At 38.1% G+C, this 72,089-nt stretch overlaps 5 protein-coding genes across 8 annotated transcripts; 1 reads left to right on the plus strand and 4 right to left on the minus strand.

Moving 5' to 3' along the window:
- The first annotated feature begins 14,604 nt into the window (after nt 1–14,604).
- Nucleotides 14,605–24,860, plus strand: LOC112565776. Its single transcript, XM_025241531.1, has 9 exons — nt 14,605–14,752; nt 16,726–16,800; nt 17,539–17,690; nt 17,990–18,142; nt 18,432–18,689; nt 18,993–19,114; nt 19,342–19,438; nt 23,517–23,681; nt 24,461–24,860. Exons 2-9 carry the CDS (start codon nt 16,736–16,738, stop codon nt 24,661–24,663), a joined length of 1,215 nt encoding a protein of 404 aa, XP_025097316.1. The 5' UTR covers nt 14,605–14,752; nt 16,726–16,735; the 3' UTR covers nt 24,664–24,860.
- Nucleotides 24,861–24,930: 70 nt separating this feature from the next.
- On the minus strand, nt 24,931–32,314 carry LOC112565772. 4 transcript variants are annotated; one of them, XM_025241525.1, is made up of 6 exons: nt 31,797–32,314; nt 30,873–30,995; nt 28,901–30,203; nt 27,841–28,148; nt 27,610–27,652; nt 24,931–27,055 (listed from the first exon to the last, which is right to left on the minus strand). In XM_025241525.1, exons 1-6 carry the CDS (start codon nt 31,929–31,931, stop codon nt 26,970–26,972), a joined length of 1,998 nt encoding a protein of 665 aa, XP_025097310.1. In that variant the 5' UTR covers nt 31,932–32,314; the 3' UTR covers nt 24,931–26,969. The 4 variants fall into 4 exon arrangements, with proteins under 4 accessions (XP_025097310.1, XP_025097312.1, XP_025097311.1 ...); XM_025241527.1 differs by having other exon boundaries at nt 30,873–31,006; nt 31,797–31,933; XM_025241526.1 differs by lacking the exon at nt 27,610–27,652 and having other exon boundaries at nt 31,797–32,313.
- A 2,595-nt stretch (nt 32,315–34,909) lies between these two features.
- LOC112565775 lies at nt 34,910–48,844 on the minus strand. Its single transcript, XM_025241530.1, has 5 exons — nt 48,372–48,844; nt 47,875–47,994; nt 46,431–47,228; nt 37,226–37,616; nt 34,910–36,605 (listed from the first exon to the last, which is right to left on the minus strand). The coding sequence occupies exons 1-5, from the start codon at nt 48,513–48,515 to the stop codon at nt 36,205–36,207; spliced, it is 1,854 nt and encodes a 617-aa protein (XP_025097315.1). The 5' UTR covers nt 48,516–48,844; the 3' UTR covers nt 34,910–36,204.
- Nucleotides 42,956–46,424, minus strand: LOC112565777. The gene is made up of 2 exons (XM_025241532.1): nt 46,061–46,424; nt 42,956–45,510 (listed from the first exon to the last, which is right to left on the minus strand). The coding sequence occupies exons 1-2, from the start codon at nt 46,296–46,298 to the stop codon at nt 45,110–45,112; spliced, it is 639 nt and encodes a 212-aa protein (XP_025097317.1). The 5' UTR covers nt 46,299–46,424; the 3' UTR covers nt 42,956–45,109.
- Nucleotides 48,845–49,818: 974 nt separating the features above from the next.
- LOC112565773 lies at nt 49,819–55,989 on the minus strand. Its single transcript, XM_025241529.1, has 4 exons — nt 55,298–55,989; nt 54,804–54,926; nt 52,451–53,636; nt 49,819–51,804 (listed from the first exon to the last, which is right to left on the minus strand). The coding sequence occupies exons 1-4, from the start codon at nt 55,439–55,441 to the stop codon at nt 51,404–51,406; spliced, it is 1,854 nt and encodes a 617-aa protein (XP_025097314.1). The 5' UTR covers nt 55,442–55,989; the 3' UTR covers nt 49,819–51,403.
- Nucleotides 55,990–72,089: the final 16,100 nt, after the last annotated feature.

Genomic DNA, 72,089 nt, shown 5'->3' on the forward strand with positions numbered 1-72,089 from the left:
TCATTTAACATTTACCCAGCCTTAAACCGTTATCATGAATTCAAAGCCAAGAATCGGCTTCAGCTTAGTGAAAAATATTTCGCCGGCTTTCATTTGAGTCTAAGGAAGATGCTTATAAGTTTAGAACTAATGTCAATGCCCGACCAACACCTTGAAGTTAATTGAAAGGAGAAGGGAGGTAATCTTTATTTTTTTTTTAAAAGGACAAGAGCATGACAAAAAGGAAAATAGAAAGTCCTACAGCGATACAGCTTGCCAGGAAGAAATCAATTGAACAAAAAAAAACTTTCTTTACTCTAATTGATTCTCCATCTAGAATTGACTCGTGTGAGACTACAATCAATTCAACGGAGAAAGGCTAGTGTAGAACAGAAGAGTAATATTTCAGTACTGACCAGTCCAGTAATGGTACATATTTACCTTCTGCATTGACTCCAGTCCTTATGCCATTTTATTCATGCGCTTTTGGCAACGGTAATTATCCTGTATACAAGACACTCGGCTACTGTCTTCTGATAGTCGTTGCAAACAGTATCAAATCCAGACCATCCTCCAGGTTCGTATCCCGGAACCCGCAGGAGTCATTATACATGTATTTTTTCTTTCTGGAACTATTTCTATTTCAACATTTATTCAGTTACAACCAATCAGTACTTTGCCCTTAAAGACATTTGTGAACTAGACTATGAGGTAATTTCTTTTTGTGTATGGACTTGAGCTTGCCATAAGGCAAAGAAAATGCATTAGACAACCAAGCTGTATTTTAGAATAATAATTGCTATTATTGCTATTAAAACGATTTTATATAGGAATATATATCGTTGATGTTTCCTTTTATGTGTACATTAAGCGCTCGCGTTTTCATGTGCGCCAGTTTTTTTTTTTATTTTTGTAGAATAAAAATGCAGTAAATGTGTTCTGTACATTTTGTGCAAAAATGAAATTCCAGTTAATTTATTCCTTATCTAATTAAAAGGAAAGCACCTATTACTTTTTCGCTTTCAATTCTCTACTCTCATGTCACCTTCATGCCAAAGGCACTGCAAACTTCACATTGTTATTATTACTTGAGGACCACGCACAACACTTCGCCTGAGAGAAACCATAGATAAATAGGTTGTTTGCTAATGTCCGAGTTCTTAGTTTAGATAAAACTCATTTTCGTCATCGAACCTTTGGTAAAATGAAACATTCGCTCTACACACTTCCTTAGTACTTTTATTGGTCTTACGATTGATAATATCATCAATCCTGAAGAGAAAAACATTGATGTTTGCATGCTAGTCTTGCTAGTAAAAGCTATAATCGTCACTTATTACGTACTACCTTCTGTTGAAGGAAGATATTATGGAAGTTCTCACGAAATCGTGATGAGCGACGATAATAAACGAAAAAGTGAGCAGAGCTGTTGATGAGCGGGCAAGACTGAACAACGGCGTTGACGGCCATGTTGACATTATACAGACGATTAGGAGAAAACATATCTTGCAGGACGACACGAACAGTCTGCCAAGCGACAAATGGGCAACATTGTTATAATATAGACGAAAAGATACAGCAATGAGCATCGATGTCAACGCCATCTGTCGGACATGATTGTCTTCCTTTCCAAAGCTCGACTTTTCCCTCCAAGCCATACTGTCCTTTAGTTTAAATATCGTTATAGCCGTAGCCACTGAAACTGCTGAAAAAGTTGTGATAGGAACCACAGCCCCGAGCAAATGTTTGTTAAAAACTGAATAATCGTTTTGTTTGCTTCGTAAAATTCAGTGGTAACTAAAATCCATTGAAAGACGCCGTCTCGTTTGACAAACACAGGTCGGCGAGAGAACACCAAAACAAGATATAAAAATTGCAGTAGTAAAAAGGAAAGACACAGGAGACATGCCATGACACATGGTTCTCATTAATGTAGCAGCATGGAGAGGAAATGCAACACACAGACATCTCTCCACTGCTATGATCGCACTTATGCACCCGGATGTAAGTCTCAGTCCATACGTAGAACCTATCAGATAGACCAACGACTTCAGGAAATATTCCTCGCCTAAAGCCGGGTCATACAGGGTCACGTAGGAGCCAACAGAGAATGCTGCGAAAGCACAAGTCAGGTGGAGGACGTCTGTTAGTGCCAACGTGAACAGACAAAGGTTCATGCGGTCCCTCAGTCCCCTGGCGCCAGAAGACAAGACAGTTGATGGCATTTGCTGGGATACCCACCAGACAAGCTAGAGATGTCAGTCCTGCAAAACAAACGGTTTCAACAACTTTTCGAGTGCTGGAGCTGATGTCATTGTTTTCACTGTTGCCTACGTTTAGTCCCAACGATGAAATATTGTTTTCAAATACTGAACTGTTGTAATCAAACATTGTGTGTATTCTGAGGGATAAAGGGATACGCCAAAAGAAGAAAATTTTATATAAGTTGTGCTAAATATCAGAATGCTCTGTCAGGAAGCAAATACAAATATGTTGATTCAAGGTTTCCATTTTCGGGAAAAATGGATGATTTTAGAATAAAAGGCAATACATAGGCAAGGAACTTTAAATTTAAAAATAAATAGGAAATATTTCTCTGCTGTAAAGCATTTTCCCTGTAATGATAAATAAATAGTGTTGCAATTATACTGCTATTCAATGATTTTTAGAGAACCCAGGCTAATTTCATCTTCACAAAAATGAAGTTACACAATTTTGTATCGGTTATTCAATACTCTTGTGACTATTCAAACTCTTTTAACAATTATAAAAAGAATTATGACATAAATAAAAAAAATAAATAGGTTATGCTGAAGATAATAGAAGTAATTACTTAAAATGGAAATAAAATACGTTTTATTTTCAGCTCAAATTTGTGGAATGTGTAAATATTCTGATAGATAAGTTTGTGAGAATTGCTCAAATTTCTTGACAACGTGCAGAAGTGTTTGCTTTATTCTGAGAAAGTAAATATGATATAATTTTTAGTAATTCTTTTTTTTTATTCTTGTGTTATTTTAAACAAGATTATGATGCTAGTCTTGGTTCGTCTGTACTTAAAAGTGTCAGTGCCCTTCTACATAACATGATAATGTACTGATCGTGATTGCTTGATTGTTTCTTTAACAGACTTGAAAGAAAACACTCACTTCCTTGGGTCTGTATTCCTGAAGACCCTTTTCCCATTTTCAAATGGGTACACAGTAGGTATGTCTTTTACCTTCTTGCATAGGACCGATTCCTATTTTCCCTTTTACGTATTTAGGAAAAAAGAAGAGAGTTTGTGGCTGTGTTAATACAACAGAATCTCAGAGCAGTGTTTAGCAGTTTAAGGAATGTACATGAATAAATTAATAAACGCCGTTTTAATGATTTCAGTGACTTTGACTGCCATCAGTCAATATCTCAGTAGATAGTATCCTTATCCATAAAATTATTTTAATCCACAGATTCCGTATCTCGAGCTCGAACTAGTTTGTGAAAAGTTAAAATATGAAGAAAAAGAAATTGTCTGCAGGGTGTAAAAGTTCTTATGTTTACTTTTCCTCTCTCTCACACACACACACCCTCTCTCTTTACTTATCTTTTCCGTAGCTAGCTAGTTATAATAGACATTTGATGGATTGGAAAACAAAAGAGTATTTATTTAGCTCAGTTGACTGAAATGAGCTTGTGAGCGCTGTTCGAGAATACACAGTGGAAATACTGCTTTAAATAGAGCCTGTAGCCTTGTAAAAAGTAAATATCAGAGAATACAGGCAATGTAATAGACAAAAATTACATTCGGTAAACGGAAGTTTCAACTTAGTTCCGTAGTCAAACTAGCGTGTCTGTGTGTGTGTGTTTGTGTGTGTGCATGCGTGTGTACGTTTGCCCTGAGATTTCTTTTCTTGAACATAAGCATAAGTATTTATTTAACTCTTCAACGCAAAGGAAGATCTTACATAGTCTATGTGGGTAGGAAAAAAATTTGATATCTTGAACATTTTGTTTTATGTAAATTCTTTCTTGCTTTTCGTGCCCAAACGTTTTCACAACCCTGTAACTGTTTCTCACCCTGTGATGCAAGCTGCGTAGTTTCTCAAAAGTCATCGCACTTTCCATTATAAAAAGGGTAGGGAAGGAACTATTGTCTCGTTTATGAATTGTCTGAATTTGAACTACTTTTCTTAATATCGTTTCTGTTGAACTAATCCTGTCATAAGCAATGCTTTAGTCATGTTTCCGACGGTTGCCTGTTTCTCAATTTGTAACAAAAAATACAATACAACGGTGATTAATATTTCATTTTTTAATCAGTATTATACTAAAACATCATCTTGTTTTGCACTAGATATTTTCATATGTTGGGGGGTGGGGGTCTATGTTTTTATTTGTGCTTCATAATTTTCTTCTATGACAGAAGCACTATGTTGACTACAGTTATTATTTCTTGTATTCAAGTTTTGTATAGGAAAAAAATATTTGTTTCATAACTCCACTTTACATTTTGAAAATGATTCTTGTACAGGCCTGTATAATTTTCATTATGCCAAAAATTATGTTGCTGTAACTAATAAAAACTACACTATGAAAGTTAAAAAAACCCGACTTTTTCAGAAAACATTCTTCTATGTATCCTTATTTCTATCTCTTATTATTAAATTATTCATGACTCCAACATTAAACAAAATCGTAAAGTTCCTTTTCGGCAAGAGGTCACTTTTCACCATTCACTCTCAAAAATGCTCTTGTACACTGTAACTATAGTCACTGCAGCTGGTGTTGCATAGATCCACAAAATTATATATATATATAGAGAGAGAGTTTATAGATTATCTATCAGAACAAAATAAATTACCAACACATCCACTCTAGGATATATTTTAATGCATATCGTCTCTGTCTTTAGTTACCACACTCTCTTCCTTGACAGACTGCTGCCTCTGGGAGAACAGGTGTAATACACATTAGCGCTGTCTTCTGGGGACAAGCGACCAAATAACTTAAACTCCAGATAACGGCACTCACCACAAGAGAAAGCAACTAAAAATTTACTAATACATATAACAAATAACTGACCAATACAATTTATAACAAAAAAAAAGTAAAATTCTTGAGAAGTGAACCGCTGGCCACCGACCATTAATTATATGGTCTTCCCCTTGTCTTTTCCGCTGTCTGAAAAAAACCCCGTTGCTCAACGGCAGGTGCTGACTGTTTCATCTCGTGCCACCATGGACGTGTACAGGTAGATTGCTGTCTGTCTGCCAAGACCAACGCTTAGCATATTGCGAAGTTCTCCGCTTTTAGTCTCGGCGAGCCGTAACAAAGAATGTGACTAAACCGGAAGATTTAAAGTAGTATGCCTCGTTTTAGTAAGTTAATCTGAAATGGGAATAAACCCGGCAGCCTTGTAGTATCATGCCTCGTTTTAGTAGTTAACTAGAAAAAAAATCGTCTGCCAGCAGTCTAGTAATACAAGTTCGTGGTGACACCTTAACTGTCAAGCCTCATGACTATATTTTAAAGCCTTTGTGTTAATATGACATGCTGTGATTTTTTAAACCTTTTTGAACTAAATCGGAATGCATATGTTAAACGCATGTACAGTGGAAATTTAAGTGTTTAATTAGCATTGTGTTTTATTTTTACAAATCCAATACTCAATCATCTCTTGTTTGATACAAAATTACAATCAAAGTAACCCTTTAGGTGTTTTTTTGTGTAAAATTCCCTTGATTCAAATCATAGAAAATTAAATAACGGAAAACGCATAACTAGTTATCGATGTATGCAGTTAGAAATCACACAAGACATTGCAAAAGGCAAACGTTAGGACAAAACCTTGTAGTCCCAAATAGTGCATTCAACAATCACATCGCTTGTGTTCTAAAAAATGAAACTGTAACGAGGTTAACCATACGTCTACATCCGCCGTTACTATAGACTTTATTTGACGAGCTTAAAGACGGAGGCAGAACTGTTTAACCCCGAAATTATGTTCGATATATGAAACGGCAAGACCCAAGCATTAATATTATATTCTAGGTCCAATATATAACTAAATCCACACACAAAGAATGCAAACATTTTAAGTATAGAGACAAGAGTGTGTGTGTGTGTGTGTGTGTGTGTTACAAATGGATTTAGATGTAAGAGAATCACTATTTGCTGTTTTAATCATTTTTTTCCGTAAAAATCACACACACATAATTACTCATTGTTCCTTAGGATTAACAAGGTCAGTAAATGACTCAAAAAAAAAAAAAAATTTACTTCTTTCTTTTTGGTCCATCAAGTGAAGTTAAAGGTGTTTTCTAAGTTAGCTAGCAGCAGTCAGATTTTTTCCAGGAGTCATATCTACTGTTAATTGTCTTTACTTTCTTACCAAACAGCTAAATGATAAGTATATCACACGCCACTACACAAGTAGTCTTGTTAAATAAAGGTTACCACATGATGCATCAGGCTTTAAAACAAGTTTCTAGATTTTTCCATTTATTGCAAAGAATTATCGCTTGCTGCTAGTGCAGATGTTGCTATAGAAGACTTGGCGAAATCTTGAAGAGCGAAGATAATAAACGAAAAAGTGAATCGAGCTGTTGACCAACGGGCAGGAGTTAGCAACTGCATTAATAATCATGTAGATGTTATAAAAACGAGCCACAGGAAAGGTTTCTAGCACAATCTGATACAGTATTAGTGGCATCATGGTGATGATGTAGACACACGACATAGCAACCAGCATGGAGGTGAGAGCCGTGTCCTGACTGTGACTGTCTACACCTGAGGAACTCCACTTCCTCCGCCACGCCATGCTGGCCTTCAGTTGGAGTACAGTGATGACAGTGGCCACAGATATCACAGAAAACATCGCAACTGGTATTGCCAGTCCAAGCACAGTATTAATTAACGCTGTATTATATTTTTATTCTTTTCGTAGAATTCTGTCCAAACTAACAACCACTGAGAACTGGTCTTGTCCTTTTGAATAAAATCAACACGTCGGGTAAATATCGAAACAAGAAAAACACTCTGAAATACAAACGAAGAAAGAAATAAGAGGAAGCCCATGACAGATGTTCGCATTAATGTAGCAGCGTGGAGAGGGAACATCACACACACGCACCTCTCTACTGTGATGATCATAGTGATGCACCCGGATGTCTGCTTGAACCCGTAAAAAAATCCTCTTAAGTAAACTATGGTTTTCAGAAAAATTCTTCTCCTATGTTAATATTATAGAGTGTCAAAAACGATCCAAGAGAAAATATTACAAATCCACAGGTCAAGAAAAGCAAGTCTGTCAGAGCCAGAACAAACAGACAAAGGTTCATGCGGTGTTTCAATCCTTGATTCCTGAACACTAAGCAGTTCAGTATGTTCGTTGGGATGCCCAGCAGACATGCCAGTGTCGTCACTCCTGCAAAACAAATTGTTTCCACGACCTTTCGTGTCTCTACACTAATATCACGGTTGTCGCCTCCTTCCCTAAGAAGGTTTGATGAACTATTTGATTCATTCATGACAAGGGCTTCCGCATGGTATTTGTGAAGCAAAAATATATTTCAACAACGGTTCACCTCTTATACAATCTCAAGAAAAACAATTAGCAGTAGACATTACTTATATACTTTGAATGGTTCTTAAAGAAAATCGTTTAATAATAAATAACCAGGAGAATTTAGGTATATGCTTTTTTTTAATTGAACAAGTTCACTTATTAATTTTGAGAGAGCAGAAACAAATGAAATATTTTTTTTACGAAAAACTAGATTGGACTGTTTTTTCCTATGTGAAACAAAGTATTACTAAAGTAAATGACAAAAAAATTAAAAAAAAATATGTTTCACTAATAAAAATATAATAAAACTAGGTGTTACGATTTTCATTTTCATTTCGGTATTTCGGTACGGCTCAATGAACGATTGTGTTTGTAAATCTCGATAATTATACCTGTGTTGCTTTTGTTTGGTAACTGCAAAAAGTTAAATAGGAAGAATAAAACAAGCACGTGGGAATAAGAAAAAAATTACGAGCCTTTTTTAACAAAAATTATCAGTAAGACAGATAATTTCCGATTTGAGTTTTTATTTTTATGGTACGTCATTAAATTATTATCTTTTTCTCCTCTTTGTGTTCATCGTTCGATCATGTCTTTTTTATGTACTTACTTTTTTCTCTGTTTTTATAATTATCTGGAATTTGCCTATTCACGTGTACACAGATGTGACAGAGATTTTGTTAACTTTTAATTTTATATATTTTGTTTTTTAATGAATTCATCTTCGGATTATATACCTATGGATGAATGCTGCCTGACAGACATCCTTTGTTGACAGTAAGAGGGAATTTCATGCTGCATTGTTTGATGTTAACAATCAATACCAAATTTCTTGCAAGGTATTGACTGCGAGGCTATCAACTGTGATAATGATGAATATGTCCTTCTCAAATCGAACATTATGAATTTTGTTTAAATTTAACAGAAAGACACAATAAACTAAGCATTAGTAAAAGAGTATGGACTTCACAAACCAAATCATAAAATCCATGTTACTGATGATGCCTACTTGATTTACCTTTACTGTTTGTTTATTTTTAAGAGTCTGTTCGGATAACATTTAATAAGTGCACCATATCAGTCGAGGATTTTCCCTCAAACACGCGGATATCTTGAAGGCACTAGAAAGAACAACAGGAAGGTATGTAGTTGTCCATGCATCCTACAGTGATCTATAAACAATGGCTAGGAAAAAGCATTGATACATCTTAGGCTAAATACAGTTACTGATATTATTGCTTCCAGTTCCTTTCGCTTTGTGGTCAGAACATCATTCACTAATACTTATGTAGTTTACGGTGTTTTGCTACCGACATTTGAATTTGTCCTCTGATCCTACTAATACTAAATGAGATGCTCTTTAACCATCTGTCATTTAATCACCTTCATCTCGTTCATAATAATCAAAAGTGATACAAGTTTAATTTAAAGATAATTGTTTACCTTGCCTTTTTTAAAACAACCGAATCACGATCACAGACTGTGATACAATGCACTATATGTTTGTGTTACATTAAGTCTGTAATTTTAATAATATAACAGCTACAAAGGTAAACATTTATAAAGCAGTACTGTCAATTTTTATTTTATTTGATTCTATTTACTTAAAGAACAAGAAACATTCTGAAATTTAATGTTAGCAATGCGTTCGTTTACTAAAGGGTAGAAATACGACTTGCAAAAGGCTTTTACTTAAATCATTTTATTTTGAAGACAAAGCCTACCCAAAATCTCTGCTGCCACAGGCACATTCTTATAATAGAGTACATATCACTTCTGAGCAAAATGTTTGGTCACTGATAAAAGCTAGCTTTACCCCACTATGCTGATCAGTCGTGCACACATGTTTAAACATCAGAATATAAAACAACCATAAATTTGGTAATATTTTCGTTCCAACAGTTAAAAACATAAACATTTCTGCAATATGGAACATGATGTAAGTCGACGACTATATTTGATATAGAATAATTTTAGTCTTTACTGGTCCACCCTATATCATCGGTGACAAAAGGCAAGTCTTGTAGAACTGCTTAATATGCGATCTGCAACGAAGCAATTTGAGGGAAACCGCAACAGCGAGCATTTACAACATAATTCTCCATAGCAACCATTCTTAGCAGAAGTTGAAGTGCACAGACAGGCGCATTTGTATCCTGTATCGAGTAAGAGAGACACAACATATCTTTTGAGATCAGATTCAGAGGTAGACTTTCCAATACATTTTTATAGAATCCCTCTGCAAAATACATCATGTAACATGAAGACTTAATTAACTTCATAGTATGACACCTGCTCCTTCTTCGTCTTTTCATGATCCTTGGAACTGGAGACAAAAAATATTTTTGCTTTACATTATACTGAAGACATCGTGTACTATTTTCTTGTTTATATTTATATAACTGATATTCTTAATCCGACGGGCAGACCATACAAAACAATAACTTACTATCCTGGTTTAATTTGGAAGCATTTTTTAGCATTTCTTTATTACAAACTTCTTCTTAATCATTGTAAGTCAATTACACACCCCATGTAGTTATTGCTAGTTTCATATTATCTGTATAACGTATCTCTAGAACTGTTCTGTACCGTCTGAAACTTTACTAAAACAAGATCCAGAGAAAAAACCTCGAAGCTCCAGTCTAAATCGTGAGGATCGGGTGAAATACACGATGATGTGAACAGAGCTGTTTATTAGTGGACAACAATGTACAATCGCATTTACTGTCATTACTAAATTGTACAGACGTGTTACATCTATTAAGACGGGTATACAGGTAAATATGATATTCCACGTCACTAACGGTAGCATGGTGATGATGTAGACACAGGATACAACCACCAGCATTGATGTCAGCGCCACCTGTCTCGACTGATTACAATCAGAGCTGGACGTTACTCGCCATTTCGTGGCGGCTCGGAGTTTGATGACAGTGATTATTGGTCGCGGATATCACAATGACAAAGGTAAAAACAGGTACGACTGTTCCCAGCACAACAGTTCCTATAGTTTCGATTACAATTTTATTATCTTCGTAAAACTTGGTGGAGATAAAAGTCCATTGAGCACCATCTTCATTGTGAACTAGAACAGCGAGGCGTGAAAACGGGTAAACAATATAAATCGCCTGGAACATCACCAAGATAAATAAGAGCAAAGCACCCATGGTACTTGTTCTCATCAATGTGTGAACACTGAGAGGAAATGTTACGCACACACACCTTTCCACCGCGATTACCATGGTGATGCACCAAGAGGTCAGTCTGAAAGCGAATGCAGCGCCCATCAAAATAACAACGGTTTTTAAATAGTATTCTTCTCCAGTAGTCTTGTCACTAAACTTTATAAAGGAGCTGACAGAAAGCATAATGAACATGCACATCAAGTATGCACCGTCTACCAGACCCAGAGAGAAGAGACAGAGGTTCATGCGATCCTTCAGTCCCTGTCGCCAGAACACAAGACCGTTGATAATATTTGCTGGAATACCAAACACACACAGGACAGTTGTCAGTCCCGCAAGACAAACTGTTTCTACAACCTTTCGTATCTCCTCACTGATGTCGCAATCAAGGCTGACACCTGTTTGACAATCCTCTAGTGAAGCATTTCTGTCCTCGGATGTTGACTTATTAAGTAAACTGAACATGATGATGAGCTTGCTATCTCCTTTTGTGAAAGTTGAAGTAACACTGACGATACGATGTGTGGTATTTAAAATGAGTCAAACATGTGTTGCTTTCATAAAAATGACACTTTATCAAAATTTGTTTGGATTATAATTATTTTCAAACAAACACTGTGACAAAACCAGATATTAACCTTTTTATTCTAATTTTGGAACGATGATGTACTATGTCACCAGCTGCAGTGATGTAGCAGCCCTTATGTTTCTTGTTTTATTATATAACGATGGAGTGCAATTTAAATAAACAGATAAAAATAATTGGTAAAAAGCACTTATAAAAACTGAAGTATCAAATAATAAGAGTGAGTAAATATGAGAAACTTATTTGCTAATCATTATTAAGAATATTTTCAATTGCTGGCTACAGTTTTTCCTTTTTATCAAAATCTCCCAAATACACTTTTTTTTATTGGAAGGGTTTCTTGGTTTAATATTTTTAGACGTTGTAATTTTCGATTGTGGGGAGAATGTTTTCACACAGTTAAAAACACTGTGCATTTGAGAAGACTTCGCTGTCTTTTAAACTATGTTTACACTTTCTTAAGAAAGGAACCATCTCATTAATTTTTTTTTTAGTCCTCCTCTCTCTTCGATTTATGTGGGGGAAAAAATGTATACCGTATAAGCATGAATGTGCATTTGACGTGCGTGTGTAAATATATATATATGTGTGTGTATGTGTGTGTGTTTCAGAGACGCACTCTATATTTTCTTTTGACTGTTGTAGGAGGTCGCTCTCCCAAAAGTCTGCTGCGATATGAGACTGGAAAACTTGCCTTACCCAGCCATCCAATTTTCTCCATATTGTACACTGATATTTTAGTGAATGTAAACACGGCGTAGGTACATAGTTTAGCTCCATCTTATACACACGGAAAGGATAAACATCTTTCTCTCACTGCCTCTACACCTGTAATCTAGGAAGTCTTTTTCTTTATCTCTTTCCTTCACATGACTTGATCACTCGTTATTGTTATCGTCGTCTAAATTTATCCAACTTTCTTATTATTTGACTCTCTCTTGCTTGACTTCTCCATCCTTCATGTTCCACGTGTTCTTTAAGTCATACAATGATGATTTTCTTTCTAGTTTGTGTTCAGTAGCCGTCTTTACTTCGCATGTTTTCAATGTCTACGGTGGGAAAACTAATCACAAACATTGAACGCCACCCCTTAAGTCAAACAAACATTCCTGTTACATCCTTGAAGAGCTTTGTGTAATTACAACTTTTCATTAGTTGAATATTTGCTGCAATCGGTAATGGCTAAACAAGTATGTCTCAAGCTGTGAGATTTTATTTATAATAGGGTGTGCCCGGCGCTGAACACAGGCAAGCAGTTTGATTTCAGTCCACTTGAACTTACAGATATTAATATAAAAGAAAAAGAATTCGTTCTTGCCAAACAAAATAAGGTGCTTGCGAAACATGTATTGACGATCTAGAAGACAAAAGGAGCTGATTTATTCCTTAGGGACTGTCCAAAGATCATTTTTTTAGACATACACGCCATTTACTTAAATATGCAGCATATTTACCTCCGTTTTTAAAGTTATAAGGTTGACAGCTCACGAGAGTTATAGTGATGAAAGCATGCTCACCACACCTTACGTTACAGCCACTAGTCAGGACAAAGCACAGACTGTCATAGACATAATGTAGTCAGCTGACATAGATACTACACAGCTTGTGAAACACATCAGCGACTGACCAGCGGACAACAGCGACATGAGACAAAGTTTACAATAAATGGGAAATTTGTATTAATGAACTAGAGCTGTTTCAGACAACTATTGGTTAGGGGAGACAATCACAGGCTATGACGTACAAAGGGACATGAAGATGGAGGGGAGACAATACAGATCTCATCATCTGAGAGTCATCATTAACATGGTCCATGCAGACGACGAACTTATTTTCCAGACAACGAGCAGCCCGTCCATACGTCACCCACACCACGTCACAGCGTACTGTGGCCACGTCCTCGATGACATCCTCCTTCATCTCCCACACTGGGACATCCGATCTTTCAGCGCCCTCACCATACCCGAGTTGTCACTGACGTACCCATCCCCTACCATCAACACGTCTCACAGGCAGGTGCTGGGTGGGTTTTTTATTGTGCCGACGACGGTTACGGGAAAGGTTGTTGTTATTGTCGTGACATCGTCTGTTGGCATTGAAAGAGAAATTTCAAAAATTCAGCATACACACTGACAGACACAACGATTAAAAACAATGACGACACATCGTTATACTTAAAAGTTACAGACACACGTGACTAACACACCATCTTCTTCACAAGACTGTTTCTAACGTGAACTTTGACCTCACGTGGTGGTCTGATGTTGTCGGTGCTGTTGTCTGTTGACACTTGGCTCGCTACCTGACCTCAAAGACTTGTTGACACCGACAAGTCATGCATCTGTGTGGTATGTGAGTGAATTCTTGTCACGCTGCCCAGTGCACGTGGTGGTGGGATGTCGGTGCTGTTGTCTGTTGACACCTTGCTCGCTGCCTGACCTCAAAGACTTGTTGACACCGACAAGTCATGCACCTGAGCATGTACCAGCAAGTTCATTTTAAAACTAACAAATGAAGTATTTATATAAGGTTTGTTGTGAACGATCAAGTAGGTTGTCCTGCATATTCATTATTTTCAACACATCTCCTACTCTGATAACAATATAAATAAAGAGAGTAAATAAGATGTGTACACAAACAATGTTTGTAAATACCTAATAGATGTCATACTAAGCTGCCTTACAGTTTGTGTTTTACACCTGAGATACCTGGCTGCACAACATAATAGCCACTGTGGAAACGAGAGAAGTAAGGATGAGTTTCATGAGATGTTTCTAGGTCCTCACCCACAGCTGGCTCGTATACTTAAACTGTACCCTGTCTTTCTGTGTTTGTGTGTGTGAGAGAGAGAGAATAACTGAGGGAGGAAATGTGTTTTTATACATGTGTGTGCGTGCTTCTCTCTCTATATATATATATGTGTGTGTCCGTACCTTGCGTGTTGAGGGGGTGTAAGACGTGTATTCAAGATCATGTTTGAGTGTCTGTGTCAAGGCTTCATAACATGTGTTTGTTTGTTTGTTTGTTTGTTTGTTTGTTTGTTTGTTTGTTTGTTTGTTTGTTTGTTTGTTTGTTTGTGTGATTTAGTGGTCAGTACGTGGAAAACGGAATTCACTCCGGTATTTTCTGTAGGTAGGTTGCCCAGTACATTGTGTACTGTTTTCACTGTCGTCCACGTCTGTTGACACCTGGCCCGCTGGCTGACCTCACTGACTTGTTGACACGTGAATTTCATGCACTGGAGCCTCCTGTACTTCATGTATGTGTGGGGGGAGGGGCTTGCATGCTTATGTTGTGAACATCGCTGCTGTCGTTGGTTCTTCACTCTCTCCTGGTGTATCTCCCTCTCCACACGTGCAGACTGCCAGCAGTTGTCAACCTCTCCTCGTCTCAGACGCTGCTTTCCTCGGGACATCCTGCCACTAACAGCATTCTTATAGAGACCATCTCTGGGTGAGTTATTTTAATCATGATGTGTTTAACATGCAGGTTAATTATTTTACTCACATTGTTTTGATGTAAATGTCAGTTATTTTAGTAACTGTCTCTTCGATCTCAAGGTGAATTTACTTAGTCCCCGGGTTTTATCTGAAGAGGATTTATTTTAGAGACTCTATCGTCGACCTAAAGATATTTTCATTTCATGTTTTACCTATCGGTGAGATATTTAAATCACTGTGTGTTTAAAGTAAAGTTATTTCTCTCACGAAGCTTCTCCCATAATAAAAAATACCTTACACCATTTTTTCCAAAAAAATACTAATTAAATTTTTTCAACACCTAGTCTAATAACAAATTTTCACTGCACTGATTACAGGCTCCATTATTTTCTTGTCATATTCTGTATAATTTTATCATATACTTATCATTAATCTTACACTGCTTGTGTTTCATTATTCCTATCAAGACGTTCTTCCTCCAAGAAACAGACTTAAACTTAACAAATGCAGTTTCATGTACAAAATACTGACTGGTAAACACTATCATAGACTCTCTTTACTATTTTCCTCCAAGAACGCTAGAACTTCTCCAAAACTTACTTTTTCAATTTCTAGACTAGACCTTTTTAAATACAGTTTGAAATACTCTGGATAGCCTTCCTCTCCATCTTAGGCAATTGAACTTCATGAAATTCTACCTAAGCACATTCAAGACAATTAGATGAGGCCTCTAGAGATACCTCCTAACTCTAGGAAATCTTGTAAACATGTTTTTTTTTCTTAACCACTGCTTTTGTACATTTTCAGCTTCCACTTACCTTACCTTATTCTCATAGTACTTATAACTATTTCAATTAGTTAGTTCTTTACCCACAAAGGGCGAGGTTAAATGGAAAATGCATTTTCTTACTTACTTTACCTGTCATTAATAAGAAATTACCATTGTCATTGTCATTTAATTGGTTGCTTTCTGACCACTTGGTTAATATTTTATTTAGAATGCATGTAAAGGCTTTTCCTAATGTAGTAGTAAGAGAGATATCTCTTTAGTTACCTGACTGGTTGCTGTCACCCTTTTTTGTATAGTGGGATAATAACAGATTTAGTTGATGTGTTGGGTCAAAGAATTGAGCAGCTTGACAAGGGAGTACTAACAGGGGATGCAGCTTTTAATACATTATTGACAATGCTATCTGGGCTTGCTGATTAACATTTTTAAGTAACTAATTGCCTCTTTGACCTTTTCTGTTATCTGATTGTCCACAGGTTGGACATACATGTGCATTTGACTACTGGTACTTTCACAAGGTTATCTTGACCATCCACATCCATCACCCCTTTATTTAGTATTGTTTGGAAGTGCTTTACAAACCAACTTCACTGATTTGGTCCATTACAGGCTGTATCTCTTTATCACCTCCCAGAACTCCTTTGGTTTGTTGACTGCATTTTCTAGAGTCTTGATTTTTAATTGATTGTAGTTTTGTTTCTTTACTGTTAGTATATTTCTACCAGCTTTTCTTTCTCTGCCTTAAGCTGTTCTGTCTTCCTGTATTTTCTTCTTTCTACACTTTCTTAGACACTACTAGTCACTTTTTGTTTTTACACGCTTTATGAAATAATGTATCAAAGGGAGAAGCATACTTATTGTGTTGTAACAAGTTATATTACTAACCGTTTCTCTTATTTCTCTTATTCTCTTTCCTATATACCTTTGTTAATTACTAATTGTTGTCACCTTTGACACTGTGTCTTTTGTACTTTATGTGTTCATGCATGCCAGACACACTCACCTAGTTTTAGTCTTAAGCTTGGAGTGATTGCTTTTATTTGTGCATGTTTCTACGAATGATATTTGCCAATTATTTAATTATGAATGTTTTTAATTTTAAGTAGTAAGTATTTTGCTGATTTTAATTAATATTATAAAGAAATATTAAACGAGAAAGACTAATGAAACTTCTCGTTGTTGCATGTGCTTTATAGGTGGATACCAATGCTGCGATTCTTTTTATTTATCCTCTCCCTGTCTCCTGGTCTCCTGGCAAACGATGCAGGAAGGTAAAACGTGTTGACTCTTCTTGACTTTTGGCTTACAATATATATCGGCATCCCGGTCATCTAGATGTCTGCTTTACCGTGCTAGTCTCCATTGTGTGTGTGTGTGTGTTCAAACTGTCTGTATGTCTGATGGTAAGATCTTTGTTAGTGACTGGTATCAGTAGCATGCAAAGTGTAGGCTGCAAATCAGGTTTCCTGATGGAAAGTGAAGTGTGACAGCCTTGGAGGGTTTCATGCATGATGGACTCCAAGAAAAAAACTTAAAACACACACACACACGTCTGATATGGGTCACCTTTGGCATAAAGAATACTGTCGTTTAAAACTATTCTTTATTTTGTTATCCTATAGTACTGATTTCCTTGAGCTTGTTATTTATTGCCTTTATAACTGGAACTCAACCTTTTTGATGCAGTTAAGGTTAATTGACTCATCGCCAAGCTAATGACTCCTGACAAGCTCATAAACAAATACAGAAGTAAACCAGCTATGTCCTATACAATATCAATACAGCATAAGGTCTTTTATTGTAAAAGAGGAGTTAAAATCCCTTTATTGTAAAAGGAACATATAGCACTAATGAGACACCAATTTAAGAACTCTATGGTCTAAAAATTCATAAGCTATATGTTTTACAATAAGGGATCTGAGGAAGTGCTAAAGGGTGTTAAAGTAAAAACAAAAATAAATATTTTATAACATTGAATTATTAATAATTTTCAAACGTACAAAATCCAGATGCCAAGGCGAAGTCTGCATGCGAACCAAGTGGCACAATATAAGCTGCACGACAGACGACGATTGCGATCAACCATTCACCGTGTGCTACAAACACCAGTGTAGATGTGAAGCTGGATTATTCTACACAACACATGATACGTGCACTAGCTGTGAGTAGAAAATGCTTCTGTGTGGTATGCTTCACTCCAAGAAACTCGACTTTGTTCTCAACTTGTTACAGTTAGGGACGGAAGATCTTTTATATGATTTTCGCATTCTTAAAGGAATAAATTGTCAAACAATATAGCCGCATTTAGACAGACTGAATAAAAGGAAGTAAGAATGAATGAAAACACGTGGACCGAAACAAAATTATAAATTCATTCGCTTGTGCATGGATATTGTTCGAAATAAATTGTAATAAATAAATAAATTGTAAATAATTGCTTACCACAGTTGTTTATATTAGCATGCAGCACAGACGAGTTGCAGAACAACTTTACAGAGTATCCAGACAGTGGTATAGGTGGAGACCACCTTGCTAGCTCGGATGGAGTCAGTCTGCAAGACTGCAAGGACAGGTGCCTGGCTGACAAACGTTGCCTCACCTTTGATTTCGAAGGTCTGTATGGGGGTGGGTGGGTGGGGGGAAAGCCTTAAAACATCGGTATACGAAAATGATCTTAGAGATGAAAGGTTACTGTATACTCTAGAACTCCTAAAGTCTGCCTCACGTGTCCTGCGCTGTGTTTCTATTAATACCACACTTTATCAAGAACATCACCGGAAACCCGTAAAAATGTGAATAATTTTTTGGAAAATATATCGATAACTTCGTTCACTCTTCTTTGTTCAAAATGTTTTGCGTCATGTTCAGTTATGTCTCTGTCTCTCTCTACGTCCCGTGCCAGCCAATGGAGGTCTCTGTCGGCTTCATAATGTCACCGCCTTTGAGTCTCACTCACACTGGCATCCTAGCACGAGTAAAGGCTGGACCCACTACCAGAGATCCTGCAAGTCCACTTTTGCCTCACAGGACAACTGGCACAACTTACTGTGCAACAGCAAGATGGACTGTCCTGGTCCAAACAACGACTGCTTGTCAGGACGATGCATGTGTAATTTCGGCTTCAAGTTCGATGAAAACCAGAAGGACTGTCGTGTGACAAGTAAGTGAGAAGTAGTAGAATTATGAGTAGTACTCAGCTTTTCTTCAAACGTTGTATAAGGTCGGTTTATCTGTTTATCAGCAAGTAGGACTATCTTGTATGAGAGCAGTCTGAACTGTGTGCTGCATGACATATAAACAGTTTGCCCGAGGGACTTACCTTGACTGTTGTATGATTACCTATGAAAGATGTGATAATTATTACCGTACTTAGACTCGATTGTTTCCGTCATTGTATGAAGTTCCACTGCGCCTTTCTATAACAATTCCTTACGAGCGGAGCGATTTGTTTGTGTCAAAATAGGGTCATGTCGAGGCTGGCAGGGAGCGGAAAGCAAGAGTGGTGTGTACCATATTCACCTGCCATACAACAAGGGACATCGGGTAGTGTGGTGCGACATGGAGTCTGGCGGCGGCGGTTGGCTGGTACGTGTGGTCGTGTTTGTCAGTGTGTATAACTCAGGTAGCATCTCTCCTCCACACATACTTACAGCTCATAGTATCAACGAATAATTTTTCTTTGATATCCTTCGACATTTTTCAATTATGACTCATCCTTTGTCGACTCATTAAACTGTGATTAGTGTGGAATCCTGTCGAGCATGCTGCGCTTTGGTACCATAGTAACGACCCTTGAACTTGTGTGACGTCAGGTGTTCCAGAGACGTCGTGACTTCTCGGTTGACTTCGACCGGAACTGGACAGAGTATGAGCAAGGTTTTGGTGATATACATGGAGATTTTTGGCTGGGTAAGATTGTTGGACATATCTCTTTCATTATCTTACATTACTTCCTCCTTCTGCATAATTGAAACATTTCCTTTTACATTCAAAGTTAGTTTGTAATAAGACATTCTGTTTTATTGTGATGATCTGTGATGTTTACTGGTTAATACAAAGGTTGCTGTTTCTGTTGTTTTGGTATATTTGTGTTCTACGATGTATATTGGTCACTATTTTGTGTACTATTTCCATAGCATGCTTTGTTTGTTGTGATAATGATAGTCCTAGTAAGGGAATAAATGGTCGGCTGATGATCATGTCTTGTCTGAGTTACCAAAGTCTTAAAAAGAAAGAAGCACGAAGGTTGAGAGGAAATACATCCCTGGGCTGGTGTGCACAAGCGAACTTAAACATGAACTTAAGCTTAAGTTGGCTGACTCAACTTTAAGTAAAGTAATTCGGTGTGCACAAGACAACTCAAGTCCGCTAAGTACACAATTTCTTACTCAACTTTAAGACTGCCCTCCCCCTGGTATAAACCCTTACTTAGCCGAGTCGGGCGACTTAAGTTAGCACATTTCTGATTTCTTCGTGTGAAGAGTGACAGAAGATGGCAGCGAGACGACTGTGTTTTAAAATGATGATAAGAAGACATTTGATGAGGGAACGTGTGTTTCGTGACAGACACAATCCTTTTGACCTGTATGATCCGTGATGTAGCCCTAGTTGCTGGCACGGCATAAAACACAAACACTTTGACCTGTATGACGACGTTGAACTCTACGCTCGATTCCGCTTTCGGCGAGTCGATATCATGTACCTGTGCGATTTAATACAGGACATCGACCACCCTGGCTTTTAAATTTGACCATTTTTTTAAATTTTGGGCCCATTCCCGTTTTTGCTCTCCACGAGCACTGATGGCAACTGCTATGTCTTTCCACAGCTGATTTTTTTTCTTCGCGGTCATTACATAAACAAAACATAACAAAAACTACCGCACACATCAATTTACATAAATAGATCAACAAACATATCTCTGACAATCTACACAAATCTTTCCTCCATCTCATCATGCCCTACCCTATGAAAGGACCAGCTGACGCTAGTAACAGTATAGGTTGTAGTGGTTTGTCTTTTAGTTGTAGCCTACACAAATACCGATAGCTTTCAACATACATCAATAAATAACACATATTTCAGGCAGTTCGCACATTTCAACTGTACACTGAACTTATACTTATCTACACATTTATGACATTAGCTACATCTGAGGCATAGCTCACCCATATATTATCTTCACATATACAAATACCAAATCAGGGAAGGAAAACATGTCTATTCACACACATTTTCAAGTAGGTATAGGGTATCCAGACTACGAGGAGACATAAGGGATACATGATTATTTACAGATACATAACAATATATGTATAAATAACTAACAAGCAATATTTTACAATATACCAACATAAAAAACAAACATACACATAAATTAACAAACATTTTAAGAATACATCCATCTGCCCAGAGAATCCACACAAATAAAGCAATCATCATAGAATGCACCTTGGAGCCCATGTGTCATAGGATGACAGCACAATATTAATGTATATCAAGACATATGTAGTTTTTGATAATCAAGATCAGATAAATGTATATAATCAGTATTTAGTTTAGTTAACAAGTTGTTCACAGGATAGCCAGTGTTTAGCAAACTTTTCTTTGGTTAATTCTAAACATGCATTAAATTTTTCAATTCAATATCTGTGTTTCAATATTTGGATATAGGGTTCTAACTGGGGGATAACTTTTTTAAATATACAAGAATATATGTGTGCTTTTGCCAGCAATAAAATTAAATCAAATGGAACATCTGTCTCAAAGTTATTATTGCATCCAAATAAAATCAAATGTTCACTAAAAGTTATCTTAGGAGCATTTGTACATTTGTCTAATATACAATTTTGTAAGTTTTTCCAAAAAAAATTAACAAATTTACACTTCCAAAAAAATATGCTGAATATTTTCTTTATCATCTCTGCAAAGGCTGCAGACATAATCCTCTTCTATTCCCATGTGGAATAATATTACTCTTGTCGCCCAGATTCTATGTAACACTCTGATTTGAAGCCGTTATAATTTAATATCTTTTATATTAGCCATTGCTTTAAATATAACATGCCAATCAACATTTCTATTTATCCTTTTATCCCAGTGAAAGCAACAGTTTGGTATACATGCGTTAGATAATATTTTATAATAATATGGTCTTGCTCCTTTCTGTATTGTTCGAATTATTCTTAGAGTTTTGTTTGTGTCATATGTAGAAGGAGATAAATCTGTTTTATTCCTTCTATTTAAGTTTATGTATGTTTTTATGGCCTTTATGCAACCATTAAAAGAGACAAAGTCAATGTTAACATCATATTTATTTTTAACAGCTTGATATGATAGAAAGTTTCCTCTTTCATCTGTCAAGTGTTTAATTGAGTATACATCTTTCTCCATCCATCTTCTATATAGAATTGGCTTATTCCCAATTGTTATTCTATCGTTACAAAAGATAGGTTCTGACAAAATTTCATGTTTATCACACACTATATTCTCTCCAAAAATCCTGTATGCTTTTAGTATATCCATCCAGAAGCTTTTTGCATTAATATACATGTAGTGGCAAACTGCAGGGCCCAGTTTGTCCAAATAACCTATTATTTTATGTGTAGACAGAAGATTTTTTTCCAGTTGTGGTTACTTTTCTTTATTTTCTGCAGCCATGATAATTTTAACGCATTCATATAAGTTTTAACATCAGGTATGCCCATGCCTCCAGCCTGGATATTTTTGTATTAATTATATCATTTTTTTCCATTCCATACAAACCTAAAGATAGATTTCTGTATGTCATTTATAACAAAGTCTGGAGGGTTAGGTAGTAGTAACCAAAGGTGTACTAGTTTTGATAAAATTAAGGACTTAAGTATTGCTACTACTCTCCCTAATGGAGTTAATTAACTGTCTCTTTAATCATATTTTGTACAACATTCTTATTTTAGCAAGCTTGCTATCGTAGTTTAATTTTATACAGTCTTTAACGTACGGTCTTTCTTTTTGGTAATTGTTTCCATTTTTTCAGGCAAATACCTCAATCTCAAAAGATAGTATCGTGGTTGAAAAGACTGAACAAGACCAAACATAAAAGCGTAACACACGAACAAAGCGATTGTTGATTGGCTGTTTGTCTATAAATAGCCAGTGACGCGAGAGAATTCCCGGGCAATTCCGAAAAGGACGAGAGGTCACTGTCTTGACCCATTTCTTAACTAAGCAAGCAGTTGAGTCCGCTTGTGCACACCGATGAGAATTCTCGCCAGCAGCGAACTCAGCTGAGTAAAGTTTGCGGTTAAGTCGGCCAATTTAAGTAAGAAATTTAAGTTCGCTTGTGCACATCAGCCCAGGGGCATATCATGTGGTTTTTTTTTGTTTTGTTTTGTTTTTTTTCTTTTTGTTTTTTTTTTTTGTTTTTTTTTTTGTTTTCTGTAGGATTATCTGGTTGCATAGTGTGGATAGGTTCCGAACTTTATCAATGCACAGTAGCTAAAACATTTCGTGCAGTTGTATTACAGTCTATAATTTTGTTCTGTTGTGAATAAAGATACAGGGTGTAAAAATGTCCTTCAACCAATCTATTTATCTATATTTGTCTACATCTACCTTGTGAAAATGGTCCTATAACCACCTGTGTATATGTGTCATAATTATAGTTTCATACCATTTTAAAGATATATCGTTTTGTGTGTTAATACAACTCTATTTATCTAAGTTGTGTCTGTGTGTCTGTCTCTGTATTGACACCTTACCACCCTAGTCTGTGCTGCTTTTGTTATTTTTGATGTGCAGCGCATTGACCTCGTACTTACATGGAAAATACGTTTTATTATTGGTAGTAATAACACAACAACGCTAACAAATCATTAAGTTTGTGACTTACCTTTTTCATCATCTAAAGTCTAAGAATAATGTCAACATTTTTATAACATCATAGTACAGCGACACTTCTGTGGTTCTTGAGAACTCTTGAGATCATTGCCATGTCTTCTTTCAGGCTTGTCCACCCTTCACATAATGACACGATGTCAAGATGTGAGGTTGAGAGTGGACATCATGGATATAAGGGGTAGGCGTTACTGGGCTGAGTACTCTGTATTCCAGGTGTTAGGTCCTGACACAAGCTACAGACTTTTCTTGCTCGAGTACTCGGGTGACGCAGGTACGTACATGACCGCTGGAGAGTAAGAAAGAGTGAGATCCAGGTTAGTTGGCAGACTGTCTGTCTGGCACGAAGGTTGAGAGGAAATACATCCCTGGGGCATATCATGTGGTTTGTTTTCGTTTTGTTTTGTTTTTTGTTTTGTCTTTTATTTTTTGTTTTGTTTAATGTAATGTAATGGTTAGGGGCTTTCCGAGTGTTTTTCCTTGTCTGGGATGTTTGTTTGGTTTTTTTGTTTGTTTGTTTTTCCATTCTTAGGAGCTTCTGATCGTTTTCTTCAGGGCTGTTTTGTAAAGTACTGACCAGACGTGTGTAAAGATTAATTTCATTATGTAAACTCATGTTTAGTGAGTTTTAGTCATTGTGTTATTTTTAATCTGTCTTGAGTCTGTCAGGTTTGGACTGGATGAAAATTATTAATTGTGAAATGTGATCTGCCTCGACGAAAAGAGTCAAATTTGAAATTTAAGATTTTACAAATTTGATATTTTCGAAATGTACAGGGTTTAGCCTCTGTCGGGTCGCCAGCTCCCTTTCGGGTTTGACTGTAGTTCGTCATAAGTCAAGTCATAAGTTGGGTTAAGCATCATTAGAAATTTTTAAAAAAAACTCGTTTTATATTTGTGTTGCGTGGTCTTTGGCTTTGTTATGATGAACAACACAGAAATAACACATTTAATAATAAAAGTTTCTACATATGTTTTGTAATGATAATTTATTTGTTCTTAAGACTTTTTTGTGTCTAATATATATAAGTGTGTGTGTTTGTGTGTTTACAGGAGATTGGATGGCATCTAACAACGGGAAAGAGTTTGTAACCTATGACCGGAATAAGTACGGGTGTGCCAACTGTTTCGACGGCGCCTGGTGGTACCCGAGTGGCTGTGGCGCTACTCACCTCAACGGCGTGTATGTATTTGGCAATCAGTGGAATAGAATCTACCCACTGGCGTTGTCGGAGATGAAGCTGAAGGCAAAGTAACACCATCTTGTCTCCTGTACTCACTGCTGACACCGCCAGTCACTACATGTTCCACTGATGATGTGAGCTCAGTGTAGAACCTAGTGCAGACTATTGTACTTTAATTCTTTACTTTGATTGTATTGACTGGTGATTCTAATATACATGTGTTGTATTATTTCTTTCAGATTTGGATGTGCTTGGATAAACTGAGTTGAGTCGGTGTGAAAAAGATAACAATCATCTGACAGTTTCATTTTCAAAATTATGCAAAAACACGGACACTGATCACATCAAACACTGCTGTTTATTATTTCATCACTGACGATAACTGTACATGACTCAGATTGTTACATTAATTGTTTGGTATTAAAAAGGGTTGAAGTTTATTTTGTATTATGTTGTGAAACTTTACCGTATCCTTGAGTTTGCAATATTTAAGCGAAAATTGACATTTTCACAAACTTGTGAGTGAAGCATACTTTTCGTAAAAACAAATACAACTATGGCGCAGAATGAACAGATATATTTATAAAACCAATTACATTTATAAATAATATTGTTCGTATTTGCCCATTTGACTAAATGTCATAACATCACTATGTACTCAATATTACTTCCCATTTAAACTAATGATAATGGTAGTTGATAGATCACATCTATTACTTAACTGTATGAAACAAATAATTTTAATATTTGTTCTACACTGAAGATCTTTAACAGCAACGCCCTAGCAAAATGGCAACACACACCTGGCGATACCTGTGTATTCTCTGTCTGTCTGTCTGTCTGTCTGTCTGTCTGTCTGTCTGTCTGTCTGTCTGTCTGTCTGTCTGTCTCTCTGTCTGTCTGTCTGTCTGTCTGTCTGTCTGTCTGTCTGTCTGTCTGTCTGTCGTGACTCACTTTTTCCATAGCAACCCAGATGGTGAAGTGACACGAGCTGAAGTCTCTGGAGCTCGTCAAGTGGCTCGAAAACAATGCTTCAAAGATTTCTACCCCGGGTGACAAACACGATCAAGAGCTCGCTCGGCGTACGACACAATAGAGATCACTAATGTGTCCTAATGCAACAAGTATAACAACGTAAAATAATAAAGGTATTAAAATGAAACGAGCAAACCTAAGAGTTTTTAATTTTAAGTGTGACAAAATAATTGCATTACTTTCGACACGTTTAAAATTGCACATTTAGTAGAAAGAAGCGTGTCTAAATTAATTAATAAATGGGGATAGAATCTAGCGAGAAAACTTCTGATTAATTTGTATTTAAATGATTAATGATAACAGCACCAGTGATCCATTATTTCTGCACCGCCTAAGTGAGAGGCACGCCCAGATAGACACATCACCAATAACCACCACTACAGCCTCACTGAAAGCAAGAATTTATATTTAACAAGGGGATCCACATACAAATATCCTTCATAGTGAGAAATCACCGCTGGTTAGAAGCACTTTTTTCTAGAAACGAGCTAAATGACAACAAATTGTGAAAACAAGATGGCATTCTAAAGCACAAAAAGAGTGAAAATGAAACTGTAATACTCTGAGTAGCTAAACTCATAGCTAAGTAACTCACAGCATATTTACCTCCGCTGTTAAAGTTAAAATGCTTAAAGTCTTTTTTTTTTTTTTTTTGAAATGCAAACCCGTTGTTATAAATACCATAGTAATAACCAGTAAGACATTCAAAGCGTTTGGATGTGAAATAAAACTGACTAAAAATGATTGTTTACAAATTTTATTTCAAACTTTAAATTAATGAATGATTCTGCTCTTGAACAGATGGTTTAATTGTCGCGGGACTTGCTCTCACAGACACGCTCACAGTCACACAGTGTCTCACACGCGAGCAATCGCTCCTCAGTGAACACACACACACGTAGGGACAATACAAAAGCATATATTTAGCAGTGGTAAAGAGAAAAGAATGTTGCCGACAAACTCAACAGGGGAAAATAAAAGGTAAAGTAACCAATTAGGTAATGAAAACTCCACCGCAAATAAAGAATAATGTAAACTAAGAGAAAATAATTTACGCGAGCTTAGAAAAGAAAGAGAAAGAAGCAATCCCACTGTGTACAGTAAATCAACATCAAAAGAAAAATGCAAAAGTGAAACAGGTTAAAAAACGTTTTTTTTTAATAATTCTTCACGTTTACTAAATAACTCATTCAATGTATAATACAATTACTAAATTCAAAAGATACTTGGATATTGCTGTTCCCTTTGATTATTACAAAAAAAAAAAAAACTTTTATTGATATCGGTAGTAAATACAGCAGTACAATAAATTTCCACAAATATAAATTTTAATCAACTTATATTCACATTTGAGTACAAAAGTATATTAGACAGCACATGTCGACAGCACTTGTATCGTCTTGAGGGACTGTACTGGGTGTGCAAAAGACTGTGTAAAATACATATAAAATCGTAAAGACAATAGTCGTAACACCTAAAATAGGATATATAATGATATAAGGATAAAAACTGGAAGTACAATTTATATCTCATTTAACACTCTACTTCAGAAAGCTAAGTAAATATTGAAATGGTCCGGTTTGTTCTCACTATCACCGGTGTGTAAGGCATGTGATCACCTTAAGGTGGAAGCACACTTGATCAATAAGTAAAATCAGTATATCTGAAATTCATTAACCTGAATGATATTTTATTTTTTCGATTTAGAGTTTTATAACTTTATGAATAAAACCCAGTTCAATCGGTTACATACAATTTTAATTTCACAACACTTAACCACAACTCAGACGTCCTCACCCGATTCTAAAATATTGATTTATTGGTAAACACTAAATGGTTTTTATAAATGATCAAACTGCATCGATCTTGTTTCATGTTATAATTACACAGAACCGTTTATAATGGCATATATGTTTTGCTTTTCTGCTGATTGGTACAGCTAATAAGTAGATGGAAAAGGGGAAAAAAATCGGTAAATCTTACATGTCTGTTTTATCCAATGCCAACGACACCAATAACTGATAATCTGATGAATTAAAAAAAAAAGCATTAAATTTATTATCTTTCTAGTATTATTATTGTCGTTGTTTTGTTGAAACCGAGCAAAAATAGCAGCTCTGGTTACACGATATCAAAGTCTGGCTGCACTAGTACACCACAAAACGACGTTGATTTACTTTGCAAGTTAATCTTACACATCACGTACAACTTTACCTTCTGTCCTTTCATCAGTCTCTGAACTAGGTGCACAGTGTAGTTTATTCCATGATGCTGTTTTTCGAAAAACGATCCTGACATAGCAGCTGGAAAGCCGTCGACCATGATCTGCAGGTAAAAGCGCCAGGGTTTCTCAGCTACCATCGCTCTGGCCATGAAGAAGTAGATGCCTGTGACAGGGACGGTGAAAATGCCTGTTGTGTTGTCGTAGGCCTGCCCGACATTGCAGTGAACTTTACTCAAGATGACAGAGCCTGCCTTACTGTCTTCATGGAGGCTGGCGTTGAATGCCACCAAACTACTCGCTTTTTGAGGAAAAAAAGACAGTGTTAACGTAGCAAAAACATTTCTTCAATCACCATCACCATTATCATCATCGTCGTCGTCTTTTGAACTTCTTCTCGCCATCTGCTTAATCAAATTTCTTAATTGTTGATAATTCATCAATTTTCGGGCTCTAACAGTATATAAAAGGCGGAGCTCGACATTGATGAACTTTGTGTAGATAAAGAGTACTTCAAATATTACCTCTATGTTCAGTAAGATGCATCTTTGCAAAACAAAATGTATTCAACATGGCCACACGAAAGATTTTATACAGTAAAGTGTTAAAATGCGCTAATCGGTTATTAGAATGAGTTCTTCTGTCAAATAATTTCTGCTTTAACTTTGCAATTCTTTTCGGTCGAAATTCTTTCCTTAATCCTTATATCGGACCTAAATCAAGGGATTAAAACCAAACAAATATACGAGCATGCACACACACACACACACATACACAAATACACATATGTAAAATGGAATCAAGCACATACAATCCACATTCTTTGTTGCTAATTAACTCTATGTAACACCAATTCTCACAACCTGACGTGGTGTTCTTTGTTTGCCTCGGCAAGTATGCAACAGGAAGATGGAAAGAAGTAAAATTAGAAGTCCAAAATATGATTTTCTTAATAAAGGGTATGTTTCACTACAAGACACTTATTTTAGCGCATAAGATTTGTATCCTTATTCTAACTTGTGAAAAACCACAGCATGATAATTAATATCTCACCTTTAAAGGTTTTGAAATCTTTACTGAGTTCATCAGCGGCATCTTGGAGCTTCTTAGTTTCTGTTTTAATTAACAAAGATTCCTGCTGAGAACTGTCAACATCATTCTGTAGTTTAAGGTTAATTGCCTTGATTGCTTGAAGTTCGTGTTCCATATTAGTTATGTCCTTTTGGACATTTGAAATGTCTCCTCTATTTTTCTCGAAATTTAGTTGAAAAGTGTCCATGTTCTGCTGAATGCTGAGTAGTTTAAGGTTAATTGCCTTAATTGCTTGAAGTTCGTGTTTCATATTAGTTATGTCCTTTTGGAGAGTTGAAAAGTCTCCTCTAATTTCCTCAACATTTAGTTGAAAAGTGTCCATGTTGTCCTGCAGCCTGGAGTCGGCTTCTCTCAAAGAAACAACTTGTAATTGAAGATTAGAGTTTTCTCCCTTCAAAGCCTCCAGCTCTAAAACTGATGTTTGTTGCTTTTCAGAGCTGCTTCTAATTATTCCCAACGCTGCAATGTCACGTGTCAGTTTTGTCATGTCTGACTTCAGTGACGTAAGCGGTGTATCACTTACTTGCCTCTCTAGAGGCGTTGTCTCACTGCAGGTAACCGCTGATAACAAACTGCTGCTGTCCTCCCCTGTACATTGTGTGCCACTGGACACTGTGCCGATGTAGGCTTCTATGACCTGCATGTTGATGGCGCTGTCGTCAAACTGGTGCAGCAGTGTCTGTAGTTGTCTGCCCCTGCTGCACTGCTGCTTATACATCTGAACATCATCGTCAGTGAGTAAAGCTGTTTGCTCGTGACTCGGGACAGAAGTTAATTGGGATTTTGTTCCTCCCTGTGAGGACAGCTGCCAGATCCTACAGTACCAATCACGTGCAGTGATTATCTTTTGTTGAATCTGTTTACCCAGACTCTCAACTACTTCCGCCAGCACTCTATTGCTCCTTTCCTCCACCTGCGTCACTAGCGCCCTCACGGCGTCGGCCCGCCTGGTGATGACGTCAGCGACCGACTGTCTCTCCCGCTGCAACGTGTCCTCCTCCTCCCTCATCGTCACCAGCGCCTCCTCCAGCACCGTGAGCTGTTCCGCGATGGTACCCTCCTTTACAGGTTGAATGTTAATTTTAGAGACTTGCTGGTAATTAAAGGTTAGAGGTTGCACCTGGTGACTGGAGGCTAATTTGTTGTGGTACCGCTGGCAAGTGACACACATGTTGTCACCACACTCAGTACACGTGGACACGGCGTCCTCTCCTTTATCGCAAATGTCACAGGTAAATGTGTTTTTGATTAAGTAAAAATTAGTCTGAAACAGAAAATGACTGAGTAAAGCTAATAGTACAACAAGTTCTAAATTATAAAATGCGATACTGAGACACAAAAGTCTTTCTATTTGTAAAGCAATCAGAGTCACAAGTGGTGTTCCTAATAGATGCCATGTGTGTCCTTAAAGGTTCTCACGATAACCAGCTTTATAAGCTGACAGCAGCACTGAGAAATACCCAATTCACTCAAACACAACTGCAGTGGATGGCCTCACACTTTGGTATAGAAGGCAATGAGCAGGCTGACAGAATACAAAATTAGGAGCTGATGTAGGATGAAAACGCTCTCAGCCTGGCAGAGATGAAGAACATCATCGAGGATTTGCACAGACCACTCAAGCTACTGGACAGATACCATTATCTGTCTCTATCAGAACAGGTGATAATTTCTCGCCTCAGCAAGTTGACTAAAGCGGTGGATTCTTTGCAGGTGACTGCCAGATGCAAGCTGTCATTAAAAGTGTGATAAAAAAAAAATAGGTGAACGAGAACAACGACAACAAAAGTGAAGTATTTTCTCTGTGTATCAAGATAAGTTATTTGAAATCTGCTAATAGTTTTAGGAATATAAATTTCAGAGTGTCAACTGGTATTTATGATATTTAATATAAAATAGGATTCTATATTTTCTTAACACTACTGTTCCTCACCTGGAACTGGGTGACACCACCAGGTGGCACTATGATTACTGCTCTGCATGTTGGACAGGGAAAAGTCAAAGGTTTAGTTTCTTCTTTGTCCTCCTCGCCAACTGTTGTATCTGGTGACATTTCCTAGAACGACACTATAGATATATGTTGTCTTACATGTGAAACTAATACAACATTTAATTTAAAATAGTGCATACGCAGTTTAAATGACCATTTAATTGAGTTATGCAGTTAAGGTTTATTTGAAAATACAATATATTTAGAAATAATACGAAGTGTCTCTCTGGTTGCACACATGCGGAATCCTTTACAGCAATGGCGGTGTTAGGAATACGCGGGGCCTGGGTAATGGAGTACGTGTATTAATATCCCTATTGATATGATGCCGGAAGCACAGATTTATACAAAGTTAGATAGGCTGGATCAATTTCGCGAAATAACGCACGAATTTAGTGTTTTAATTGTTCGAAACCTTTCCCACCGTTTATGACAGTAGCGGTTTTTTCTTAAAGCGAAATAATATGGTGACGGTAACTTAATAAACTGCTTGTTATTTTTGTCGGGTTTAACGTGAAGACATGGGTTCAATAATTTTCTTAATAAGGACTTAGAAGTGTTTTCTCAACATCAATTTTTTTGTCACAACTTGTTTAACACAGCTAGCAATAAGTCATAAAGATGACCCCGGGACTGAAGCATGGGACCCCTTCGAAATCGGGGCGTGGGGCAGCCGCTCCATTTGCTAACCCCAAAAGCCGCTGCTTCACAGTCAAAATATCACAGGTATGTGTCAGAACATGTGTATACTTACCCAGCATTTGATGCCTAAACCTTGTCCCATTCTAGTCAGTCAGTGTCTCTTTGTGTGCGACTGTGTATATGCGTGTATAAAGGAGTTGGAGAATGTAGACTATGTGTACTCACCATGTGATGTTTCTCCAGATCTTTCAAACAAGGGAGGCAAAGTGTGTGAAAACAAGGCAGCAGTTTAGGGTTGCGACCCTTGTACGGCTCCAGACACACGCTACAGACATCATCAGGTACATTGCTACTTGCCATCGTCGTTGTCGTGGTGCTGTCGCTGATGGTGGTGAGTGAAAACAAGACACAGCGACTACACGACAGTCTTTTCACAATGGCGTCCTGTCCTTGCCTCGTCAACACCACACACGTCTGCTCTCTCCTCTCACGGTTGTCGAGGGTTCACCCTGTGGCCGGTACAGCAGAGTGCTGGTTAAATGCAGACACTTTTTGTATGAAGACAATCATAAACCTCTTGCCTGGTGTTCTATTCCGTGGCTCTGTCAGCTACTGAATGCAGTGCTCTGGTGTGTGCTCATACACAGCGAATATTTGTTTTTAGAGCAACAAAGTGAAAACGAAAGTAAAGATTATTTTCCAGAAATGCAGACACACACGTCACCGAGGACGCAGCATTTCGCAATCAGGTTGTTTACTCCGGTCGTACAATATAAATATGTTGACAAGGGGGGAGGGAATGAAGGGGAAGGGGTGTTGTTTAGACCGGCAAAGGCCCCGCGCGAGAAAGATAGTTGTACACAGGGCCATGTGAAAGCACGTTTAATTGACCTCATCTGCTCGCGTAAAGCCACCGACAGGACATTTCACCTTCTGACAGTCTCCTTCTTAGCGCGTCTGGCTGTCATGTTGAGAGAGCAGAAGTGGGACACCAACACTATAGCCCTAATATATACTATATACTAATCACATGCCTCTCCCTAAAATCTCTGAACAAAACATGTCATTCCAAACAAAAATGCGCCGCAATGGAGCCATTACATTCTTGAACTAACAGAGGTGATCTAGTTCTAGCACACGTATCACTCTATCAAACTGACCAGCATAAAATAATCCCTAACACACACACACACGTTTTCTCGCTTTCACGGACACTTCCTTCAGTAGATATAGGCCATAGAAACTTAATCTGTAAATGTCAGCATCCAAAACTAATCCGTTAATTATCCGCTACGATTCACACTTGCGATCAACGAGCGCTGATGACAGTGTACTACGTCACGTTAACAGTGTACTACGTAACACTAGTACACCATTCACAACATTGCCAGCAGTCAACACCAATCAGAGTCCTGGACTGCTGGCAGACGATTTCTTTACAGTTAACTACTAAAACGAGGCATTAAACGACATAGCTTCCAGTTTTTTTCACATTCTTTGTAACGGCTCACCGAGACTAACAGCGGATCACTTCGCAAGATGCTAAGAGTGAGTCTCGGCATACAGACAGCGATCCATCAATACACGTCCATGATCAGAGAGAGAGAGAATGAGCAACAGTTGGGATTATTTGCACGCTGACAGTCTGCGTTTCTCGTGGTTCTGACAAACTGCTTCTTTTGCTCGAGGAATACAGACTTTCAACATCTGATTATACGGAACTGTCACTATGATTGGTGTTGGTGGCGGGCAATGTTGTGAATGATGTACCCACGTGACGTTTCCAATGTCCACAAAAATGGCTTACATGCCTGTGACTGTGTTTAAACATCCGAACAGCGGGACAGAGGCATGATGAAGAAAAGTCGTGTAAATGGTTCCGTCATACATCTGTCAATATTTCCATGCTATTAACTTTACTTTGTTCAAGAAGAGCACACCGCATTGTAGCAAAAGTTAGTCGAAGAATCGGATGTCAACTACAATGATGCTGTCCTGTGCTTCAGTCACTACATCGTTGCGAAGTGTAAGGCGCTGATATAAAACTGAGTTCTGTTCTTCAAACGATCTTTATTTATGCTGAATACACGTACGACGTATGATGAAAAAGGCGGTCTCAATGCGCCTTACAAGATAAAAGGAATCGTTGAAAATTATGCCATCTAATGGAGAAAAACATCGCATTTAGTCAAACAGACATAAAGACATGCACAGTGAACATGTGAACGTACATTTCAACTTACTGTAATTCACCCTGAAATCAAACACTCACGCAGGTAAACAATAAAACTCACTGTGTTATACGGAAGCCTTATGCACGACAAGGACATTTTCTACAATTAAATTCTAAACTGAAAATATTGTCACGTCCACAGCTAAAGATCGCATCAGTCATTAAAAAAAGCTTGTGTGCAAGAACTTAGAAGGAACTTATGTAAAGCAGATAGTCGTATGTGACCTGAAACAGCAAAGGAAGGACAGCGATGGGATACCGCCAATGCACCTTTGTTTGTCATCCGATGCGACAAATAAGTCTGGCGTGAGGACAGAGAGATCAGAGGCAAGTGTTTGTCACGACTAACCAGCATCACGATGAGAGAAACACTCTAGTTTTACTCAGCTTCCCACCTTTTCCTAAGCTAGAGCTAATGAGTTTCGCTCAACATCACCAATGTTCAGTATCCCCTCCATGTTTCTGTATACTTGTTAGCGAATGTCGGGCTTCTGTATTGTCTGTAAACACCGCCATCTCCTTACATCATCAAACTTCTGCTTGGCCTCGTTTCTGTGCTTGTCTGTCTGGACATGAAATGTGCCACCAGCCAATATCCCTTTAAAGTTATTATGGTATTGATTACCAAGAGGCTGACTGATCAAACTGTCTGTCAAAGGAACAATGATAAACTAAATGCACGTGTGTGTGTGTGTGAGTGTTAGAGAAAGAGAGAGAGAGGATGATCAGCGTGTTGTCGCCGAAGCTTAGCAACGTGTAAACAACTCGTTTTCTTTCTTGTGCGTGCGTTATAGAGTTGTTTTCTGTCTGTCGGAATTGATATGACTTCCAACTCTCTGTGATATGTGCGTCTTTACCGTCCTCATACCTTTTATTTATGCCTTTGACAGCCACGGTCAGTCTGCCATGATCACCATCACAATTTGCATATATTGTGTTACAGAAATATAAATTGGTGATTTAAACTGCACTGCAATCATGATAAATTTCTGATGATAAAATTTAGCAATTAAACTATATCACGGGATTGCAAGAACACCTCTACACACACTCACTACCACCACCAGAGGGCGCAAACAACAGAATAAATAAAGACAAGAAGAAATTCGTATTATACTTTTATTTCGTCTATGATAACATCTCATTTTTAAGTATGCCAGCTACACAATATCAACTTTTACATTTTAAAATGTAAAATTTATTCATTTTAGAAATTTCGCTAAAAACTAAAACGACAAATAAAACATGGAGCCAGACTGTTTTAATGTTTGGTTAGTACAACAATGTCAACTTAGCGAACGGTTAATAGTATCTTTATATTTATTTCCCGTGAACTTTTGTCATTGTGTGTTCTATATCAGTTATCTGTGTGGTTTCAAAAACAGAGTTATAAAGGACTTTCGAAAACCTGCTATTTTATTTAGCTGAAAAAGGGAAAAGAAATGGAGTAGGAGGGGAGAAGGTGCAAAAGGTGAGCGATCGGAGTATCAGTAAGTAAGTCATGAGATGACCGACAGTTTCATTCAAGACTGTTGAAAGTCGAAACGTGAACAAAAGGAGGAATGAAAAGAGTGTTTTGTTAAGCTTTATTTTTTATTTTTGTGGTGCTTTTTTAATTATTTGTGGTTGAAAGTTTAGATTTTTTCTTACTTTATATATATATATCTTCAAATTGAAGTATTGTGTTTTATTATTATCTCGTCTGAACTTGACTGTAGAGAGACGTGGACTAGTGACTGTTGTCTTCTCAATTTATTAGGACAATACCTGCAAATTGTGTATGCAATCTATTTATGATAAATAAAGTTGGTGCACTAGATTCTTTCAACTAGGATTTATCTGCTTAAGCGTACACATCTCATCTTGTTTGTGTTGTTAACAGGGAATATTTACTATTGAGCATTGGTTATTTACAGTCAACGCGTCAAACAATTCTCAGCTAAGCTCAGGGGAATTTCTACTTCCCCATCAAAAGATACTAATGAAGCCTGAAAATTTAAAGTTCTTCTTGAAAACAATTTTATCCAGAAGTTTAATTTCACAACACTTGACTACAGCTCAGACGTTCCCGCAATCATTCTAAAGTGTTGTTTTATTGCTAAACACTAAATGGTTTTCATAAATGATCAGCACCATTAATAGATTCTGTTAGTGGTATTCAAACTGCATTTATCTTGTTTCATGTTATAGGTACACAGAACAGTTCATGATGGCATTATTGTTTTGTTTTTCTCCTGATTGCAAAAGAGGTAAATCTTAAATGTTTGTTTTATGCAATGCCAACGACACCAATAATTGATAATCTGATGAATAAAGAAAAGCATTCAATGTATTATCTTTGTATTATTTTATTATTGTTGTTGTTGTTTTGTTGAAACTGAGCAAAACTAGCAGCCATTATTAACCGATATCAAAGTCTGGCTGCACGAGTACACCAGAAAACGACGTTGTGTTACTGATCAAGTTAACGTTACACTCCACGTACGACATTACCTTCTGTCCTTTTATCAGTCTCTGAACTAAGTGCACAGTACAGTTCATTCCATGATACGGTTTTCCGCGAAAGGATCCTGACACAGCAACTGACAAGCCGTCCACCATGATATGCACGTAAAAGCGCCTGGGTTCCTCAGCTGCCATCGCTCTGGCCATAAAGAAGTAGATGCCTGTGACAGGGACGGTGAAAATGCCTGTTTTGTCGTCGTAGGCCTGCCCGACATTGCAGTCAACTTTACTCAAGATGACATCCCCTGCCGGACTGCTTTCATGTAGTCTGGCGTTGAATGCCACCAAACTACTCGCTTTTGATGAAAAAAAGAGACATCAATAAGGTAGCAAAAAACATTTTTTCAATCACCATCATCATTATCATCATCGTCATCGTCTTTCCTCCTTCTTCTCGCCATCTGCTGAATCAAATTTCTTAATTGTTAAAAAAATTTATTAAAGAACTGGCTTCTTACAGTATATAAAGTGCGTGACGCAACATTAATGAGTACTTGAAATATAGCCACTATGTTTAGTAAGATGCATCTTTGCAAATAAATGAATTCAACATGACCACACGAAAGGTTTTATACAGTAAATGGTTGAAATGCGATGATCGGTTATTAGGATTAAGTACTTTGTCAAAGAATTTCTCTTTTAACTCTGCAATTCTTTTCAGTCGAAATACTTTCCTTTGAGACTTTTATCAGACCTAACTCAAAGGATTAAGCCAAATAAATGTACAATCATGCGCGCACACACACATCTTGGAAATTATGCAACGGGAAGATGGAAAGAAATAAAAGTAGAAGTTCAAAGAAGGAGTTTCTTAGTAAAGAGTATGCTTTATTACAAGACACTTATTTTCAGCGCATAAGATTTGTGTCGTTATCCTAACATGTGATAAACCACAGTGTAATAAATGTTATCTCACCTTTAAAGGTTTTGAAACTTTCACTCAGTTCCTCAGCGGCATCTTGGAGCTTCTTAGTTTCTGTTTTAATTAACAAAGATTCCTGCTGCGAACTGTCAACATCATTCTGTAGTTTAATGTTAATGACCTTAATTGCTTGCAATTCGTGTTCAATATATGTTATGTCCTTTTGAAGAACTGAAAATTGTCCTATAATTTTCTCCACATTTTGCTGTAAAGTGTCCATGTTCTCCTGCATCCTGGAGTCCGCTTCTCTCAAAGACACAACTTGTGATTGAAGATTAGAGTTCTCTTCCTTCAAAGCCTCCAACTGTAAAACTGCTGTCTGTTGTTTCTCTAAGCTGCTTGTAGTTGTTTCCAACGCCGGCAGTTTGTCCTTCATGTCTGCAATGTCACGTGTCAGTTTTGTCATGTCTGACGGCAGTGACGTAAGCGGTGTATCACTTACTTGCCTCTCTAGAGGCCTTGTCTCATGCAGGTAAACCGCTGATAACAAACTGGCTGCTGTCCTCCTGTACATTGTGTGCCACTGGACACTGTGCCGATGTAGGCTTCTATGACCTGCATGTCGATGGCGCTGTCGTCAAACAGGTGCAGCAGTGTCTGTAGTTGTCTGCCCCTGCTGCACTGCTGCTTATACATCTGAACATCATCGTCAGTGAGTAAAGCTGTTTGCTGGAGTTTTTGGACAGAAGTTGATTGACCTATTGTTGTTCCCTGTGAGGACAGTTGCCAGATCCTACAGTACCTGTCACGTACAGTGATTATCTTTTCTTGAATCTGTCTACCCAGCCTCTCAGCGATTTCCGCCAGCGCCCTCTGGCTTTTTTCCTTCGCCTGCGTCACTAGCGCCATCACGGCGTCGGCCCGCCTGCTGATGACGTCAGCCACCGCCTGCCTCTCCCGCTGCATCGTGTCCTCCTCCTCCCTCATCATCACTAGCACCTCCTCCAGGACCGCGAGTTGCTCTGCGATGGTACCCTCCTTTACAGGTTCAATGTTAGTTTTAGAAGCTTGCTGGCAATTAAAGTTTAGAGGTTGCACCTGGTGATTGGTGAGATATTTGTTATGGTACCGCTGGCAAGTGACACACATGTTGTCACCACACTCAGTACACGTGCACACGGCGTCCTCTCCTTTATCGCAAACGTCACAGGTCACTGAGTTTTTGTTTATGTAAAAATTAGTCTGAAAAAGAAAATGACTGAGTCAAGCTAATAGTACAATAACTTCTAAAGTATAAGATGCAATTCTAAGACACAAATATTCTGTCTATATGTATGGAGTAAGCAAATAAATAAAAATTAAAAGAAGGATGAAAGTTTCATTGAAACTAAAAATATGATTGCTTAGTTATTTGTTGGCATTCTTTGAATAGGTAGATTTCAACACTTTAAATCTCGGCATCAATTACATGTACTTTGAATTTACTGTTGACATAGTGAAAGCTTACATTTCATAAAATGTAAGCGAAAACTCTACAGTAGGTCAGTGTATGATTAAATTAGGTTGTCTTAATAAAACCTTTGCTAATACCATTTATTATATTTTATGTGCCTTTGTTTTTTACTATGTGTTACTATATTTCTACTAGTACCGGTGTTACCTAACTAGATTTGTGTTAGTTGCAATTACATAACAAAAATAGCCTACAAAGGAAAGAAAATGGGTCATGGACGGGCTCAATTCAGAATGGAGCTTGGTATACATCCAGTAAGGACACGGGCAGATTTTAGCCATTGAAACGCTTTCACTGCACCAAAGTTGAAGCAGCAAAGCAAGCAAAGAGTCAAAAGTAGTGTTCCTAACAGATGCCATATTTGTCCATAAAAGTTAGAACAATAACAAGCTTCATAAGCTGACAGCAGAACTTAGAAATATATGTTGGCTTCAAACAGAACTGCAGTGGATGCCTCGCACTGTGGTACTGAAGGATTGAGCAAGGTGACAGAATACAAAAGTAGGAGCTATAGCCACGCAGGATGAAAACCTGTCACCCTGGCAGAGATGAAGAAAATCATCGAGGTTTGCACCGACCACCCAGGCTACCGGACAGGCACCAATACCTGTCTCTATCAGACCAGTAATTTAAAATCTGCTAATAGTTTAAGAAACTCATAATTTTAAGGGTGTCAACTAGTATTTATGACATTTAGTATAAAATAGGATTCTATATTTTCTAAACACTACTGTTACTCACCTGGAACTGGGTGACACCACCAGCCGGCACTTGGATACCTGCTCTGCATGTCGGACAGGGAAAAGTCAAAGGTTTAGTTTCTGTCATGTCCTCCTCAGTAACTGTTGTATCTGGTGACAATTCCTAGAACGACACAATAGAGATATGTTGTCTTACATGTGAAACTAATACAACATTAAATTTATGGCAGTGTATATGCAGTTTAAATGAACTTTAAGTGAACTTTTATCTGAAAATACAATATGATTAGAAATAATAAGTAGCGTCTCTCTGATTGCACACATGCCGAATCGTTCACAGTAAAAATATTACAGATGTGTGTCATCACCACGCAGGTTCAACGAAGGCGTTGGCGATGGATTGGACATGTGCTCCGCCAGCAGACAGCAGACCTTTCCAGAGTCGCCCTACGATGGACTCCAGACGGCCGAAGAAAACGAGGCCGCCCAAAGGAAACTTGGAGAAGAATTGTGGAAAGGGAGATGAAGGGAAAGGGCTGGACATGGGGTCACCTAGAGCGGGTTTCAGCCGATCGACATCGGTGGCGGACTCTGGTTGAGGCCTTATGTGCAACCTGATGCACGAAGAGGAATAGATAGTGTCATAGGTACAGTGGAACCTCGGTTAGCGAACGCCTCGGATAGCGAATATTTCGGATAACGAACGAAAATTTCGTTAAAATTTTGTCTCGGATAGCGAACAAAATTTCGGATAACGAACAGCCACGTGAACCACACGTGACCGACCAGCATGTCGTCATTCGCGCTCGAGACACAGTTACGATCAGTCGTTCCTTATCTGTGAGCATCCTTCTTATTTAGTGATTGGTGTGCTTTATTTTAATAAGATAATCCTCAATCATGGCTCCAAAGAAGTTTAAGAGCAATTAATAGCAGGGAGGTAATGACAAGGAAGCGGCCAACAATTGAATTGAAAAAGAAAATGATTTCAAAGTATGAAGGTGGCATGCGTCTGTCGGATATGTGATGTCGTATTACGGAAGAGTTTTACAAAAAAGGCAGAAGGAACAGACACTGGACAAGTTTTTTCCTTTAACCTCAAAACTACATAAAAAGGAAGTTACCCCCGATTTTATAATGTCAAGTGTGCTCATGGAGGGGGAATCAAAGCAGTAATTCTCAGGGTTGTCCATGGGACATATTTTTCTATCCCGTCCCATCCCATCCCATGGCAATTTATGCCTGTCCCATCCCGTCCCATCCCACGGGATGTTTCCATGGGATTCCCATGTATTAAAATCCTATGGACAACACTGAATACCACTTTTCGGCTTTGTTCTATAATTCCTGCTACTTCACATACAATAGATGATTCAGAGGAAAGATTTAAATCCTTGATGAATGAAATAAAAGTAAATTTATTTTGCAATATCAAGTATCGACTACCATGGGAAATACAAATGTGTGCTGTCCCATCCCATCCCATCCCATGGGACGTTTCCCATGGGATTCCCATTCCTATGGACAACACTGGTAATTCCACCTCTTCCTCCCCACACCTGCTTCCAACCACGCCGTCAAAACGGCGAGTTTTCTGATATTGAAAGGCTTTTGTTAATGTTTTTATGTTTATTTAACTCCATTTATATTACATTATAACTGTTATCTTTAAAACAAAGACCTATATATATATAGCCTGTAACTTTCAAATATTAGCGAGTCAACAGGGGCTGGGAACCAATTAAATCTATTTCCTTTATTTCATATGGAAAAAAATTGTTTCGGATAACGAACAATTTTCCAGAACGGATTAAGTTCGTTAACCGAGGTTCCACTGTATACCTACCCCGCATTTGATACCTACACCTTGTCCCACTCTAGTCAGCGTCTCTTTGTGTGTAAATGTTTATGTGTGCTTGAGTGTGCCTGTGCGTGTCTGCAATGAAGGAGAATGTAGAATACGTGTACTCACCGTGTGATGTTTCTCCAGATCTTTCAAACAAGGGAGGCAAAGTGTGTGAAAACAAGGCAGCAGTTTAGGATTCCGACCCTTGTACGGCTCCAGACACACGCTGCAGATGGAGGCGACATCATCAGGAACATTGCTACTTGCCATCGTCGTTGTCGTGGTGTTGACTCTGATGGTGGAGAGTGGTAAAAGGAGAAATCGACTACACCACACCCTTTTCACAATGGCGTCTAGTCCTTGCCTCGTCAACACCACACACGTCTGCTCTCTTCTCTCACGGTTGTCGAGGGTTCACCCTGTTGGCGCGTACAGAGTGTTGGTTAAGAATTTTTTTAGTTCCACAAAAATACAGAGTTTTTGTATGAAGATAATCTGAAACCTCTTGCCAGGTGCTTTATTCCGTGGCTCTGTCAGCTACTGAAAGAAGTGCTTTGGTGTGTGTTCATACGCAGCGAATATATTTTTAGAACAACAAAGAGGAAAACGAAAGTAGAGATTATTTCCGAGAAATGCAGACACACCCGTCAGCGGAGGACGCAGCATTTCGCAATCATTTGTTTATAGAGAATCAATCTGGCCGTACAATAAAAATGTGTTCAGAAGAAGGGGAGTGAAGAGGAGTGGATGCTCAGACGTGGGAAGGGCCTGCGAGCAGCTGTCGCGAGACGACAAACGCCGCGGGTCAGAGCTCTTGTGGGTCGCTAGAAAGATAGTTGTACACAAGAACAGTGTGACAGCTCGCTTGATTACCCTCATCTGCCCGCGCACAGCCACCGACAAGCCAGCCAAGGACGGCAGCAAACACACAAACAGCAAAATAATCGAAGACACCCGACACATGTGTGTATCTGGTTTAGGTGCATGCCTGCACAGCGGCGCACGCGCGCGCGTGTGTTTATGACTGTGCAAGCGCGAGTATGTTTGAAGAGATGTATCATAGTATGAGAATCTGTACACACCTACACATATAGTGTCTCTCAGCGCCTGTGTTTGTATCCCCCTAGTCTTTCTCTCTAATAGTGTGTTCTGCTTGGTGACTGTTTATCGCTCTGTTCAAACATCTCGTACTTTAGATGACACAAAATTAAACAACACACGAATAGTGTTTAGAAAAATAAATAAGATAACACTTGCACTTTTAAAACAGCTTTTCTTATTATAAGAAATAATTCTATGATGGTAAATTAATAGCTGGCAGTACTGAGCCTATTCAAATATTACAGCAATTAGCTGAAGAGGGTTTATTATTTGGTAGGAAGTGCAGTATAGTGTCAGCTGCTTCAAAGTCGGAGAGCTAAAAGTACGGCAACAATGATTCACTAAAAACTTCTCTAAGAACCTCGATTATTGCTACTTGGCTTGAGTGATGACTACATTATCTCCCTCGGCTCTCAATGTTGTAGAACTGCTGCATAGTTCACGTATTGTGTTACAGAAATATAAATAGGTAATTTAAACTGCACTGCAATCATAATAAAGTTATGATGATTAAAATTAGCAACTAAACAATATCAAAAGATTGCAAGAACAACTCTACACACACACACTACCACCACCAGTGGGCGCAGACAACAGAATATATAAATAAAGAACAGAAGAAATTCGTATTATACTTTTATTTTGTCTATGATAGCACAACAATTTTAAGTATGCCAGTAGCACAATATCAACAACGTTTTCATGAGAAAAAAAGGAACTAAGATTTATTAATTTCTATGCATTTCGTTTAAAACTGTAACGACAGATCAGTATTCAACCACACTGCTTTGATGATTGGTTTGTATAACAATTTTAACTTACCGAACAATTAATAGTGTCTTTATATTTATTACCCGTGAACTTTTATCATCATGTGTCCTATGTCAGTAATCTGTGTGGCTTTAAAAAAAGAGTTGTAAAGGAGTGTCACAAACCTGCTACTTATTCTAGCTGGAAAAGGGAGAAGAAATGGATTAGGCGGAGAGAAGGTGCGAAAGATGAGAGATCGGAGTATCAGTATGTAAGTCATGAGATGGCCGACAGTTTCATTCAAGACTGTTGAAAGTCGAAATGTGAACAAAAGGAGGCATGAAAAGAGTGTTTTGTTAAGCTTAATTTTTCATTTGTTGGGTGCTTTTTTATATTATTTGTGGATGAAAGTTTTGATTTTTTTCTAATTATATATATATATCTTCAAATTGATCTGCTGTGTTTTATTATTATCTCATTTGAACTTTACTGTAGAGTGCAGGTGACATGAACTAGTGACTTTTGTCTTTGCGTTTAATTAAGGCAATACCTACAAATTGTGTATAGAATCTAGTTAAGATGGTACTTCATAAAATTGGTGCATAATGTAGAAAATATGTTTTCTACTTTTGTGGTATTTAGTGTATTTAGTATATTTAGTGTGTTATTCAGTTGGGGTAGGGTTGATTAGAGTGGTTAAAGTAGTGAACTGGTCAAGCTGGCGGCATATCGGCCCGACTGGCGCGCCAAATGTCTGGCTCCCTTCTTCAACACCGGTGGCCTGTCGGCGCTAGCGACAACACCTGACGTAAGTGGCCGCGAGTCAACCACGGCCTGGGGGAGACAACTGGGCAACAGCCCGACCCCTCATTGTCAAGCTGGAGGCCGGGTACTGCCTGAGGCGACCAACGCCCCTAGCACGTGCTTTTAGACCCTTTCTACACCTCCAAGGCCACCGGAAGAAAGAAACGAAGGAAGTCGGGGGCAGGGGCAGAGACGTCACTTTTCCGGATGGCGTGTTAGAAAACGGCCGACGGAGGTCCGTCTGGTGTGAGACGTTAAAAAGGTCCGAGGGACTTGAAATATGATTGTGTCTGGATGTAAGGAATCATTTGTTGAACTGTAACGAATGGTCACATGACCAGTGGTTTATTAGTGAAATTGTGAACTTTGGCTTGTAAGGAGAACTTTGACCAGTGAGGAGAAAAAGAGCCAGAAAGCTAAGTTTGAAGATTAGTTTGGAAATCTACGTGTAACTATTCCTTTATGTATATATATATATGTATGCACTTTTTGTTTAATTAGCTTCTTTTGATTCATACTGTAGTTTCTATATTTTAAGAAATGTGTTGCAATTAAGCGTGTGGGCTCATGCTGGACGAGTGCATGCGAGAAAAGTGAACCATTGCGCGCAGGACACACATTCCAGTCCATTACACATAAGATTCTTTCAACAAGTAATTATCTGCTTAAGTGTACAAATCTCATCTTGTTTGTGTTGTTAACAGGGAATATTTACTATTGATGATTGCTTAATTACTGTCAACGCGTCCAAGTATTCTAAACTTGCTAAGGAGAATTTCTACCTCCCCATCTCACGACACTAATGAATCCCTAAATTTTATAGTTCTTCTTTCAAACAATTTCATCTGCAAGTTTAATTTTACAACACTTAATTAACCACAACTGAGACGGTCTCACCCCATTTGTAAATGTTGATATATTGTTAAACACTATTGGTTTTCATAAATGATCAGCACCATTAATAGATTCTTATGGTCTCCAAACTGCTTCTATCTTGTTTTATGTTATAGTTACAATGAACCGTTAATGATGGCATGCATTTTTCGCATTACGGCTAACGATAAATAGATGCAAAAGAGGACAAAAATAGGTAAGTATTACATGTTTGTTTTATGCAAATGCCAACGACACTTATAATTGATAATCTGATGAATAAACAAAAGCATTAAATGTATTATCTTTTTACTATTATTACTGAAAAAAAGCACAAATAGCAGCCATTGCTACACTAGATCAAAGTGTGGCTGCACTAGTACACCACAAAACGACGTTACTTTACATAGCACGTTAACGTCACACCCCACGTCCAACTGTACCTTCTGTCCTTTTATGAGTTTCTGAACTAAGTGCACTATGCAGTTCATTCCAGGATACGGCTCACCGTAATAGGATCCTGACTCAGCAGCACTCTCGTCGTCCACTATGATATCCAGGTAAAAGTCCCTCGGTTCCTCAGCTGCCATCGCTCTGGCCATAAAGAAGTAGATGCCTGTGACAGGGACGGTGAAAATGCCTGTTTTGTTGTCGTAGGCCTGCCCGACATTGCAGTCAACTTCCCTCAAGATGGCATCTTGTGCCAAACTGTCTTTATGTAGTCTGGCGTTGAATGCCACCAAATTACTCTCTTTTTTAGAAAAAAAGACATTGTTAGGGTAGCAAAAACAAGAGAGAACATTTCTTCAATTACTATCGAAGTTCTGGCTTCTTACAGTATATAAAAGGCGGATCGCAACATTAATGTACTCTGTGTAGATTATGAGTCTTCAAATATTATCGCTATGTACAGATAGATGAGTCTTCGCAAATAAATATATTTTAAGACGGCCACACGAAAGGTAAAGTGTAGCTAATCGCTTATTACGATTAGTTCTTTTGTCAAAGAATTTCTCCTCTAACTGTACATATCGTTTGAGTCAAAATAATTTCCTTTTAACTTTTTTTTCTGAGGACCTAAGTCAAGGGATTAAATCCGAAAATTTTACAAACATGCACACACACACACACTCGTTGGAAATTATGCAAAAGGAAGATGGTAAGAAATAAAGGTAGAAGTACAGAAAAGTATTTTCTTAGTAAATGATAATTTTCATTAAAAGACACTTATTTTAAGCACCTCAGATTTCTGTCTTTATTTAAGCATATGTTAAACCGCAGCGTGATAATTAATATCTCACCTTTAAAGGTTTTGAAACCTTTACTCAGTTCCTCAGCGGCATCTTGGAGCCTCTTAGTTTCTGTTTTAATTAACAAAGATTCCTGCTGAGAACTGTCAACATCATTCTGTAGTTTAAGGTTAATTGACTTCATTGTTTGAAATTCGTGTTTCATATTAGTTATGTCCTTTTGGAAAGTCGAAATTTCTCCTCTAATTTCCTCAACATTTTGTTGAAAAGTGTCCATGTTATCCTGCATCCTGGAGTCCGCTTCTCTCAAAGACACCACTTGTGATTGAAGATTAGAGCTCTCTTCCTTCAAAGCCTCCAACTCTAAAACTGATGTCTGTTGCTTTTCAGAGCTGCTTCTAATTATCCCCAACGCCGCAATGTCACGTGTCAGTTTTGTCATGTCTGACGGCAGTGACGTAAGCAGTGTATCACTTACTTGCCTCTCTAGAGGCCTTGTCTCACTGCAGGTAACCGCTGATAACAAACTGCTGCTGTCCTCCCCTGTACATTGTGTGCCACTGGACACTGTGCCGATGTAGGCTTCTATGACCTGCATGTTGATGGCGCTGTCGTCAAACTGGTGCAGCAGTGTCTGTAGTTGTCTGCCCCTGCTGCACTGCTGCTTGTACATCTGAACATCATCGTCAGTGAGTAAAGCTGTTTGCTCGTGGCTAGGGACAGAAGTTAATTGACCTTTTGTTCCTCTCTGAGAGGACAGCTGCCAGATCCTACAGTACCTGTCTTGTATAGTAATTATCTTTTCTTGAATCTGTTTACCCAGACTCTCGGCTGCTTCCGCCAGCGCCCTCTGACTCCTTTCCTCCGCCTGCGTCACTAGCGCCCTCACGGCGTCGGCCCGCCTGGTGATGACGCCAGCCACCGCCTGTCTCTCCCGCTGCAGCGTGTCCTCCTCTTCCCTCATCGTCACCAGTGCCTCCTCCAGCACCTTCAGTTGTTCTACAATGGTACCCTCTTTTACAGGTTCAATGCTAGCTTTAGAGGCTTGCTGGCAATTAAAGGTTAGAGGTTGCACCTGGTGATTGGAGAGATATTTGTTGTGGTACCGCTGGCAAGTGACACACATGTTGTCACCACACTCAGTACACGTGGACACGGCGTCCTCTCCTCTATCGCAAACGTCACAGGTCACTGCGTTGTTGTTTAAGTAAAAATTAGTCTGAAAAAGAAGATGTCTGAGTCATCCTAAAAGTGCAATAAGTTCTAAAGTATAAAATGTGATACTGATCGAGACACACAAATTCTTTCTATTTGTAACGGAAGCAGACTCACAAGTGGTGTTCCTTACAGATGCCATGTCTCTCCTAAAAGGTTCTCACTATAACCAGCTCCATAAGCTGACAGCAGTAGTAAGAAGTACAAACTGCCTTCAAACAGACCTGCAATGGATGCCCTCACACTGTGATATAGAAGGCAATGAGCAGGCTGATAGAATACAAAATTAGAAGCTGATGCAGGATGAAAACGCGGACAGCCTGGCAGAGATGAAGACCCTCAGCGAGGCTTTGCACAGACCCCCAAAGCTACCGGACAGTTACCATTACTTGTCTCTATCAGACCAAATAATAATTTCTGCCTCAGTAAAGGGCACATCTTACTAAAACTTTGCAGATGACTGCCAGATGAAAGTTGTCCTCCAAGTGTGATAACAAATACGCGAACGAGAACGACAGTTCAATGTTTTCTATGTGTATTGATATACATGTAAGTTTTTTGACACCTTCTAATAGTTTTACTCACACATAATTTTTAGTCATTTAGTATAAAACGAGATGAAATGTTTTCTTAACAATACTGTTCCTCACCTGGAATTTGGTGACACCACCAGCTGGCACTTTGATAACTGCTCTGCATGTTGGACAGGGAAAAGTCAAAGGTCTATTTACTGCTATTTCCTCATTCACTGTTGTATCTGGTGACATTTTCTACAACAACACAACAGAGATATGTTGTCTTCCGTGTGAAACTGATACATCAATTAATGTATGGCAATGCTTATGCATTTTACATTACCGTTGTCATGGATCTGTGGAGTGGACTTTTTTTGAAAATACAATATAATTAGAAATAAAACAGTGTCTCTCTGATTGCACACATTCCTAGTCCTTCACGGATAAAAATATCACACATATATGTGTCAGAACATAAGTATACTTACCCAGCATTTGATACCTACACCTTGACCCACTCTAGTCAGTGATAGTGTCAGTGAGTGTCTCTTTGTGTGCAATTGTTTATGTGTGCGTGTGCCTGTGCGTGACTGCAATGAAGGAGTTGGAGAATGTAGAAGATCTGTACTCACCATGTGATGTTTCTCCAGATCTTTCAAACAAGGGAGGCAAAGTGTGTGAAAACAAGGCAGCAGTTTAGGATTGCGACCCTTGTACGGCTCCAGACATACGGTACAAACGGAGGCGACATCATCTGACACATTGCTACTTGCCATCGTCGCTGTCGTGGTGTCGACGCTGATGGTGGTGAGTGAAAACAAGACACAGAGACTACACGACAGTCTTTTCACAATGGCGTCTTGTCCTTGCCACGTCAACACCACACACGTCTGCTCTCCTCTTTCACGATTGTCGAGGGTTCACCCCGTGGCCGGTACAGCAGAGTGTTGGTTAAGACTTTTTTTCAGTTCCGCAAAAATGCAGACAGTTATTGTATGAAAACAATGTTAAACATCTTGCCAGGTGCTCTATTCCGTGGCTCTTTCAGCTACTGAAGGAAGTGCTCTGGTGTGTGTTCATACGCAGCGAATATTTTTTTAGAACAACAAAGGGGAACACGAAACTAGAGATTATTTTGAGAAATGCAAACATCCGCTTCACCGGAGGACGCAGCATTTCGCAATAAGGATGTTTACAGAGAATCACTCAGGTTGTAAAATATAAAGGTGTTGAGAAGAGGGAGAGTGAAGGGGATAGGGCTGTTCAGACCTGCGAGGCTCTGCCAGCAGCTCACGCGTGACAGAAACATAATCGGTGACACGCGACACATGTGTGTATCTGGTTTAGGAGCATTCCTGCACGGTCGGCGCGTGCGCGCGTGTCTGTTTATGACTGTGCGAGCGCGAGTGTGTTTGAAGAGATGTATGAGAATCTGTACACACCTACACATTTAGTGTCTCATAGCGTGTGTTTATATCCTCTCAGTCTCTCTCTGTTCTTCTTGGCGACTGTTTATCGCTCTGTTGAATCATCTCGTACTTTTGATGACATAAATTAAACAAGACACGAATAGTGTTTAGAAAAATTAATAAGAAAACACTGGGACTTTTAAAACAGCTTTACTTATTGTGAGAAATCATTCTATGTGAGTAAATTAATAGCTGACAGTACTAAGACTATTAAAATATTACAACAAGTTGCTGAAGAGTGCTGACTATTTTGTAGGAAGTGCAGTATGTTGTCAGCTGCTTCATAGTCGTAAAGCTAAAAGTACGGCAACAATGATTCACTAAAAACCTTCTCTAGGAACCTCGATTATTGCTACTTGGCTTGAGTGATGACTACATTATCTCCTTCGGCGCTAAATGTTGTAGAACTGCTGCAGAGTTCACGTATATATTATTGTGTTACAGAAATATAAACTGGTAATTTAAACTGCACTGCAATCATAATAAATTTCGGATGATTAAAATTAGCAACTAAACAATATCAAAAGATTTCAATCACTCTACACATACACACTACCACTACCACCAGTGGGCGCAGACAACAGAATAAATAAATAAAGAACAGAAGAAATTCGTATTATACTTTTATTTTGGTCTATGATAACAACGCAATTTTAAGTATGCCAGTAACACAATATCAACAACGTTTTCATTAGAAAAAAAGAAACTAAGATTTATTAATTTCTAGGCATTTCGTTTAAAACTAAAACGACAGATTCAGTATTCAGCCAGATTGTTTCAATGATTGGCTTGTATAACAATTTTACCTAACCGAACGGTTAATAGTGTCTTTATATTTATTACCCGCGAACATTTGTCATCATGTGCCCTATATCAGTAATCTGTGTAGTTTCGAAAAAGAGTTGTAATGGACTGTCACACTGTTAGGAACAGGGGGTTGTTGCCCCTGTCTTTTGTTTGTCAGAGATTATCGCCCTTACCTGTCAGCAGATGAGTGTTTTTGCTGCGTCGTGGTTTTGCGTCAGATCCCGACGTCATTTTATGACGTAGTTTTAGATTGTGAGGGGAGTGAAAAATTTTTGGAAGAAGCAGACGACTGGAGACGAGAGATATAGAAAGGACAGGCGTGAAAGTGGTCTGACTGTACGTGTGGATACAGGGACCGGTAATAAGTAAATTAGTTGCTTACCGAGTCAAGGAACTACGAAGGGACTCACTGAGAGTGTGGAATCCCAACGTAACCACCGGAGAGGTGATGAGAAGCGGAAGGAGGAGATTTTTGAGGGAGGAGGAGCTGTCTGACTGTACGTGTGGATACAGAGACGGTTGGCAGAAAGGACGAGTAGCGGACAGAGTGTATGGATTGTCCGTTTTGGGGAACTTGTGTATGTGCAATTCAAGGAGGATTTCATTTTGGGTGTGAGTAACTAAGACTAACGATTTATTCAAAACATACGACAGTTTGGAGTTGCAGGTCGCTGTGTGGAAGACCTACGGACTTTGCATATATTTAGTTAATGTTGATATAAAGTTATGTTGCCCACGACAAATCTATGTGATTTGTGAGTGAAAGAACACGCAAGGGGACGCGTGCGGGTAGTGAGTGAAAGTGTGATCTAAAACCGCGTCCCTGACACACACACACACCTGCTACTTATTTTATCTGGAAAAAGGGAGAAGAAATGGATGAGGAAGGGAGACGGTGCGAAAAGTGAGCGATCGGCGTATCTCCATCTAAGTCATTTGATGGCCGACAGTTTCATTTATGACTGTTGAAAGTCGAAATGTGAACAAAAGGAGGAATGAAAAGTGTTGTATTGTGTTTTATTTTTCATTTGTGTGGCGGTTTCTTTAATTATTTGTGGTTGAAAGTTTTGATTTTTTTTGTAATTATATATATCTTCAAATTTAAATGTTGTGTTTTACTAATATCTCGTCTGAATTTTGCTGTAGAGTGAAGGTGACATAACTATATTAAGTGCAATACCTATAAATTGTGTATAGAATCTATTAAGGTGGTACTAAATAAAATTGGTGAGTAAGATTCTTTCAGTAATTCTCTGCTTATGTCTACACACATCTCATCTTGTTTTTGTTGTTGAAAGGGAATATTTACTAATGAGCATTGTACATTATCTTTGTATTATTATTGTTGTTGATGATTTGTTGAATCCGAGCAAAAATAGCAGCTCTTGTTACACAATATCAAAGTCTGGCAGCACTAGTACGCCAGAAAACGACGTTACGTTACGTAGAACGTTAACGTCCCACCCCACGCACAACTTTACCTTCTGTCCTTGTATTAGTTTCTGAACTAAGTGCACAGTGCAGGTCATTCCACGAAACGGTTCACCGTCACAGGATCCTGACTCAGCAGCTCGCTCGTCGTCCACTATGATATCCAGGTAAAAGTCCCTCGGTTCGTCAACTGCCATCGCTCTGGCCATAAAGAAGTAGATGCCTGTGACAGGGACGGTGAAAATGCCTGTTGTGTCGTCGTAGGCCTGCCCGACATTGCAGTCAACTTTACTCAAGATGACTTCCTGTGCCAAACTGTCTTTATGTAGTCTGGCGTTGAATGCCACCATGTTACTCGCTTTTTTTAAAGACAAAAAGAGAGATTGTTAAGGTTGCAAAAAAAAAAGAGAGAACATTTCTTCAATTACCATCATCATTATCATCATCATCGTCGTCGTCACTCCTCTTTCTCGCCTCAGCGTGATCTCATATCTTAATTTTTAAAAATTCATCAAAGTTCTGGATTCTTACAGTATATAAAAGGCGTAACGCAACATTAATTAACTCTGTGTAGATAATGAATACTTGAAATATTAGGGTTATGTACAGTAAGGTGCGTATTTGCAAATAAATATGTTCAAGACGGCCACACGAAAGATAAAGTGTTAAAATGCGCTAATCTGTTATTGCGATTAGTTCTTTTGTCAAAGAATTTCTCCTTTAACTCTGCAATTCTTTTGAGTCTAAATACTTTCCTTTTAACCTTTTTTTTTTAGCAGACCTAAGCCAAGGGATCAGATTCAAATAAATGTACAAACATGCACACACACACACACCTTGGAAATTATGCAACAGGAAGATGTAAAAAAAAAGATGAAGTCCAGAATAGGATTTTCTTAGTAAATGGTAATTTTCATTACAAGGCACTAATTATTTTCAGCGGATATGATTTGTGTCGTTATTGTAACATGTGTTAAACCGTAGCATAATAAATGATATCTCACCTTTAAAGGTGTTGAAACCTTTACTCAGTTCCTCGGCGGCATCTTGGAGCTTCTTAGTTTCTGTTTCAATTAACAAAGATTCCTGCTGAGAACTGTCAACATCATTCTGTAGTAGGTTAATTGACTTCATTGCTTGAAATTCGTGTTCCATATTAGTTATGTCTTTTTGAAGAGTTGAAAAGTCTCCTCTAATCTCCTCCACGTTTAGTTCTAAAGTGTCCATGTTCTCCTGCATCCTGGAGTCCGCTTCTCTCAAAGACACAACTTGTGATTGAAGATTAGAGTTCTCTTCCTTCAAATCCTCTAACTGTAAAACTGCTCTCTGTTGTTTATCTAAGCGGCTTGTAACTGTTTCCAGCGCCGCCAGTTTGTCCTTAATGTCTGCAATGTCACGTGTCACTTTTGTCATGTCTGATGGCAGTGACGTAAGCGGTGTATCACTTACTTGCTTCTCTAGAGGCCTTGTCTCACTGCAGGTAACCGCTGATAACAAACTGCTGCTGTCCTCCCCTGTATATTGTATGCCACTGGACGCTGTGCCGATGTAGGCTTCTATGACCTGCATGTTGATGGCGCTGTCGTCAAACTGGTGCAGCAGTGTCTGTAGTTGTCTGCCCCTGCTGCACTGCTGCTTATACATCTGAACATCATCGTCAGTGAGTAAAGCTGTTTGCTCGAGACTCGGGACAGAAGTTAATTCGCCTTTTGTTCCTCCCTGTGAGGACAGCTGCCAGATCCTACAGTGCCTGTCACGTACAGTGATTATCTTTTCTTGAATCTGTTTATCCAGCCTCTCGGCGATTTCCGCCAGCAACCTCTGGCTCCTTTCCTCCGCCTGCGTCACTAGCGCCCTCACGGTGTCGGCCCGGCTGCTGATGACGTCAGCCATCGCCTGCCTCTCCCACTGCATCGTGTCCTCCTCCTCCCTCATCGTCACCAGCGCCGCCTCCAGCACCGCGAGTTGTTCTGCGATGGTACCCTCCTTTACAGGTTGAATGTTAACTTTAGAAGCTTGCATGGAATTAAAGTTTAGAGGTTGCACCTGGTGATTGGAGAGAAATTTGTTGTGGTACCGCTGGCAAGTGACACACAAGTTGTCACCACACTCAGTACACGTGGACACGGCGTCCTCTCCTCTATCGCAAATGTTACAGGTCACTGTGTTTTTGTTTAAGTAAAAATTAGTCTGAAAAAGAAAATGACTGAGTCAAGCTAATAGTACAATAAGTTCTAAAGTATAAAATGCGATACTGAGACACAAAAAGTCTTTCGATATGTATGGAGTGAGCAAATAAATAAAAATTAAAAAATAGGATAATACTAAAAATATGACTGCTTAGTTATTTGTTGGTATTCTTGGAATAGGTAGTATTCAACTCTTTTAAACCATGGCATCAATTATTTTGATTTTACTGTTGACACAGTGAAAGCTTACGTTTCATAAAATGTAAATAAACATTCTACAGTAGGTCAGTATATGATTAAATTAGGAACTGTTATCAAAAAATTTGCTAACAAATTTTATTATATTTTTAGTGCCTCTGTTTTTACTATGTGTTACTATATTTAATATTTTTGTGATACTATATTGATTTTCTACTGGTACCTGTTTTACCTAATTAGATTTGTGTTAGTTGCAATTACATAACAAACATGCTAGAAGTACCGCCAATAAAGAAAAAAACGGGTAAGCGACGGGCCCCATTCAAAATGGAGGAGCTTGGTATACATTTAGTGTTCAGATGGACACGGGCAGATTTTAGCCATTGAAACATGCATTCACTACACCATCTACAGAACCAAAGTTGAGGCAGCAAAGCAAGCAAAGAGTCACGAGTTCTCACAATAACACTCTTCATAAGCTGACAGCAGCACTGAGAAATAACTATTGCCTTCAAACAGAACTGCAGTGGATACCTTCACACTGTGGTATTGAAGGCAATGAGCAAGCTGACAATACTAAATTAGGAGATGAAGCTACGCAGGATGAAAACGCTGTCAGCCTGGCAAACATGATGACCACCATCGAGGCTTTGCACCAACCACCCAAGCTACGTGACAGTTACAATTACCTGTCTCTATCAGACCAGATGATAATTTTCCGCCTCAGCAAAGGGCGAACTGACTAAAGCTGTGGATTCTTTGCAGATGACTTTCAGATTCAAGCTGTCCTTCAAATGTGATAAAAAGAAAAAAAATAGGCAAACGAGAACAACGACAACAACAGTACAATGTTTTCGATGTGTATCAATATAAGTAGTTTAAAGTCTGCTAAAAGTTTTAAGCATACATAATTTTCCAACATTTAGTATAAAATAGGATGCTATATTTTCTTAACACTACTGTTTCTCACCTGGAACTGGGTGACACCACCAGCTGGCACTTTGATAACTGCTCTGCATGTTGGACAGGGAAAAGTCAAAGGTCTATTTTCTTCTATGTCCTCCTCGCTAACTGTTGTATCTGGAGAGAGTTCCTAGAATGACACAATAGAAATATGTTTTACATGTGAAACTAATGCAACATTTAATTAACGACAGTGCATATGCAATTTAAATGTACGTTGTAATTGATCTATGCAGTGAAAGTTTATTTGAAAATACAATATAATTAGAAGTAATACAAAGTGTCTCTCCGACTGCACACATGCATAGTTCTTCACAGTAAAAAAGAAATATCACAGATATGTGTCATAACATGAGTATACTTCCCCAGCATTTGATACCTAGACCATGTCCCACTGTATTCCGTGATAGCGTCAGTCAGTGTCTCTGTGTGCGAATGTGTATATGTGTGCGTGCGTGTCTACAATGAAGAAGTTGTAGAATGTACAATACGTGTACTCACCATGTGATGTTTCTCTAGATCCTTCAAACAAGGGAGGCAAAGTGTGTGAAAACAAGGCAGCAGTTTAGGATTGCGACCCTTGTACGGCTCCAAACACACGCTGCAGATGAAGGCGACATCATCAGGTACATTGCTACTTGCCATCGTCGTTGTCGTGGTGTCGACGCTGATGGTGGTGAGTGGAAACAAGACACAGCGACTACACGACAGTCTTTTCACAATGGCGTCTTGTCCTTGCCTCGTCAACACTACACACGTCTGCTCTCTTCTCTCAGGCTTGTTGGGCTGCACTCAACGGCTGGTGTACAAGAGTGTTGGTAAAGACGTCTGTCGGTTCCGCAAAAATGCAGACAGTTCTTGTATGTAGACAATCATAAGCCTCTTGCCAGGTGCTCTATTCCGTGGCTCTGTCAGCTACTGAAGGAAGTGCTCTGGTGTGTGTTCATACGCAGCGAAGATATTTTTAGAACAACAAATGGGAACACGAAAGTAGGTTATTTTGAGAAATGCAGACACGCGCGGCACCGAAGGACGCAGTAGTTCGCACTAAGGTTGTTTACAGAGAGTCACTCCGGTCGTACAAGATAAATGTGTTGAGAAGAGGGGGAGTGAAGGGGATGGGGTGTTGTTCAGACATGCCAAGGCCCTGCGAGCAGCTGCCGCGTGACTACAAGGGCCGCGGGTCAATGCCCTTGTGGGTCGCGAGAAAGATAGTGCTACACATGACCCTGTGAAAGGTTGCTTTATTGCCCTTATCTGCCGCTGCACAGCCGCCGACAAGCCAGTCAAGGACGGGAAGCAAACACATAAACAGAAAAATAATCGGCGACATGCGACACATGTGTGTTTCTGGCTTAGGCGCATGCTTGCTCGGCCGGCGCGTGTGTGTGTGTTTATGACTGTGCGGGCGCGAGTGTGTTTAAAGAGATGTATGAGAATCTGTACACACTTACACATTTAGTGTCTCTCAGCGCCTGTGTTTGTAACCCCCCTTCTCTCTCTAATAGTGTGTTTCTTCTTGGCGACTGTTTATCGCTCTGTTCAAACATCTCGTACTTTTGATGACACAAAATTAAACAAGACACGAATAGTGTTTAGAAAAATAAATAAGATAACACTTGCACTTATTTACTTATTATAAGAAATCATTATATGTCTGTAAATTAATAGCTGGCAGTACTGAGAGGTCAAGGTAACAGAATATGTTGTTGCTGAGTCTTGTGTGACTAAACGCCGCTTGTGGCTGTGATAAACTCTGAATGATCGGTGAACTCTTTAGTAGGCTAGAATCACCTTCGTTATCTGAATCAACCAAAAAATTTGCTCCAACACTTTAAGGAAAACACATCATTCTTTGCTTAAATAAAAACAGGAGAAGAGGAACTATTCAGAGGCGAATAGCATCTGTAACGATATTGTTTTAATTGATATTGGTAGAACTAAGGATCTTGACAAACCTTTGAACTTCATTATTCTTCTAGCAAAATTTTATATATATATAATTCCTCAAGGTAATACCTACAGTGGATATGTTTAAGAAATGTTTAAGTCACTATACAGCGTGGAGCAATATGCGGCATTTATTAATGACTCACAGATATCCTTTTGGAAACAGTGGCTCCGATTTACTCCTGTGACTTCTTAAATAACGGCACTGTCTGTAATTGCCTACATCATGTTAATCTAACAGTTAGACTGATACTTTAGTATGTCACTATGTATGGTATGTGGCTTGTGTGTGTATATAGATACATAGTTCTAAATATGATTGCATGTGTTGTAAAACAAAGCTATCTGTTTGTTTTAAGTTACAGCTATAGAGTTAGAGATTAACATAGACTATGTTTCTATGGTTAGCTGCTTCTTTCTGCATAGGCTATGATGAGAGGCTGCTGAAAAATTTTGTGTTGATTGCCAGGGACGTGGCTTTCCCTGTGTCATTTTGGCTTCTTCAAGGACTGTTTACTCGACGGAACGGCGAATGCCTGAGATGGTTTCTGTAGATATAGTGGTAAATGCCCGCGAAATTTCGACCGGCATTTCAGAAATGTATAATTATATATGAACAGACAACATAGACAACTATCTGTTATATTTCCTTTTAAAGAGCATTTTTGAAACATTTCATGGTGTAATTATTTTAGAAATATAGGTTATGTTTTTGATAGTAAAATCAAATGAAAGTTTGTAACTGTATGCGACAGACAATTCACAAATCGGGAAGTATGTTAACAAATAGAACCAAAAAAATTATGTAAACGATACAAACATAAAGCACCAAGCAAACATGCATTTTATTTGAACATACATAAGAATTTAAATATTGCTTACTGTTTTCTTTTTATTTACTGTTTTATTCGTACAAATCCATGTTAAATTGAGTGGCCGGTAACCGACTATAACATGGCGCTAGATAAACTGTACCTTCGCCTTCTTTCAAAATTAACGAAATACCTGATTTGTTTACTTTTTTAAAATTATTATAAAGGGAAGTAATTTTGAGTAAATTAACTCCCAAAGAATTCCGTAGTTGCCTCCCTTATTCATCATTTCCGCAGAGTGCACTGAGATGCTCCCCCTAGCTGTAAGCTCGTAGTACATATGTAGGATCCGTCTTCCGTGGCAGTGCGCGGGGTGAGGTCACATTTTTTCGTTGTATTTGAAAGAAGAAATCCAATTACTCACTTTGGCGACTGTCACGTCTAAAGACATCTCAATTTGACAAGGATTTGTCTTCCGACAGCTAAAAATGCCAATAAAGTAGTAAGTAATATCTGAAGTCGAATGTATATTACATGTATATAAAAATATTTCCATCTATCACTGCTTATATTAGTATATATTGTGTTTGTTTGTTTGTTTGTTTGTTTGTTTGGTTTTTTGTCTATTTCTTTCTCGTAAATTACTTTCATCACAGGATCATTCCATACATTTACATATTTATGTTCGTATAAGTATACAACTATGAATTTTCTTTAAAATTACATAAGTAAAAGCATCTTTTAAAAGGTATAGATTACTTTTGTATTTATTCTAGGTTATGGAAGAAGTGGTACTTTTTGCAGTGACTACCGCTCTAAATGTTTTATCTCGAAACATTTGAACAATAGCAGGCAGTGACACATTTTTAACTCGATTAGCAGTAGGAAGATGACTGGAATTTTTTTTAAAATAAATCTTCGTGTGGAATCATTTATCGCTTACTTGTAGTTTTTTTAAAAAGATTTTTAAAGTATTGATCTTATTGATAATTCGTTTTATTTTACACAGTTCATTTTCATTTTATACAATTTGTTTTCATATTATACAAATCATTTCACAAACTTCTGTTAATCACTTTTAGAGGAAGTATGTTTGTGACTTGGAATTAATCGTGTCAATTGTAGTAGCAATTTAATGTATTGTAGGAGCAATTAAATGTGAGCTTACTTGTGTACACTCACTTGTTGGCACGGAAAGCAGCAAACTAAATTGTAATCAGTTCGAGGCAGCGATTCGATTACAGCATCGCTGTCCACACAGCATGGCCATTGTATGAGGCACACACACACAAACTTTGGTCATTTAAAGGTCCTGTATTATCCGTGTTACCCATGCTTCTAATGGCAGATTATTGTTAACTTCTGTTATAACTATTATCCATTCCGACATAACTAGGTCTAACACTTGTTACTGTTACTCTTGTACTTCATCCTACATCTCAGTGTCGACAGTCGCCGAGTCCGTCTATCATTTCCCCACTTGGTCTGTCTACTGGCACCCGGCGGTTATTAGTCTACGGACGGCACGACTTTCACACCAGAAAGTGCAATAAACTACCTTCTGCATGGGCTAATTAAAAACATAATTATTATCATTATAGCACGATCAAATTAACTAGAATTTTTACGCAGTGGCATGTATTGAGGTAGCATCTAAGCTCTGTGAAGAGAAGCACCCTAAAGCATGATATATATATATATACTATATAATTTCCAACACTATCTGGCGTTAGGAAGAAATTAATATGACTCTGGAATAAGTTGTAGTAAACCTTATGTCAACACACTTACCTCGCATGGCTCATGATTTAAAGACTACCCTCAGGTTTTAAAAGAAACCCGTAGGTCTGAAACTGACCCTGTGCACCTTAGTATTTGTTTATCCAAGATAAGATTATCTTTATTATTGCGAAATTAAAAACAATGTTTGATCAGATGCCTGATAAAAAAATGTTCTTTTAAGGTTATATTGGTATATTCTAAAGTTTGTACTGTTTTATGATTTTCATTGAAGGTATATCTCGACTACTGTTTATTTGATTTGTGTTTCAATGCTTAAAGGTTTCAAGCATTTATTTCATAACCTAATCAGGAAGCATCGGCTTAGTGAGATCGACAAAGGAGAAAACAGTTTCCGTCGTGTTTTTTGTTGTTGTTGTTGTTTTGTTTTGCTTTTCCTCAGTGCTTACGTTCATCAGAATGCAAATCATGCAAACATGATTAGTGAAATGGTTTGACTCTAAGGTTGGCAGATGTGGATGTTCCATAACAGCATAAAGCACGACAATCCCTGTTAAATTTGGAAGATCGTTTGTAATATATCAGCACGTTGACAGAAGAATCCACCGATGAAAACACTGCTACGAACAAGCCCAATGTCAATGATATATTGAGGAAACGATAAGACATCACGGATTCTGGAAACACAAGGTGAGTCAGTGCATTTGCAGTAAAGGGTATGGCGGCGATGATGTACTTGACGGACACTCCTACAAACATCCTGGTCAGTGCCGTCTGCTGCTTGTCCTGGTCTCTCAACGTGCAGCTAATGGATTTACGCCACGTCATCACTGTTTGCCACTTGATCAAAGTAATTGCAGTGGCTACTGTCACGACAATAACGGTTGCAAGCGGCACAAACAAAGTCACAAATGACTGAGTAGCTTCAAAAAACTCTGCGTATAAAAATCCAAAATGAGATATTACTATTTGCCACTGAACAATGCCATCTTCTTCGATTTGCTGTACTTCATATTTCAAAGGCAATAATATTGACAGAAGCTGTGTCAGGATCACGGCCATCCCTAGAAAAATACCGAGAGTCCGTGTCTTTATGAAATTCGTTGCACGGAGAGGAAACATCACACACAGACACCGGTCTACAGTGATAACCATGTTTATCAACGATGAGGCTGCTTTCAAAGCACACACTACTCCGCCCAGTGAACGATAAACTTGAAAGTAGTAATATTCTCCTGTCTTCCTATCCAATGTCGTCAAAATGGTTATCACTCCAAACGAAGATACCAGGACAAGAAAGGCCAGGTCTGTAAGAGACAGAACAAACAGGCTGAGGTTCATACGATGGTGCAGTCCTTGGCGCCAGAACACTACACAGCAGACACTGTTTCCAACAATGCCGAAAAATGTAATGAAATCTTGTACAAAGCCACCAACGACTAGACTTAAAATATTGTACACTTTTGTACTCAAGACACATCCTGTACAGTCGCTTGTGAGCTCATCTGCCACGGAATGTAACAAGTCGGAAGGCATTGACCACACACTAACTGTCGAATTTTGTGATGAATTTTCTTGTAGAAACTGCGGCATTGTGTAAAGCGACGTTCCTTGATGAGTATCTTCATGAACGAATACTTGTTTGATGAAATATATATATTTGTCAACGTTGACATCGTAGTCGTAGTCAATAAAAGTTGTCTGAGCACACTCACACGTCTGAAAAAAAAATAGCCAAAGTTAATTAACCCAATGATCAATACTAACAGCATAGAAAAATGTATTTGGAATTTTCCTGACATATAATTAAACATATTTTTGTTAATTTATCAAAAGCTAAAGTAGTTTTTATAAATCATTTTCTTTTAAATTAATTACATACTAAAATATGTTTCACAGAAAAACAGAAGAAAAATAAAATGGTTTCCTTTGCTTGTAAATATCGTGAAAGCTGCACACAAATTGGAACTAAGTACAATGTTTATTAAATCACAAAAAATGCATGTGCATCTATATTATGTTTAATATTTGCTGGGAAAATATTCAAGATTGTAAAGCGATACTAAGTCTCACAGGAGAAGACGAAACACAGATGGATATTGATTTGATTTTAATGTCAGTATAAAAGAATGTTTAGTACTATTGTACTGTGTGCTTACTGGTTCAATGCCTGATCAACGCAGCCAACTTCACCAGTCATCTCCATAGAGGGTTGGGGAAGGTAGGCCAGCGAGAGAGAAAGAGGAGATGGGTATAGCCAGTGTTGTCCATAGGAATGGGAATCCCATGGGAATCCCATGGGAAACGTCCCATGGGATGGGATGGGATGGGACAGCACACATTTGTATTTCCCATGGTAGTCGATACTTGATATTGCAAAATAAATTTACTGTTATTTCATTCATCAAGGATTTAAATCTTTCCTCTGAATCATCTATTGTATGTGAAATAGCAGGAATTATAGAACAAAAGCCGAAAAGTGGTTTTCAGTGTTGTCCATAGGATTGTTAATACCATGGGAATCCCATGGGAAACATCCCGTGGGATGGGACGGGATGGGGCAGGCATAAATTGCCATGGGATGGGATGGGACGGGATAGAAAAATATGTCCCATGGACAACCCTGGGTATAGCCCTCATGTAAAGAACTGTCCTCAAGAAAAGTGAGGTCTCTAGCACGTGACCTTCCCTCCCTCCCCCACCAACGACTTGAAAAGGTTAGGGGATGAACTTAGACTTAGTAGTGTAGCAGATTTTTATGATGTATTCTATATCTACCTCTGATGTCATCGGTCAACTGCATGAAATCTCTTTAAAGAAAATTATACACATAAATCGTTTTCTTTACATGTCAATTCGTTATGTACGAGCGATGCACGTTCTCCCTTCCCTCAACCTGCTTGTCCATTAGCTTTATTTTATGTCTTTATTTGATTTTATGTTATATTTTATTAACATTTTATTTCTTTATTTATCATAAAATTTATAAACTATTTTTAATTCAACATTTTCCTTTTTAAAAAAGTCGAAAACAGTAGAAGGTAATCTTTGTAAAATCTTTGTAAAATAAGTAAGTTTATACTAAGATCATTTCTAAATCTGTATTTTAAATCCATTCACGACGAAAGGAAATAAAAATTGTGATCATTTTAGAAGAAAATTCCATATTTACATAAAATTTGGAAAGAAAAGTAATCTATTATTTTTTATTTGAACAATAAATGTTTATTTTAAATTAAGGTAGTAGTTGTGTATGTGTAGATGTGTGTACGTGTATTTTACTATACATGTATATGGGGTGTGTGTATTGTATCGATGTGATTGTGTGTTTTAGCCACAAGGGCATGTATTCACGATTTTTTGTGCGTGCATGTCTGAAAAAGGTCCAATTAAGTTAGAAAAACTTTTGCTGCTGAAAAAAAATATTGTCTCATGTGACACAATTATTATTTGGCAGTGAGTCATACTCAGCTAGAGATTCCTTTATCTTCTGTTACTGCCTGCAGTTACTTTGCATGTACATGTACCTTCCTTCCTTTCTTGTGTATGCATGATGCAATGCAAACCATGCACCTGATTGAAGAGCTTACAGAATATCAGTAGCATGTCTCTAGTCAACACATCAGCGATTCAATCTGAAAATTGTGGGAATGAAAAAGTACGTATAAACAAATTAATTACTAGCTGTATTATATTGAGTTCAATCTTAGCCTTGGCTCAGTCAATGTGTCCGTTAAAAAAGGTCAAAGGTGTTCTTGTAAGCCTTTGGTTTAATAAAGAAAAGATAGGTAACTCTTTTGCCTATCCTCTCGTCTTTGCAGTTTTGCTAGCATACCTCCCTACGAAGTCTGCTACTTGGACTCGAACAGGTGGGTGAAGTGGTGTGTGGAGGGGGCTACGTTGTTGTGGAAGTTCAGTTCCTCACACGGGTATCTAAACCGTAACTCGCACGACCTGTGTCCTTACACATGTGTGTGTGTGTTTTAAGGGAGAGGTGTTTCTGTGATATCTTTGCACATTTCTAAGTACAAAGATTATATTTTCTGTTGAAAATAATTGCTGAAAAAAGGACCACCAAGAGAGCAAAACAAACATGGCTTTTGCTGTGTCCGGTCAGCTGGCTTGTCAGGCTTCCTGGGTCAACACGCAGGTTACACTAGTACACTCGAGGTAAGTGCAGTTAGAGGAATCGAACCCAGTGCCATCCCGAATATGCTACCACTGCTGTCAGGCGTGACACTGTCATAACATTCAGTTAAAATAAACCCAATCCAAAGGTTTCAGCAAGTGTCCACAAGTTAATGTGCCTTTATTAAAACCAGACAGGAGTCCATGCTGAGTGAAGAGTGCGTAGAGACGATAAAAACAATCAGCTTCAGGAAGATCATTTGTGTCAACAATAACAAGCCCTGCGTCACGTGACACAGAAGTTGATTGGCCGCGTGTAAGTAAAGACCTCGCCCTACATTTTTACTTCAGTGAGTAGATTAGCAAGCCCATGGAAAGGCGACACACATATACAGTGGAACCTCGGTTAACGAACTTAATCCGTTCTGGAAAACTGTTCGTTATCCGAAACAATTTTTTCCATAAGAAATAAAGGAAATAGATTTAATTGGTTCCCAGCCCCTGTTGACTCGCTAATATTTGAAAGTTACAGGCTAAATAGGTATTTGTTTTAATGAGAACAGTTATAATGCAATATAAATGGAGTTAAACATAAAAACATTAACGAAAGCATTTAAACATCAGAAAACTCGCCATTTTGACGGCATGGTTGGAAGCAGGTGTGGAGAGGAATGAGTGGAATTACTGCTTGGATTCCCCATCCATGAGCACGTGACATTATAAAATCGGGGGTGACTTCCCCTTTCTTTAGCTTTGAGGTTAAAGAAAAAAACTTGTCCAGTGTCTGTTCCTTCTGCCTTTTCTGTAAAACTCTTGGGTAATACATCACAGATCCGACAGACGCATGTCACCTTCATACTTTGAAATCATTTCCTTTTTCAATTCATTTGTTGGCCGCTTCCTTGTCATTACCTCACTACTATTAATTGCTCTTAATCTTCTTTGGAGCCATGATTGAGAATTGTCTTATTAAAATAAAGCACAAAAATCACTAAATAAGAAGGATGCGCACAGATAAGGAACGACCGATCGTAACTGTGTCTGGAGCGCGAATGATGAGATGCTGGTCGGTCACGTGTGGTTCACGTGGCGGTTCGTTATCCGAAATTTTGTTCGCTATCCGAGACAAACTTTTAACGAAATTTTTGTTCGTTAACCGAAATATTCGCTATCCGAGGCGTTCGCTAACCGAGGTTCCACTGTATCAAAAACCAAACATGTAGCCAAAAATACTAAACAACATTAGATTTTGATTATATTGTATTTTTGTGTGTAATAAAAATACAAATTAAGTGACATCTATAAATGAGCTTTAGTAATTATTATTCTGTCATTTATGTTTAACTTTACGATTTTTTGTCCAACGAAGAAAAACGAAAAATTCAAAGTAAAAGCTATAAATTTTTTCTAGCTGTTTTCTATGTGAAAGTTCTATTTATTTTTTAATCTTATGTAAATGCGTTATATCAATTCGTATTACCAAAAAAAAAATTGAAATCAATCGTCATTGTGATAGTTTGATATTCAGTTAAACATTTTGTAAAAATTAAGTGTAGTGCTTGTGAAACAAAATACTACGCGAAATATTTATTAGCAGCAGACTATGCAAACTACACATAGACGACACTAGGGCTCATGCAATAAAGGTACCCATGCCATTTCTCCTCAGTCTCAGTCTCTCTACTTTGGAAGGTGAGGGGCAGGTTCTGAAGAGGACCAGCATGCCTTGAAAATGATATCCCACTTGTTGTCCTACGTCCTCCAACATGGTCTGCCAACCACTTAAAAAAACGACACCTCCTTTTAGTGAGATTGTAGATGCTGTCCTGGTCAGTGGAGGTCACGTGTCTATACGACAAGTTCTTGTTTATCCAACTACACCTGTGCATAACACACAGTGACCAATGCAGTGATAAACATTGCGACGTACATGCAAACAATCACCTCCTCGCAACATAATGTCCATGAATCCATTGCTTTGGCACACGTAGTAATACTCAGGTTCTCACATTCTTTGAGAGCTGGCAACCTTTTCATATCAAAGTCTAGTTGCAATATCCACACGTGTCGCTTCTATTTTAAAGATCACCCTTGGTTACTTGTATTTCTACGGAGAAAGATGCAAATTTGATGTAAATGTGTCTGCGTCGTCGTCAAGGACTCGTTCGTGGGTCCTAACTACGATTACAAACTTTCCATTAAACTAATATTTTGAAGAGAAACAGATGAAAACTCCACTTTTTGTACAACTTACATGTCATCTCTCTGTCTGCTGTCTCTCTCCCTCTCTACCACTGTCTAATCCTGCTCCACCTACCTTCAAGGGCTGTATATAATGTTCAAACATCTAGAATTATCTACTCGTCACGCATGCGCTCTCAGGCTCCGAACAGTCTAGGCAGTAAAATTGCGTCAGTCTTACTTTTAGAATGGTCTCGGATAACTCCGGTCATGTCACGTGGGGTCAGACACCGAAGCGATTGCTGGTCACCGACTCATAGCCGTGCGGTCAACACCGAGCAGGTCACGTGAGGTCAGATACCTGTTATAGCGCCGACGACCAAAGCCCAGTAAATGGTTGTAACATAATTAGAAATAAACCATCAGACTTAAGAGATGTTAAAATTCATTTAATTAACATAGTATTTTACGTAATTTCTTTTAATAATTTCAAGTAAAATAATAATAAATTTTTAAGTAGAAGATATCAGAAAAGTAAGTTTTCCTTTTTCAGTCCAGTTTGGTGTTGAATTGAAGACTGCTCTGTGTCCTTATTTTTTCTAAAATTATATCTCGACGACAGTAAATTTGACTTTGCAGTTAAATGATTAAAGTTCACATGCAATATTGAGCTATTTAATCAATATGCTTTGGAATAGAAGCACGGCAAACTAATCGAACGCTTCCGCTTATTTTATTCAATAATAACATTTAGCAGAAAACATCAAAGTTAAAATGATGTTATTTTAATGTGAGAAGACGATGAAGGTTTTTCAGAGTATAAATCGCGAACGACTTTATTAAATTTCGATGACCGTTTGTAATAGATTACAACGTTCACAGACGAGTCTACTAATGAAGACAATGCTATCAACAAGTCCCACGTCAGTGAGATATTGAGAAATTGATAGGAAGTAAAAAATTCTGGAAGCACAAGGTGTGTCAGGGCATTGAGAGTAAGCGGTATGGCGGCGATGATGTACTTGACGGACACTCCTACAAACATCCTGGTCAGTGCCGTCTGCTGCTTGTCCTGGTCTGTCATCGTGCAGCTAATGGATTTCCGCCACGTCATCACTGTTTGCCACTTGATCAAAGTAATAACAGTGGCTAGTGACACTATAATCACTGTTCCAAGAGGCAAAAATAAAGTCATAAATGATATTGTAGCACCAAAAAACTCTGCGTATAACAAACCAAGGGGAGTTATTACCATTTGCCATTGGCTGTTGCCACCTTCTTCAATGTTCTGTATTTCATATTTTAATGGCAATGGTATTAGCAAAAGTTGTGTTAAGATGACAGCGAAACCTAACAAAATTCCCATAGTGCTAGTCTTCATTAGAGTTGTCGCACGTAATGGAAACACGACACAGAAACACCGGTCCACAGTAATAATCATGTTTATTAAGGCCGAGGCTGATTTAAAAGCAAATACAACTCCTCCAAGTAGATGATAGGCTTGAAAGAGATATTGTTCTCTTGTGTTCTCATTGAGTGTGACAGCAATGGTTATCACTGCAAACACAGATTGAAGGACAAGAAAGGCCAGGTCTGTCAGAGACAGAACAAAGAGGCTGAGGTTCATACGATGGTGCAGTCCTTGGCGCCAGAACACAAGACAGCAGACACTGTTTCCAACAATGCCGAAAAGTGCAATGAATTCTTGTAGAAAGCCACCAACAAGTAGACGTAAAACATTGTAGACTGCTTTACTCAGGTAACAGTCCATGCAATCCGTTGAAACATCGTCTGTCATGTTATGCAACAAGTAAGATGGCGCAGATGAAAGTCTGAAAGACAAACTTTGGGATGCATTTTGTTGTAGAAACTGAGACATGTTGTAAAGCGACCTTTCTGCAAACAGATCCAGATTTATATAAAATGATGCTGCTTTAATTAATGAATTTCATAAAGGTATGCATCTATCCTAATAATCTATATATCGGGAGGCTTCCCCCTCTCTCACACACACACAATCTTACCTTACTGTCGTCTATACGAATGACATTTAAAAATAAATGTAACCGTATATTTAAAATAACTAAATACTTTTGCAAAATGTTTTTGTCATTTTTAAAGACTTTTTGACTAAAAGCTATAATAATACCAGATATATTAAGTTTGCTCTAATTTTCTTGTAGCAGATGCTACTTTTCTTTCAGTACCGTTGAGGTATCGACTATTTAAACTTCTTTTTTTTTTAGTAGATCCCTAAAATTCTTGAGGACAACGGTTATTAGAGCTTACTACTCTCTAGAAAGAGTCAATAACATTTTTAGAAGAATTTACTTTCATTTACTTTAAATTTGTGGAACACACACACACACACCAGAAAAATCTATCGCTGCACACACGGCTTGTGGAAGCCTGAAAAAAAATCATCTGAAGTCGTATTATTCCTATTATTCTACACCAATAAAAAAATTACGAAAAACAAAATTAATTCCTTTATTTATTTTTTTTCTTATTTTTTTCCATAATTAGTGAGGTAAACATGTACGTATCAAAGAAATACAAAAATAAAAATAACGCGGTTTGCTTTTGTCAATACCAAAGACTGTCCTATAAACAACAAGTTGTGAAAGTTTCTTATAGTTTCACATTAAAAGCTAATAGAATAACTTTTTTTAGTCAGTACACAAAAGAATTCACAGTATTGTTGTTATTTAATTTTCTTAGTTTTGATTACTCTGTAGGGGAAGAGAGAGAGGGAGGCGCGCGCGGGGGTAAAGTAACATTTCCCTATATTCAGCGAGGCCAAAGTCGTTATACACATTGGGGCTTACAGTTGATGGGACAACTAAAGTAATGAACATAACATTCTCCTTATTGTCACTGTGTTTTGCTTAACAACTTATCAGTAGTTAACTTAGCGTCTATGAAGTTTTTCTCTTACATTTCTCTTTTGTTTCTAGAAATAACCGCACGTGAGGCTGTGTGACGTGTGCTTTCCCCTCATTGTAGAGGTTGGTACAGAAATAAAGAGACTGGAGACATTTTTTGCGAAAAAAAGACCATAAATGGTTGGTTTGCAGATTTCTGATGTGAAGGATGAGTATTTTTCTTAAAGGCATATAAGGCATTTTAGTTCTAATATGTAATAACTATTTTGATCTTTGCACACTGAAGCAGAATGTTGGATGTCTGCCTTAGAAAAACAATGTGTAGGCACTCTTATTAGTAAACTTTTATGTTGATTGTACCCATTGCTCCGTTAGTCTGCTGTTGTTATAATGGGTGGGAGGTTGAGATTAAAATGTTAAATCATTTTTGACAGTTTCTTACGCTTAATTGATGAGGGAGCAAATGTTTTCCTACCAACCTCCTCAAATAAGAACATCTGGCAAGCGACAACATGAAGCGGAATGAGATTTGACAATTCACAGTCGGCCTATTCTGACTCGCCACTAGAAATGTAGAGATGGTTGGAGCGTAGCATCATGTAAGGAAATGAATAACACATATGCAATACAGTATACTGCGTTTGGTGAAAAAACTTTGCAGTTTGATTGCAGGAAGTTGATTCATAAATAAATGACTAGTGGTTATAATTCTGTTGTAAAGGGTGAAAATGCAAAAATCCTAATAAAATACAAATAAATTCATGTAAAAGTGATAGCAAAAGAATATTTAAGATGAGGCACATGATACTTTGAATATATTGCATCGTGTTCTTCAATTGATAAACTACTTCGTTGATACCAAATAACAGTGCTACAGGGAATAAAGACAAGCATAATGTACAACTAGTTAATCTTAAAGGTCGTTGCTATACATCTGACCTTTACAATAATTAGGCGGTAGAAACAGTCACCATTCCTGCTGTTTTGCGACTGGAGTAATGAATACCACTTTGCTTGATTATTACTACTGGCAATGTGTTCTGCACGAAGTACAGACATTCCATTCCGAGTGGGTTTCGGATGTAGATTGTTTGTAGTGTGCGGTGACTGAGAGTCGTAAAGATAGTTGTAGGGTAGAAATAAAGGTATTCCTTGTCTTTCCACTTCCAATAGACTTGTATCGTTATGATGTTTCTATTTTGCAATCTGATGATTGATTGGTATTTCTCCTTCTTTGGGTTAAATATTGGTCGTTGAGTATGATGGCTACGCGTGTTGCTGAAGGTGTGAACACAATGGAGCCGGAGAACGAAAACCCGACAAGTAATATTAGTATCCTGTTTATATTTGTCTCACATACTTAACCCCCCTCTCTCTCTCACACACACTCTCTCTCTCTCACACACGCTCTCTCATGATCTGCACTTTCACGGACACAGACAACAAGAAAAAAACAGTTTGGCTCTATAAATTTATGTAAAGATGCCAACTTTGAAATCAAGAATCGTGTAAGCAAACTTTTAGGTAGTACAAGAATGATAGTCCTGTCACATGCTTAGCTTGACTTAGCACATATACAAAAATACCATAGGAACCAGAACTTGTAATTAATACGAGAGAAGAGACTTCTGACCCTATAAACAGCTATGTATTTGCAACAATTAATTCTCATGCATTATTAAAGCAAAACCACGTGACTCTCTTTATTACTCGCATACCCGTAACTATAAACACACGGGTATAATTTCCGAAGCGTTTCACTTGCGCAAATAGAAATGTAGGCTTGCCCCCCGTAGTTAATAAATTACTCTTTAAAAAAAATCTTTCGATAAAGTAATTTAGAGGACGTCCTTTCCTTTAAGATGCACAAATTTTATTTTAACGGTGGTTTTAATTTTCTTTGTGGAAAGAAGTAGGTCAGGAATCTTAAACCAAAAGTGTTTATGGCTAAACACATGGCTGGAAGACTCGGAGGTAACCAGTAAAGTGTCAATGATGGCGATCTGAAAATGCGAACAATAATTTGTGTACAATAGTTCAGTTTTCTTTTAAATTTAGTAATCCAAATAGTGATGCTTTAACCGCTAACCGCTAAGCCACCGGAGCGCCATATGCAAAGAAAATGTGTTTGTTTATTTGTGTTTAATGCCGTGTCAGCAACTAGGGCTATATCACGGCCAATGCAGGAAAGAGGCCTATTTAGGTAGTTAAAGCTTAAAATGAAAGCCACGGTGGTTTTCACATAACTTTACTGAATTAAAAGGGGAACGAGGGATAAATGGAGAGATAGATCACACACACACAAACAGTATTTTATAAAGAGAGTAAAATCACAGAAACCCCTTTGATTAATAAAACTATTAGAGTTTTGGCTAATAGTTTAATCAAATATTATACTGAGGTAACCACTACTTGATGCAGTATTTAAGTCGAAGAAAACAAATGCGTTGATTGGTTTTGTTGGTTGTCACAAGATAACTTTAGCTGACCGTAAGTCGTCCAGTTGCAAGAGATACTAATGAGTTAGAATAACTTTTACAGGATAGATAAAAAGAACACTGGTTAGAAACTATAATCAAGCTACGGATTACACGGGGCTAGGTCTTTCTAGACCTTATGTTGGAAAATGTCATAAAGATTGTGATTGCTAGCTGAGTCGTTTATGCTTTTGGTTGTATGTCTGCCGTTATTGTGTTGTAGAGTTCAAAGACGAGTAAAAATCACGGGAAAATATAATTTATAATGGATCATTAAAAATGCATTGACAGTTGTTTACATAAAAGCATATCTATATTTATCATAACTGTAGGCCTTGGACGGAATTTGTAAAAAAGCTTTGCAGTTTTTTGTCATCTACCCCTGCAGACATGACCAGTCAGAAATTATTAAACTCTTTTCAACTGATGGAAAACCAACAAAAAGTAAAAATAGGACATAACAGCAATGTAAAATGCAAAAACACTTGATAGCGAGGTATTGTTTTAGAAATGTTTAAATTTCCACTTGTTCGCTCTCTTCTTTGCTGAATATTATTTTACTGAATACAGTACACTTTAGAATAAATGAAGTGATAACATAACAATGTCATGGTATACTATACTCCCTGGTGCGTTTTGTTTACACGAATATTATTTACATAATCACTAAAGTTAGTGAAAATTCTAGGCATGGCGATAATAATTTATCTTGCTAATGCCGACCGTATAGGAGTGATAAATACACGTTTATAAATATTGCGAAGTTCTGTCCGGTATTTTGAAGATCGACTATAATAAACAAAGAAGTGTACGGAACTGTTTACGGTCGGAAACATGTCAACAACAGCTGTGATTGCCGTGAAAAAATCGTAATATCGACATGCAGCCGGGAAGTCCGAGACGACGGCACGAACTAACTCACGAGCAGCAAAGGGCGCCATTGTGATGACGTAGACACACGAGACGATCACGAGCATCTTAGTCAGCGCCACCTGACGGCCAGGACGCCCTCCAGTGACAGAACTTGCTGCTGCACGCCACGACATCGCAGCTCTCAGTTTTATTATGGTTATTATTGTTGTTGTCAGTACGATGATGAAGGTTCCCATGGGAACTGCAG

This window comes from Pomacea canaliculata, linkage group LG6, assembly GCF_003073045.1.
Source record: "Pomacea canaliculata isolate SZHN2017 linkage group LG6, ASM307304v1, whole genome shotgun sequence".
Taxonomy (NCBI): domain Eukaryota; kingdom Metazoa; phylum Mollusca; class Gastropoda; order Architaenioglossa; family Ampullariidae; genus Pomacea; species Pomacea canaliculata.

Bases quoted from the DNA above. Each gene is read 5' to 3' on its own strand.
- LOC112565776 (XM_025241531.1), top strand. From the start codon at position 16,736: ATGCTGCGATTCTTTTTATTTATCCTCTCCCTGTCTCCTGGTCTCCTG. The intron at 19,115-19,341 runs GTACGTGTGGTC...GTGTGACGTCAG, and splicing joins CTGGCGGCGGCGGTTGGCTG to GTGTTCCAGAGACGTCGTGA. The intron at 19,439-23,516 runs GTAAGATTGTTG...GTCTTCTTTCAG, and splicing joins ACATGGAGATTTTTGGCTGG to GCTTGTCCACCCTTCACATA.
- LOC112565772 (XM_025241525.1), bottom strand. From the start codon at position 31,931: ATGGCAAGTAGCAATGTACCTGATGATGTCTGTAGCGTGTGTCTGGAG. The intron at 28,149-28,900 runs GTGAGATATTAA...TTCCTCAAAAAG, and splicing joins AGATTTCAAAACCTTTAAAG to CGAGTAGTTTGGTGGCATTC. The intron at 27,056-27,609 runs GTAAGATTTACC...TATTTTACACAG, and splicing joins GCATTGGATAAAACAGACAT to TCTTTTGCACACCCAGTACA.
- LOC112565777 (XM_025241532.1), bottom strand. From the start codon at position 46,298: ATGCAGGATAACATGGACACTTTTCAACAAAATGTTGAGGAAATTAGA. The intron at 45,511-46,060 runs GTGAGATATTAA...TTTCTAAAAAAG, and splicing joins AGGTTTCAAAACCTTTAAAG to AGAGTAATTTGGTGGCATTC.
- LOC112565775 (XM_025241530.1), bottom strand. From the start codon at position 48,515: ATGGCAAGTAGCAATGTGTCAGATGATGTCGCCTCCGTTTGTACCGTA. The intron at 47,229-47,874 runs GTGAGGAACAGT...CTTCTTTTTCAG, and splicing joins GTGGTGTCACCAAATTCCAG to ACTAATTTTTACTTAAACAA. The intron at 37,617-46,430 runs ATTGCGGCGTTG...CTGACACGTGAC, and splicing joins TGACAAAACTGACACGTGAC to ATTGCAGACATGAAGGACAA.
- LOC112565773 (XM_025241529.1), bottom strand. From the start codon at position 55,441: ATGGCAAGTAGCAATGTACCTGATGATGTCGCCTTCATCTGCAGCGTG. The intron at 54,927-55,297 runs GTGAGTACACGT...GTGTCATTCTAG, and splicing joins ATCTAGAGAAACATCACATG to GAACTCTCTCCAGATACAAC. The intron at 51,805-52,450 runs GTGAGATATCAT...CTTTAAAAAAAG, and splicing joins AGGTTTCAACACCTTTAAAG to CGAGTAACATGGTGGCATTC.